The sequence below is a fragment of the Tursiops truncatus genome, chromosome 5 (assembly GCF_011762595.2).
Source record: "Tursiops truncatus isolate mTurTru1 chromosome 5, mTurTru1.mat.Y, whole genome shotgun sequence".
NCBI classification, from domain to species: domain Eukaryota; kingdom Metazoa; phylum Chordata; class Mammalia; order Artiodactyla; family Delphinidae; genus Tursiops; species Tursiops truncatus.
This window is the reverse complement of record NC_047038.1, coordinates 55312-126122: the sequence shown is the minus strand read 5'-3', so window position 1 is coordinate 126122 and position 70811 is coordinate 55312. Positions and strand designations below refer to the sequence as shown.

The window sequence follows — 70811 nt, the reverse complement described above, 5'->3', positions numbered from 1 at the left end:
TTTATTAGCGTGGTGAAATACCAAAATTAAACTAAACACATTTTAGTGTTTTTACATCACTTAATGCTGAGTTTGTAAGTTACTATTTTAAACATAAAGGTTGTTTACATTTAAAAGAATAATTTAATTAACACACACATGACACAGTCACCAAACAAGCCGTGTTTTCTTGAGACTGATGAACCAGTGATCCCGGAGTGCCTGGGTTTACTGCCTCCTCAGGCAGAGCACGTGCTCTCGGCAACACAAATCGCAACCGCAAAACTGAAGTTTTGACTGATATTCAATTAAACAATCATTTAATTAAAAAAATCAGGCAGATGGTGTTTGTGGTGAAGATGAAACTGCTGGTGAGCAATGTTTTTACTCTTGGCTGGTGTCTTGACACCGAGCAGGTGGGAACCTCCGACGTGCACAGAGGCACACACATACGTGTGTACGCGCACATATGAACGCACACACATGCACACAGCTATGTGCGATGCATGCATGCACATAGCGTGCACACACGTCACGTGAGTGCACACGCATAGGAAAGCCCACAACCGCACACGTGTGCACATGCATGCGTGTGTTCATACTCCCGCACATACACTGCTTTGCAAGCACATGCACCGGTGTATGAACACACACACACACACACACACACAGCCTCCCCGGCGAGGTCTGAGGGCCAGGCCAGTGGCCCTGCCTGGGGCACCCAGGAGGCCAGGTGCAACGTGGCGGGTGGAGTGGCCTGGCCGTGGGCTGCTGCTTCCCTTGACAAGGCATCATGGGAGCAGCGCTTGGAGGGCACCTGTGGGTGCTGAGTGGCACGACATAGACCTGCACGCTCCGTCACGTCCAGGAGTGGCAAGCTGGTGGGACGGCTCCTCACCCAGAAGCCAGCACAGCACAGCCAGCCACAGCAGGGCTACGCCGGGGTCAGGGAGGCTGGGGGCAGGCTGAGTTCCCAGGCTCCCAGGCGGCAGTGTTGCAGAGACACTGCTGGGCTTGGTGGGCACTGACCTCTGGGTGACCTCCGGGCCGGGGGAGGGCTGCACGCAAGCCCTCAGTGTTGTTATTGCCCCAAAGCACTGTTTTCTCACCGAGATATGCATGAAAATTAATAAATGAGAGACGAAGAAAAATGAATTCTGGCATACGAATAAGTAGAAACTCTTTATATGCCTGTGTACCTGTTTCTATAGGAGACAGAGGCAGCAGCCTAATGTCCATTGCTTTATTTTCTAGATGATCCAATAGCTTTGCTTAATTTGCTACTTTTCAGCCTAGTGATTGACAGGAAAAAACCCACCTAAATGGAAAGAAAATGTAACTTTTGAAAACAGTGTCCGTACATCATTATGTCCCCAGTTTGAATTCTAAGGACTCACTGGGGAGGTGGGAGAAAGCCTGGTGGTTCCTGTTGCTGTTTCATCTAGAGAAGCTGCATGTGAGTTTCATGTAGAGAAGCCAAGATCTCCACTTTACCTTTTTATCTAGTATTGATCCTCAACAGAATGTCAATAGAAATCCCATTATTTTAGGGTCAGTGAGGTCTGTGTTAAAGCACAACACGTTCCGCAAAATGATCGTTTCCTTCCTGTCTCTGTGCGGCGCTTGTCCTGAGCGAGCAGACTGCGCGGTCACGACCACTTGGGCTGCACCGAGGGCAGGAGCTCCCGGGGGGTGCGGGGAATGGGGACGGCTCTGGCACCTGGAGGGGTGCCTTTCTCCCTGACCCCAGGCTGGCTTTGGCCATGCCCTTCCGCTATTCCTGCCTGCCATGCCCTTCCACTATTCCTACACTGCCAGCCTGAGCCCTTTCTCAGCTCCACTCCTGATACAACTTTCTCCTAAAACGTGTGTCAGATCGTGCTGTCCTACCCAGAAACTTTCAAGAACTGCCTTTTCTGAAGAAAAGTAAACCCTCGTGGACCTGGCCCAGCCTGACCCTTCAACCTTCTCTGTGGGCCACAGGGGGCTCCTGTCTGGTGGGACCGAAGTAGGTGTGGCGACCGAGGCTGGTGCGCTTCCTTGGGGAAGCTAACGGAGAGGCGTCGCTGAGTCAGACAGGAGAGAAAGGGGCGCGAGGATGTGGGCCTGGACCTTCGCAGGGGTCTGTGCTGCCTTGGGCGCCTGGACGTTTTAGGAGCTTATCTTAGTTTCCTGGGGCTGCTGTCACAAGGCTTCACAAACCACGTGGATTAAAACAGCAAGTATTTATTCTCTCACAGTCTGGAGGCCATAAGTCTGGGGTCAGGGGGTCGGCAGGGTTGGCTCCTTCTGGAAGCTCTGAGGAAGAATCCATTCTGTGCCCCCCTCCAGGCTCCTGGGCGCCGGCAGTCCTAGGCGTGCCTGGGCCTGTGGACTCACCGCTACCTCTGCCCGCCTTTGGTGGCCTCCACCTCTGTGTGTCCTTCTCTGCCTCTTAGAAGGACACCGTTGGCTTTAGGTCCCGCAGACCCTATTTCCAGGTAAGGCCATGTTCTGGGTGAACAAGAATTTGGGGAGGACAGTGTTGAACTATATTGAATCCAGTAGAGAACTCCGTCGAGGCTGAGTGGTTTGCTCCTTCCTTCCTACCTGGGGCCAGCTCTGAGGACCCCTGGGGACAGGCACCCCTCCCCTGAACCGGGGCACAGGCATGAAGCTGGTGGAGCCCTTGTCAGCCCTCAGATGAACATTCTAAAAGAAGCTGAAAGAGTAAAATTAATCCCCCGAGGCGAAAAACTTTCTGAAAATAAGTTCCATTTGGTGTATTTGCAAACATTTTCAGATACGAGCCCCGGAGACTGCGATATTTGGTGAATCCAGCCTGGAATGGATCACCCTCCTCTTCTTGGCAGGTCGGGGGGTGGGTGGCCTTGGTGTCAGAGGCTCTCCTCCTGCTGGGATACTCCACTCGTGTTGAGGTGAAAGGCCACGGACTGTGTGCTCCCGGCCCCAGGCTGCTCTGAAAGGGGGCTCTCCCATCTCCAGGCCTCTCTGCCTGGGGCAGCGTGGGACCCTGCTGCGGCCTCGGTGTTGCTCATTTTAAGGGCTTTCTCCCCACCTGCTCTTTCACCTGCCAGCCTTGGTTCCCACAGTCCCCTCAGCGCCTCTGCCCATTCCTGGACCCTTGTCCCCGCCCCATGTCATGGCCCCGCTGGGACGTAGCCTTTGCTGGGAGCGCCCCTCAGGTGCACCTGCTGGACCACCTGCTCCACTGGCCCTTGAGGCAGTGCCCCCTGCCCCTGCCCAGTGGAGCCGCCCACAGCTGTGAGCTCTGCCCCCCTCCCACCTCCCTCACCTCTTGCCATCCCCATCCCTTCCTGGAGGCTGGGAAAAGCTCCAGGGGCTGCCGGAGACCTGGCCCTCACCTGCCCACGCAACTAGCCTTGACGGAGCCTGCGTGCCAGCCCCCGGGGGCCCACACCCGCCGCCATCTCTGTCAACACAGGCAGCCCCTGATCAAGGGCTAACTGTCTTGAGGGCTCACCACGGGCCAGGCCCCCTGTGGCAAGCACTTTGCAGCCACTGCCTCCCCTAATCCTGGAAACGGCACTTTACGGGTGGGAAAACCGAAGCTTAGGGAACGTGCTGTGTGCCCGGGATGGAGCTGGTGTGAGAGCAGCAGTCTGAGCCCAGTGCTGCCTGGTGCCTGGGCCCCTTGCCGGCTGCAGCCACAAGCAGGGCCAAGGTTCTGTTCCCAAGTGGTGTTTGTGGGCATTTGTGGGCCCAGGTGTGGGGCGGGCGGTGTGACAATCTCCAGCTCCCTCCAGACCCCTGTGCCTTCAGCCACCGGCCTTCTCACTGCCCCCTTCAGGGTCTGCCGCCGACCAGCCAGACGAAGAAGACCAAACCGCCCAGAGCCAGAAGGGAAGGGCTCAGGAACGGAAGCAGCGCCGACGAATGGGGTCAGAGGACCAAGACAACTGCTGGCTGCAGGCAGATTTGATTGCACGACAGCTGCAGATTACACAGACTAGAAAAGGGAAGGTTGCCAGACGGTGCCTTACATCATCTAATGGCTGTCTCGGCTCAGGGTTAACTTCCCTGGGAGGAAACCCATAAACCGAGAATCATCAAAAATAACCTGCACGTGCTGGGGGGAGACAGCTTTGCTTGTCTCAGTTTACACTCTTTCTGATCTCTGGGCCCTGGTGATTTATCTCCCATGGAATGGAACAAGGAGGGGAACAAGCAGGGACAGTCCCCTCGGGCAGTGGCATGCCTGGCACGTCCGCAGCCTGCTCTCATGGCTGACTGCTTCCCACAAGGGTCCCTCAGGACCCTAAACTCAGCCTTTTGCCAAAACTCAGCATCTCCCTCTTCCTGGTTGAGGGACTCCATCCCTACGCCCATCACCAAGCCCTCAGCTCAGCCTCTGCTAATTCATCCCAGTGTTCATTCAACAGCTACCCACTGGGCCAGATGCCGGGAATTCCGGAGGGAGCTGCGCGCTCCCGCCCTGCCGCTTGCCCTGGTGCAAGTGCATGTGCTCACTCTTGGGGGGTAAAGAGACTTTAATATTCTTTTTTTTCCATACTAAGTGCACAAATCTGGTTGTACTTTACACATAAGGCACATCTCAATTTGGACCGGCCACGTTTCAAAGACTCAAGAGCTGCCGTGGCTAGTGGCTGCTGACCAGCCTAACTTCGGACAGTCTCCTCCCCACACGCTTCCTCTATTTTGATCAGTAAAAATGTTAAACACAATGTACCTCAGGTAATATAATACACGCATATCCACTGTTTAGATTCAGTTTACATTGCATCAAAAATAAAACAGAAGGGCTTCCCTGGTGGCGCAGTGGTTGAGAGTCCGCCTGCCGATGCAGGGGACACGGGTTCATGCCCTGGTCCAGGAGGATCCCACATGCCGCGGAGCGGCTGGGCCCATGAGCCACGGCTTCTGAGCCTGCGCATCCGGAGCCTGTGCTCCGCAACGGGAGAGGCCACAACAGTGAGAGGCCCGCGTATCACAAAAAAATAAATAAATAAATAAAACAGAAAACTCTTAACAGTCTAAAATGTCATTCCCCATACTTGGTCCCCATTTCTCTTCTATTTCTAAAGATGTAAAGTGGTACATGGGCAGCCAGGGTGTCCCCCTTATCCTCTGGGTCACCACTCACCTCTTGTTGGTTGTGGGTCATGCCCGGGGTGTTTTCGTGCTTCCACAACAAAAGTGTGTGTCTGTGCATATTATATAGTGCGGCTTTGAATTTTTTTTTAATTGAACTATAGTTGATTTACAATGTTGTGTTAATTTCTGCTGTACAGCAAAGTGATTCAGTTATACATATATATACATTTTTTGATATTCTTTTCCATTATGGTTTATCACAGGATATTGAATATAGTTCCCTGTGCTCTACAGTGGGACCTTGCTTACCCATCCTGTATATACTAGTTTGCATCTGCTCATCCCAAACTCCCACTCCCTCCCCCTTGGCAACCATAAGTCTGTTCTCTATGTCTGTGAGTATGTTTCTGCTTTGTAAATGAGTTCATTTGTGTCATATTTTAGATTCCACATATAAGTGATATCATAGAGTATTTGTCTCTCTCTTTCTGACGTACTTCACTTAGTATGAGAATCTCTAGGTCCAACCGTGTTGCTGCAGATGGCATTATTTCGTTCTATTTTATGGCTGAGTGATACTCCATTGTATATAGTACTACATCTTCTTTACCCATTCCTCTGTCGACGGACATTTAGGTTGCTTCCGTGTCTTGGCTACTGTAAATAGTGCTGCAGTGAACATTGGGGTGCACGTTTTTAAACTTTACATAATGGTGTCATACTGAGAAGAGTTCCTGGACCCAATTTCAAAGACTGTGTGTGGAGGCTTCTTCACACCAAGCAGTTCTTGATGCCAGCGTGGAATCTGAGAATTCCACTCAATTCTGACACTATCAACCCCGAGGTAGAGTCTGATTTTGCCCTCCACTTCAGACACCAAACACAAGTCCAGGTTGTACCTCTGACCGACTGACTATCCATCAGAGGTTCCCATGAGTCCCTCCTCTGGTCGTTCCATTAATTTGCTAGAATGGCTCAGAGAACTCAGGAAAACCTTATGTTTACTCAGTAGTTTAACGATTTATTATTAAAGGATATTAAAGGATATGAATCAACAACCAGATGAAGAGACACACAGGGCCAGGTCCTGAACAGAGGCGCTTCTGTCTTTGTGGAGCTGGGGGCCCAGCACGGTGGCACCAGGAACCTTCCTGGTTCCCTGACATGGAAACTCTCCAAAAAGGGTCAAAAAGAACTCCTTTTTTTGGTTTTTATGGAGGCTTCATTAAACATAGTCATGATTGACTAAGTCATTGGCCAAGAGTGATTGACTCAACCTCAGCCCCTCCCCTCCCCTCCCCAGAAATGAGGGGGTGGGACTGAAAGTTCCAGCCCCCTAATCACCTGGCTGGTTCTCCTGGCAACCAGCCCCCATCCTGGGCTGGGATACAAAAGTCACCTCATTAACATAAACCCAATTGTGATAGAAAGGGCTTGTTACAGATAACAGGACAGCCGCTTCACCTTCATGGCCGTGAAACACTTCCGGAAACTGAAGACAAGAGGCCAAATATTGTAACAAAGGATACTCCCGTTGCTCTCATCGATATGAAAATTCCAAGGGTTTTGGGAACTGGAAGCCAGGAACTGTGGGTGAAGAGCAAATATATCTGCGAAACACATTTTCATCACATGCACATTTTGTAAATGATAATATCGCAGGACACGTAGTGTGTTAACCTCAACATCATGTCTTTGAGATTGGTTTGTGGTCTTACTGGAATTCTTGTTCCCGTATTCTAACTGCTGTGCTGTGTCCGATCGTGTAGCCAACCCTGAGCTCATTTGCCATTTCCCCACTGAGTCACTCCTAGGGGATTTCCTTTTTCCCCTTACAATCCGTGCTGCACAAAACCCCTCACCTGTCTCATTCCCAGGGAAGGCTTCTCTAAGCCCCACACTCAGGTGTGTTCCTGGGGCCTGTGCCTTTCTGCCCTCCCAGGAGCTGCACCATGGGGGCTCTGGGTAGGCGCGTGTAGGGCCTGCCCGCCCTGCAGCTCAGGGTCGTCTCCTGAACCTCCCTCAGAGACCCTCGTGTTTCCTCTTGTTAGTTGCTGTGAAATGGTATCTCACAGTTTTCACCTGCATTTCCACAGTTACTAGTGAGGTATTGACTGCTCTGTAACTCCTACATTCTTATTCTCTAGCATGAAAAAAAATTGCTTGTCTTTTTACTGATTGATTTCTAGACACATACGCTGGGTACACTACTCCTTATCCCAGAGCTGAGTTGCCTTTTCGTTTGTTCGGGGTGTCATTTGTCAAAAAGTAAATCACATTTATTAATCCTTTCCTATATGGCTTGTGATAAATAAAGAAAACGCAGATTAAGTCATCAGCCGCTGCAGTGCTGACCGACACGCACCCTGAGAGGAATTTAGGAAGAAAGCAGGATGGGCGATCTGTGCTTTGGACAAGCAGGCTCCTTAGATCATTAGGTGCATGTCTCAGGAAGAATTTTAATGAAGCCAGGCTCTTGCATCTTCCCCTACATAGAAAAGCACTGAAACCTTTAACTTGAGATGCCTGTTCTTTGTGAATAGCAGTAGTCTTTTACCAGGATGTAAGCTTTACTGCGCGTGTTCCCAGGCCAAAGATGATATATAAACTAGGCTTCTCCCCTGACCCCTTCAGAGCAGTCTCTCAGAGCTACTGAGTGGCTGTCTCCCAGGCCGCTGTCCTCCGTAAGGTCCCTGAATAAAACTTAAGCTCACAACACATATGTTGTGCACTTTTCTGTAAGTCGACGCTTGTCTTCTCGTTTCTCGCTTAAGAAATTCTCCCTATCCCGGTGGCTTGTTGTGTTTGGATTTTTTTGTTTTTTTTGGCCCCCCAGACTCTTCGTTGCAGGGCTCGGGCTTCTCTCTAGTTGTAGTGCGCGGGCTAAGTAGTTGCGGTGTGCGGGCGTAGTTGCGGTGCGCTGTCTCAGTTGCCCCGCGGCATGTGGGATCTCAGTTCCCTGACCAGGGATCAACCCGTGGCCCCTGCATTGGAAAGCAGATTCTTGACCACTGGACCACCAGGGAAGTCCCTATCCTGATGTTTTAAAGATATTTTTCCTTTTCTTGTAAAAGTTTTACAGTTTTGCTTTTATATTTAAGTTGTTGGGGCCCAGGGTAGGCTGCCCCAAAATGTGCCTTAATGGCATGTGGATTATTTAGAATTAAAGTTACTTAAGAAATGGCCAATGCAAAAGGGACACTCTGAACGTCCTCAATGTGCCCTGAAAGCAGGAAATAAGTCTCCCATGTGAAGGTGCCCTCCCTGCATCTGGACATAGAAGGACACCCTTATCTCCAGGGACAGGGAATTAGGACTGAGAAGCCCGTCTAAACAAACCTTGTTACTTTTAAAATTTATTCCCCAAGCCCAGACTCTGCTTAAAGCAGATTCTTCACTAATTGAGCACTAAAGCCTAAGTTTTTTTGTCCTCTCAATCCTTCACAAAATTTATAGTTTCTTTGTCTAAAAAGTATAAAACCTGCCTACTTTGGCCACTTCTTAGGTACTATTTCTATGAGACCTCTGTGCACATGTATTAAATTTTGTTTCTTTTTCTCCTGTTAATCTGTCTTGAGTCAGTTTTATTACTAGTCCAGCCACAAGAACTCACGAGGGATAGAGTGAGAAAGTTCCCTCTCCCCAATAAGGCCTTTAATCCATCTGGGAAGTTATCTTTGTTTATAATTTAAGGTAGAGATCTCACTTTCTCCTTTATTTTTAGATATAAATGTATGTGTTAACCAACATTTTAGAATCTGAGGTGAGACCTGATTAAAATAAAAAGGTGTTTATTTGGGGTTTGTTAGGTGTTAGGAAACACAAATTCAAGATTACTTGCATTGTGTTCTGCGGGACTACAAAACGGGGGATGCGTATGAAGGCAAAATCAGCAAGGTTACAGTTAGTTAAATGAGTTTTTTCTCAAGAATATAACTGGAGCTGGCAAGAAGTAAGGATGCTAGTTTAGCAAGGATTGATTGGAGTCCGAAATGTTTGCATAGTTAGAAGGGGAGACCTTGAGATCATAAGGTTACAGCTGGCAGTGGCCAGCAGATACTGTCTTGAGAACGGCTGGTGGTGTCCTTGAGTTTAATACGGTTCAGAAAGTTCACGTTCTCAGTGGTGCAGGTAGTGTCGGAGACCAGGTCCTCAGTGGTTGCCTGACTCCATTTTCGTATGCCTTGAGGCAGGAGATAGATGGGCCCCAGGCTGAGCAGCTGGAGTCTGTCCCCCGTGGGCAGATCCTGCCGGATGCAGAGGCGGAGGAGCTGAGCCCCGCCCAGATAAGAGGCCACGTATTTCTCATTCTTGAGGTCAAGGAAACCTTCCCGACTACACATGCACAGAAAGACTCCTTGGAGGTCAAAAAGGGAGTGATGTCAACCTACCCATAGGCCTCCTCACTAGAATCCATCTTGGCTAAGAGATGCATGCACGTACATGGGAGGATCCTGAGATAAAACAAATACGGACTCCAAATGAGGCAAAGCAAGATGATTGGCCAAAGGAAACCTGGAAGAAATGCCCCATAAAAGTGATTCAAACTACCACGAAGGGGCTTCCCTGGTGGCACAGTGGTTGAGAGTCCGCCTGCCGATGCAGGGGACACGGGTTCGTGCCCCGGTCCGGGAAGATCCCACATGCCGCGGAGCGGCTGGGCCCGTGAGCCATGGCCGCTGAGCCTGCGCGTCCGGAGCCTGTGCTCCGTAACGGGAGAGGCCACAGCAGTGAGAGGCCCGCGTACCGCAAAAAAAAAAACCCCAGGGCTTCCCTGGTGGCTCAGCGGTTGAGAGTCCGCCTGCCGATGCAGGGGACGCGGGTTCATGCCCCGGTCCGGGAAGATCCCACGTGCCGCGGAGCGGCTGGGCCCCGTGGGCCATGGCTGTTGAGCCTGCGTGTCCGGAGCCTGTGCTCCGCAACGGGAGAGACCACAGCAGTGAGAGGCCCGTGTACTGCAAAAAAAAAAAAAACCAACAAAACAAAACAAAACAAAACAAAACAAACAAAACCCCAAAAAACCCCCAGAAAACAAAAAAAACTACCACGAAGGCCACTCTCTCTCTGAGCCTCCCCGTGTGCCTATTCACACGTACTCTTTTTCCTCCTAATAAACACTTCACTTATTTCACTACTTTCTGTTTCTTTGTGGAAATTCATTTTCTGCAAAGCCGTACGGGCCAGGGCCTTGTCACTGGCCACTGGTCTAGTGGCTAGGAATCAGCGTTCTCACTGCCGCAGCCTGACTTCAGTCTCTGGCCAGGAATCGAAATCCTGCTTCAAGTCGCTGCAGGCCAAGGCCGCCCAAGATCATAGCCTGAGCTATTGTTGCCGAAAACTTGGCCTCTGTGCACTGGTGCCGAATCAAATCTCAGAGACAGAGTTTTGTGTGAAGTAGAAAAGAAGAGCTTTATTGCTTTGCCAGGCAAAGGGGGCCACAGTGAGCTCATGCCCCTCAAAAACTGTGTGTCCCCACCCGGGAGGATTTGGTGAGAGTTTTATAATGGTTCAAAGGCAGGTTGCTGGTAAGGATCAGGGTGTGTGCAGGGCCTGCGCTCCTTTAATCTGGCCCCAGGTGGTCTTCTCTGGAATGAAGAATGCTGACGTCTTCCATTTGTTGGGGGTTTTAGTTCTGTAAGAAGCTCAAAGATATTGGTGTTTTAAAAAAATTATTATTTATTTTATTTTTGGCTGCGTTGGGTCTTCGTTGCTGCACGTGGGCTTTCTCAGGTTGCAGCAAGCGGGGGCTACTCTTCGCTGCGGTGCACAGGCTTCTAATTGCGGTGGCTTCTTGTGTTGCAGAGCGTGTGCTCTAGGCGCTTGGGCTTTAGTAGTTGTGGCTCGAGGGCTCAGTAGTTGTGGCGCACAGGCTTGTTGCTCTGCGGCATGTGGGATCTTCCCGGACCAGGGCTCGAACTCATGTCCCTTGCATCGGCAGGCGGATTTTTAACCACTGTGCCACCAGGGAGGCCCAAAGATATTGTTATGTGTATCCCTTGAGGGGAACCAGGACCCTCCCCCAAGGCTGCGCTATTGTTTTTTGGCCACTCCTCCCTTGTCTCTGCATCCCCTCCCTTCCCTGATTAGCAACTATTTGGACCTGCCATTTAGGACTCAGGGAAGGTCATGGAGGCTGGAGTCTGTTCCCTATAAACAAGAAATAGGGGACACAGAAAGGCTTCTGTGTCCAGGAGCCCCACAGGGTCCTCTTCAGTTTCACTATGATTACTCTCTTATAATTTTAACTTGTCATCAGACGTGTGTGTGTATCTCTCTGTCGTCTGTCCATGTATCTCCTTTATCATTTTATCTTTATTGTATGGGTAGCTAATTTTTCTCACACCTTTTCTTTTTTATTTCAGTGCCTTTATTAAATCTATTATTTTTAGGCTGTTTGTAACATCATCTCTCACATAGGGGAACAAAATTTGCCACCCTAAAATGTGTCTCACAGCATATTATTTTAAGCTGGTTATTTTCTAAGAAACAGCAGGACATGGGGAAAACTCTGAAAACCAAGCAGGCATTTCCTTCCCTTTTGTAAGAAACATTTACACTTTTAAGGGAAGTCTCCATTTGTGAGGGCGTCTTCACCTCTGTACCAGGAAGAGGAGGGTGACCAAACCTCTAGAAACTCTTAACAGTGGAGAAGGCACTGACTTAAATCTGCGCCACAATCTTACCCTTGTTTACTGTGCTTTTCCTGTAACCGCCCGTAATTGACTCATCCCACCCTAAACATCCTCTTCTGTCTTTAGCTGAGGATGGTATTAAAGGTGAGGGCTTTGGCCATTTTGGTCAGTTTTCCTGGGTCTCTCCCTGTATACGTACTAGTAAACTTTTGTGAAATAAAACTCATATTTTATGGCAAGACAAGAAAAATTTAAACATAAAAAATTTCCTCTGCCCTTTGGCCTCCTCTCTGCCCTCACCGTGCTTTGTGGATCCGCATTATGCGTCAAGCAAACCTCCCCATTGGCAGGAACACCTGCTCAACCGTAAAGAGCAACGTTCTCCCAGCGCCAACAAGGCAACTCCTTAAAGATAACATTCCGTCTCGATCTTCTAAGGGGTCACATGCCCCATCACGATGCCGCTTAGATCTGGACTATGTGAACTGTCAATAACACATCTTTTGATGTATAGCCCTCTGTCTCAAGAAACGTACGTAACTATGCCTTGACTTCTAACAGGCAGAACGGTTCTCAGTTTTCTGAGATGCTCTTCATGGGTTATAATCCTCAAATTTGGAGCAAATAAAATTTTCCATTTCTTCCTTAGATTGACTAATTAACTTTTCATTGACAGTTTGATTTTCTCCTGTTAATTTGACTCATGTCAATTTAATTGTTAGACCAGCGGGAAGAACCTAGAAGGGGCAGGAAAATTTCCCTCTCCCCGACACTCACATGTATTGATATTCTATATTTACACAAATTTTCTTCCACGTCATTCATTTTTCTCCATTGAACTGCATGTCCGATGTCTTTCTTCAGAATGTTGCTCTTGGCACTTTCCATGTGCATTTCAGATAAGACCGTCACGTACCCTGCGTTACCTTGCCAGGGCGCGGGCTAGAGTTGCATGGGTTTACACATTACTCTGAGCAGAATGCCATCCTGTAATTTTGAGTCCTTCCATCTTTGAATAGGTCTATCTCTCCACTTATTTGTGTCTTCTTTTATGTTTTTCGATAAAGCTTAATACTTTTCTTTGTAACTGCCTTGCCTGATTTTTGTTAGATTTTCCCTGAGATGCATTTTAGTTTTTGTGGCTATTGTAAATGTTGCCTTTTTAAAAACTTCATGTTCTATTTGGTTATTGCTGGTGTAAAGACTGTTACTGACCTGGTGTACTAATTTTGTAACCAACAACATTGCAAAAATTTCTTTTTAGTTCTAATTATTTGTCCATTTCCAATATCATCTGTGGCTAATAATGTTGTCTTCCATCTGGTTCTACAAGGGCCAGGTCGTTAACCACTGCAGTTGTTAACCTACTGTTACGGAACACAAGTCCACGTGCCCGACGCACAGTGAGGCCAAACAACCAAAACGTCGGAGTTTGGAGCAGAGAAAGGTTTATCGCGGGGCCACGCGAGGAGACGGGTGGCTCAAACTCCCCGATGGGAGTAGTTCCCAGCCAAAAAATCCACATATACTGACTGCTCCCCTACCTCTTCGGAGCAGTTCCTCAGAGCTACCTGAGAGACTGTCTCCTAGGCTATTGTGATCAGTAATGTCCCTGAATAAAACTGAAACTCACAGCTGTCACGTTGTGCATTTAAAAATTTCAGTTGACGTAAATGATGTCCTTGGTTTCCAAACACTCTGCAAGTGATCCAAGTGTTCTTGCTAAGACCTCTGCTGGGGCCCAAGGTAGGTAGAAAAATGTACCTCAATGGCATTTTAGTTAGTTTGAATTAAAGTTACTTAGGAAGTGGCCAACACACGAGAGACACTCTGACATTCCTCTCTGTGCCCTGAAAGCAGGAAATGTCTCCCATGTGAAGGTGCCCTCCCTGCATCTGGACGTAGAAGGACACCCTTATCTCCAGAGACAGGGAATTCAGGGCGAGAAACCTGTCTAAACAAACCTTTACTTCTTTACTACTCAAACCCAAATTTTGCTTACGTTCCTTTTTATTTATTTATTTATTTAGCTGTGTTGAGTCTTAGTTGTGGCACACAAACTCTTAGTTGTGGCATGTGGGATCTAGTTCCCTAACCAGGGATCGAACCCGGGCCCCCTGCATGGGGAGCACGGAGTCTTAACCACTGTGCCAGCAGAGAAGTCCCATAAATTCCTTCCTAGTCAAGCACCCAAACCTAAATTTCTTTGTCCTGTCACTCTCAAATTTATTGCTTCTTTGTCTAAAAAGTCTAAAAGCTGCCTGCTTTGGCCACTTCTTAAGTCCTTTCTAAGAGACCTCTGTGCTCATGAATTAAGTTTCTGTCTTTGTCTCCTGTTAATCTGCCCTGTGTCAATGTTATTAGTCCAGCCACAAAAACTCAAGGTGGGTACAAGGGGAAAGTTTTCCCTCCTGGACATCTCCAACACAAAGTTGAGTAGAGGTGGAATGACAGGCCTCCTCTTCTTTTCTCTGAGCTAAGTCATTAAATATGAGGTTTGCCTGGAATTCTGGTAGATAACTTTTTTAACATTAAGGAAGTTTCTTCTCTTTTTAGTTTGCTAAGAGTTTTTTTGGGGGGATGGATTTGCTTTTTTGTGTGTGTGGTTTTTTTTTCCAATGTAAATAAGCATTGAATTTATCTATGTATTTTTCCATCGATTATCATGATCATTTGTTTTGTCAACCAAAGAGGAAAAAAAGCCACAGAAGCTTGCAACTAAGGAAAGAGTTTATCTGGGGTCTTAAGAATTATAATTCAGGAGGCACAGATTCAGGTAAAACCAAAAGCGTGTTCCAGGGAACAGAAAGAGGCAGAGGCTGATAAAGCAAAAGCCATGAGGCTGTGCTCTGACGCAAGAAAGAAGCTATTCGTCCTTACGTGACGGCTGTCATCAGGGTGAGGGTCAGATTAGCAGCTGGAGTTTCCGGCAGATGCCTTCATTGGGAGCTTAACTGGTCAAAAGGTCAGATTCCATTCAGGTTGGGACCGTATAAGCTCCCGCAGTGGCCCCCAGCTCCATTTCAGAGCTCTCTTAGCAATACTGACTCCATTTTGATTTTCCTTCCACAGTTTTTTCCTGGATTAATCTGTTACTGTGGTAAATTATACTAATCCAGTGTTCAATTTTAAGTCAAGCTAATACTACGTCTAATTTGAAAGTCAATTGTACTGTTGTTTTATCTGTCTATTCATATTTCCACCCCTGTAAGCAACCATTTTCTTTGATAATATGCCTCCATATGTATGGAAAAAATGACTACTGTGCTGGTTATTTCCATTTTAGACGATTACTGATTTCTTTTTTTAAAAATTTTTATTGGAGTATAGTTGATTTACAATGTTGTGTTAGTTTCAGGTGTATGACGAAGTGAATCAGTTATACATATAAATATATTCACTCTTTTTTTTAAGATTCTTTCCCTATATAGGTTATTACAGAGTATTGAGTAGAATTCCCTGTGCTATACAGTTGGTTCTTATTAGTTATCTAGTTTATACATAGTAGTGTGTATATGTCAATCCCAATCTCCCAATTTATCCCTTCCCCCGCTGATTTCTTACTATTGAACATTGGGACTAGTTTTTTATACCCTCCACCTGACACACAACCTTCTCTCCCCAGTAGAGTTTCTGGATTTTTAGGGGTCAAATCAGTATTCTCCTTTATTAAGATCATAAACATTGTCCACAGGTGAGGTAAATGGGGTTCTGCGACTACATTCTCTTTCTTGTTTTTGTTGAAATTAACAGCTAACTGATGTTTTCCATGAACCTGTGGCCATGTCATCCCCAACTTTTAATTTTTTTCTTTTTAATAAATGTATTTAATTAATTAATTTTTAGTTTTGGCTGCGTTGGGTCTTTGTTGCTGCGCGTGGGCTTTCTCCGGTTGCGGCAAATGGGGGCTACTCTTCGTTGTGGTATGTGGGCTTCTCATTGCAGTGGCTTCTCTTGTTGCAGAGCACAGGCTCTAGGCGCCGGGTTTCAGTAGTTGTGGCACGCGGGCTCAGTAGTTGTGGCTCGCGGGCTCTAGAGCGCAGTCTCAGTAGTTGCGGCGCACGGGCTTAGTTGCTCTGTGGCATGTGGGATCTTCCCAAACCAGGGCTCGAACCCGTGTCCCCTGCATTGGCAGGTGGATTCCTAACCACTGTGCCACCAGGGAAGCCCCACCCCCAACTTCTGACAGAAGTGAAAACATTCTCTCCATGTGTTCAAATGTTCCAAGTAATCCAGGATTTCTTTTCATACAGACCTCCTTCTTGAGCTCTCATCCCTCCTGACATGGGCTCTGGGTAGGGGGGGGGGTCTCTGCACAGTTAATATCCAGGGACCTCCCTCTGCTCTGCTCAGGTCCCTGCATGCAGCTCTACACTGTGTCCCAAGATCTTGGTGTGTGGCAAGTGGGGCTGAAATTCCACTGAGCACACTAGCCAGTCACAGATGTTTATAGCAACTTTATTCATAGTTGTCAAAACTTGGAAGAACCCAAGAAGTCCTTCAGTAGGTGAATGGATAAACTGTGGTCCATCCAAACAGTGGAATATTATTCAGCACTAAAAGGAAATGAGCTATCAGGCCACAAAGAGACATGGAGGAAACTTACATGCATGTGACTGAGTGAAAAAGGCCAACCTGGGAAAGTTACAGACTGTATCATTCCAGCCATGGAGACAATAAAAAGAGCAGGGGCTCCAGGGAGGGTGTGGAGCACGAGGGATTCTTAGGGCAGTGAAATTATTTTATATGATGATATACCAGTAGATATATGTCATTATACATTTCTCAGAACCAGTAGATATATAAGACAAAGAGTGAACACTAATGTCAACTATGGACTTTAGCTAATAATAATGTATCAATATTGGCTCATCAGTTGTAACAAGTGTACCACACTAACGCACAATGTTAATAATAGAGCAAACTGTGTGTGTGTGCAGAGAGGAGACTGTAACATGAGAACTCTCTGTACTTTCCACTGAATTTTTCCATACAACAAAAACTATTCTAAAAGATAGTCTGTTAGTTTAATATAAAGACAATGGTGAAGATAAAATGGAACACTAAAAAGTATTAAATTAACCCAAAGAAGACAAGAAAGGAGACACAGAAGAATGATAACAATGACCAAAAATGAAACAAAGAGAAAAATGGCAGCTCTAAATCCAATTGTATCAATAATTACATTAAATGTAAATGGACTAAATATTTCAATTACAAGGCAGAGATTGTCAGACTGGATAAAAAATCAGGATGCAAATTTTGAGCTTACAAGAGCCACTTTAAACAGAGTCACAGTAGGCTGAAATTAAAAGGATGGAAAAAGATATATGCAAACAGTAATCATAAGAAAGTTGGAGTGGCAGTATTAATATCAGACAAAATAGAATTTAAGACAAGGAGTATTACTGGAGATAAATAGGGATATTTCATGATGATACAAAGTAGATATATAAGGAAAATATAACAAACAGTGTATATGTGTCTAATAACAGTTTTAAAATATATGAAGAAAATCTAACAGATCTAAGAAACACATAAATCCACAATCATAGGTGTGTTTTTCTTCATTGTTTGAAGTATTTACAATTAAAAAATGACAAAAAATACTATTTTTCCTTAAAAAGGTGGGGTGGGGCAGGCCCTAGGAAGGTAAAGGAGGAGGGGGAAGAGGGCAGCAAAAAGAGAAATAAGAAGGTTCAAGGTCAAGAAAACAGTGCAGGAAAGCACAGCTCCATAAACCGTACCACACACGACTGGGCACTGCCTTGTGTGCAGAAGGAACTGGTGCAGGCTGCAGACTAGGGCATCTGCTGAGGTGAGGGCAGGGCGGCACAGGCCAGGACCAGGAGCTTGGGTTTTGCTCTAAATGAATGAGATGAGCCCTAGAAGGGTTTTGACCAGGGCACTGTTGCCTGGTTTTTACTTTCAAAGATGACCGTGGCCTGCTCTATTCAGAACCCAGGCGAGAGACGCCTGTGACTGAGGCCAGGTGACGGGGTGCATCGATGGGTGGCATATGCCACTGAGGGGGGTGTGATGGGCACCTGGGGTGGGGGAATGCTGCCATTTCCGACATAGGGCCAGGAGGCGAGGTCTGGAGACTTCTCCTCTCACACCAGGTCGGGGGTGACCCTGAGCGTTCTCACACACTGCCTGCATCCCCAGGTTGCTCCTCCTCTGCATTCCTGCTGTGTGGCTGCTCTGCCCTCCGCTGGCCACTAAGCCCAGAGGGCCACTGACCCTGGACCAGCTCTCTTGCACTTAACTCTTCATCCCACGTCCTTCACCACAGCAGAGCCTCATAGTGTCTGCTCAGACTGTCCACACATTCACTAGCTTTGTGGCTCCAAACAGAATTTTCGGCCTCTACACCTGTTTTTCATCTGTGGTTAGTTCTGGTAATAATAGTCCAGGATGGTGGGAGGGTCACAGGCAAAGGGCCTTGCAGACAGGGCATTGCCTGCTTTCCTCAGCGGCTCCCCCTGGGGCACGTGCCCCTCCAGTACTCTGGTCAGTCCCCCTTTGTCCTGGCTTTGTGGCACTCTTGCAGCAGCAGCTGGCCAGCCCGCTCCATTCCCTCCGTTTGCCCATCTCCCTCAGCTCCTTCCTGCCGCGGGGCTGTGCTGACCTAGGTGTAGCTCGTCCTCGCTTTGTTCAGGGCTCTGCTCAAAGCTGCTTCTTCAGAATAGCTGATTGTGAACACCCTCTCTAAAAACAGCATTTTGGCCACTCTTTACACACTTCCCCTCTTTATTATTTTCTTCTCAGCAGGGAACAATGGATCTGAGTTTTATCTGCCTTCTTCCATTAGAATGTCGGCTCCATGAGGGCAGGGTTTTGCCTGTTTTGTTCAGTAAGGTTCCCCAGAGCTCAGGATGTGCTGGCACCCAGGAAGCAAATACTTGTTCAGGGGCTGAAATCAGGCTCTAATTCCTAGTACCTCAGCAAGAACGATCAGAGGTTCATTCTTTCGAATAAACTCTACAGGCTGCCTGTGATGGGCACCAAGCACATTAAGAACAACAGTGGGTCAAACCGCTATGCCTGTGGTCACGGTGCACCTCCCCGCCGTAGCTCAGCACAGGGGCACCAGGTCCCTTAGGACATGCTGGCAGAAGCGGACCGATCCCCCACGGAAAAGATCCATTCAGGGAGCAAGACAGATCAATGGATTTTAATGAAGCAGAGCACGCAAGTTCAGTGATATGGTTGCAGATTCCACAATGCAACTGATCTGTTCTTTTTTAAAATAACTTTTATTTTGAAAAGTTTAAATCTCACAAGTTATAAAAATATTACTGAGAGGCCCACGTACAATTCACCCAGCTTTCCCCAACAACAGTACCTAACATGGCCACAGTCCTTGTCAAACCTGGCAGCGGACATGGGTGCCAGTCTGTTCACTCAGGTGAGACCTGAGTAGGTCTTCCCCTGTTTTACACACGCTCATCTCTTCTTTCTCCAACTAACCTTTAAGAAACTACCACAGGTCCAATTTTAGTGCAGTATCAAGAAAGAACATCCATGATGATCAGAAAAGGATATTAAAGTACTCTTCCCTTTTCCAATGACATATCTGTGCGACTGCTGCAACCACACACACACACCACAACAGACAGATGCAGAATGCAACCACCTTCAATTAAGTCAGACATTAGATTTACAAAAATGTAAAGCAATGCCACTCTCCTCGCTCAATATTTTTGTTTTGGAAAAAATATTTTTCTTTAAAATGTTATATTAACACACAATGGGTTTATAACCTTACTTTCAAATGAATACATATTTTTGAATGCCTTAGTTTTAATTTTAAATGCCATAAATGCTGACAGACGTAGCCCACATAAACCCAAGCAGCTGGGGACCCCGGTAGTTCCTGAGCTCTGCGAGGGGACCCCGGCAGCAGATGAGCCCTGTCCCACAGAGCCCCCAGGCCCTCCGAGGCTCCCGTGCACTGTGACAAACCTGGAAACTTTTTATTCTTCAGTTTAAACAGATATATTTGGGTAACTTATCCAGAGGAAATTAAAAGTTCAGAAGTTTCTGGAGTGATTGTCAACAGGGGAATACAATTCGTATCCAAACTAAGTATTTCAAAATGACCTTTTTAAACCACTTACTATTTAACCTAAATTCAAGTACGGTAGTCAAAGAAATGGAAACTATTATCAACATTATAGAATTCACACCTTGTTTTTTTAAGAATGATCTTGCATTTAAACAGATTTCTTTCATTATACAAATCCATGAAGTAAACAGTAAAGTTTAAAAAATATATTCTTTTTAATAACTTAGTCTAAGACTTTGTGTTGGTTTGGTCCATGGCTGTGAAGAATACACAGACAGCAGCTGTGATGAGTAGATGCATTCCCTCATAGAGAAGTTTTGGAGAAAACACACTCCATATAAATAAATGATAACGCAGGGATGTCACAAAAATGATATATGCAGAAACTGGAATAGAACAAATCAGTGCGTAGCAGAAGCAGGCATGACTCAGCGCCGAACCGCTGTTAATAAAAAGGGAAACGTGCGTTAGTACACGCCACTTCTGGCTCATGTGAGGCGTGAACACACACACATAATCGATATTTGTACTTTGACTACAGTAATTCCTGTTCCTGGGACTTAGTCTGGTGGGCACTGTGGCGCCCGAGGAGAGGACAGCTGCAGACGGGCACCTCCAGTCACTTAGGGCCACCACAATCTGCAAAATAGTTTTGAAAAATGCACCCCCAAATTCTACAGTTATTTGTTTTAAAATTATACACGTTATAACATATAAACAATGAAAAGAAAATCACGCAAGGATGAGATACGTGTGGTGTCCAGGGGGTGTCTGGTCTGGTCTGGGGACGTTGGCTCACTCCTGAAATAAGAACAGTCCCCCTCAAGGCACATGCACGCACTGCCTTTGTTTCCAAGCCATCCCCACACATTACATAAATCTAGCCTGTTCTTCAAGGCACCTTCCGGGGACTGTGACCATTTCGGGATGACAAATTCCACCACCCAGGCACCTTTCACTCCTCGTCAACCCACAGATCCTCGGGGGCCAGGCTTTCCAGATTCCGGTCCTGGCGCCTCTCCTCACACCCCGCACGGAGTCTCCGCGACATGCATCGCTGCTGCTAAACCCTCCTGGCGCAGGGACTCCGCCACGCGTGCAGGTGTCCTTGCCTGGCCGTAGCTGGCTCCCCATTGGGGCTTCAGTGCCCGTCCTTCCTGCTGGGCTCTCCAGCTGCCCGTCACCCTCAGTAGGCAGCACGCTCTGCTTCCTTCTTGACGCATCACGCAGCCTCGACGCCCACCTGCAGGCCCTCTTCTGGGATGCCGTCCTGACCCCCCACAGCAGTGCTGTGACTGGCTCATTTCGCCGCTGCCCCACCAGACCACGCGCTCCTGGAGTGACTCCTCATGCCCACGCCTTGGGTCCCACTTGGGATCCAGTCCATCCCGCAGGGGATCCCTGGAGAGCTGGGCCCCGAAGCATTGCCTCCTCCCTCCCCAGGGCCTTTCCCCCAACACCCAGCAAAGGGCACCCTAGGGAAAGGCCTAGTGGATGACGGGCCTCAGCGCGGGCTCTGCTGCCCTCTCCTGGGGCATCAGGGCGTCTGTGCTCAGCTGGGAGCCTGCTGACCCCACTCCCCTCCTGACCAGACAGTGAGGGAGGGGAGCTCAGGACACTCACTTCCTTGTGTTGCGATTTCACACACTCGGAAGACACTGACTGAGGTCCCTTCCAGAGCGACAGCCAGCGGGGTGACAGTTCCCGTAACCTCAACAAATGACAATTTGCGACCTAGGGGATGAACGAAGGACCTGCAGCTTGGACCACTCGGCTGTCCCTGCTGCTGAGCTCCAGACCGGAGGCCAGCTCCCAAAGCAGAGGGGCACGGGCCACCCAGTGCCCAAATTTTAAGCCATTAGAAATATGTTTTCTTTTTCTACCACTTTAATCTGGTTATAGTTTTCTTATTTTACTAGAAAAAGTAGAAACAATGAGTGAAACTTGAGTGAAAATGAAGAAAAACCTTTTCTAAAATAAAGGAGAAACATTCCTTAATTAGGGAAAACGTCATATAACACTCTCCAACTGATTAAAATGCTTCAACTCACTTTAAAGAAATGCTTTCATCTGTCTTTTTTCTCCCCAGTACAAGTGCAATAGATGAGAAGCGCCAGGAAAATCAAGCTGTGAATTTAGCACCAGGAAGCTGCTCTTCACAGAAGCCCAGGCTCTCACCGTCTGGCCCTCACCCGCCTGGGTCCCCCTGCCCAGCAGACCTGGGGTCTGCAGACGCGGTACACGCAGAGAGCCGTGCTCCAGGGCAGGCAGCCCTCTGGGGCAGCAGTGAGCGCACCTCACCGGCTCACGGCCCCTTGGTCCCCGACATGCAAAGACACCTGTCGGTCAGTTTGGGCCTCTCGACCCCACCAAACCCACCCCCCGGGGCATCTAGGAATCCGCTAATGAAAGAACCCCCAGCTCGGCAGCGATCCTGCGCTGACGTGGGCTCACGTCCAGCACGAAAGCCTGGAAGGGCGTCCTGGGCTCCCCCACAGCGACCCCACGTCCGTCCGCTCCCGCCAGAGGCGCTCGGCTCGCGGGAGACCAGATAGGCAGCGGCTGATCAGAGGGGAGTCTGCCCACAGATACCCCAGAGGCCACACGCAGGCACTCCTCGTCCTCAGGAAGCCTGCAGCTGGGGAAAGAGAGCCTCTCGCTGGGGAAGCCAAGGCTCAGCCATGGCACTTTGGAGAGCAGGTGGAGCCCACCGGGAGCCGCGGCCTCAGAGCAGAAGCCCACCCTCCTCAGGGGGAGCCGTCCCTTGCTTTCTTGCTCCAAAATCTGACGCTCACCTTCGCCCCGTCCACCGATGTGGACGTGAGCTTGGTGCAGAGGCAGAGGGTCCCGGAGGCCTGTGTCTCAGGAGCTGGTCTGGGGGTGACACGTGGGACTGAGAAGAACCCGTGAAGGGGGCCGAGGAAGCGGGGGCGGGTTCAGTGTGGGGTCAGACGTCACCACAGTGAGGCCTGTGCTGTTAACTCGGGCGGGGAGGTGCGGGCCCCGAGGGGGGCGGGGGCAGAAAGCTCGCCCTCCCCTCAGCTGCAAAGTGTCCTCCTGGGGCCTCCCTGACCCGCCTGACCCCCCGGGGTGCGGAGGGGAGCGTGTTAGGAGTTCAGAGGCACTAAGGGAGCCTCACACCCCGCGGCACCTCACATGGGCCTACAACCCACGGCGGCGACACCATCGCCCGTTTTACAGACCGGGGAGCCAGGGCCCGTGTGGGAAGCGCAGAATCAGGCAGCCGCACACCACCTGGGCTGCACTCTGCCAGGTGGGCCCAGGCACCGAGGTCACTGTGTGGGTAGAAGCTGGAGGCCCCTTCCTCACGAAGCCCCCTTTCTGAGGGGAGCGGGTATAAACAAGGAAGGAAGCACTGCATGCGAGGGGAGGGGAATGCTGTGGAGTAAACAGGCAGGGGAGGGGTGGACGGATGGATGCGCTGGGCAGGACAGAGCAGTGGGCTGCCCCATCAGTCTGCTGGGAAAGGAGCCTTTGGGGCTGGTGACCGTTGGACTTCATGGGGGCAGGACAGGGCAACACAGAGTCGCACCCTCATGGCCAACCCCTCAGGACTGTCCAGGCTCCTGTCTCCCTCCAGCAGGGATCCTGGAAGTGAGAAGCAGCATCTCCTGTTCTCTTGTTCCAAAGGGAACCCCCCCTCCCCACCGCCATCCCCTCTGCCATCCCCCGCGCCATCCCCCCCTGCCCCGTGCTCCAACCAGGTCACCGGCAAGCAGAGAAAATGAAAAGAGACCTTCCTTCTTGTCCTTCTGGAGACACACCTTGGTATGAGCTGGAGAAAGCCAGCAGGGGTGTCTGAGCCGCCCCCACACAGACCAGCCCTGCCACGCACTGTGGACTGTTCAAGGTCAAGGAAACGGATGAAAATCGAGACCTTTGAGCCCTTGGGGTTCAGGCACCCTGTCTCTGGAACATGAGTTGATCTGCCATCAGATTAAAGACGAAGGAGCCTCACCTGCTGGCTTCTGAGGTCAGGAAGTTTACCAGGTGGCTGGCCCACAGCACAGGCCCCGTGTATGTCGCAAACGTCGTCAGGAGCATGGCTGGGATCTCCACATAGGCGTCCAGGCCCACGAAGCCTGCTGAGATGTCCACGGTGGCGATGTTGTTGGAGTTTCCCTGGACATGGGGAGAAACAGGCTGAGCCGGCTGGTCTCATACCATGGCCACTAGCAACTGTGAGAGCCGGTCACGGTGACCTGGACACACAGGCGCCCCAGCTGCCCGTTCACTCCTGGTTCCGGGGCTGACCTTAGATGCTGTCCCTCCACCTGCCCGCCTCACACCCAGGCAGGAGGAGCAAGTGGAATGTCTTTTACCTTCGAGAGACTATACAAATGTAAGTCTGATGATGAACTATGGAAAATTCCAAACTTCCCCAGATCTATTTACTTCAGACAGACACACCGACCTCCCTCCTCAGGGACCCAGTCTGGGGGCTGCACGTGGCATGGGGGAGCTGAGGGCGGTGTTGCCACACGGCTCGCTCGAGGGTGGACGCCACTGTTAGGTGGCGGAGGGAGGGCGGGCTGGCTGCCTGGCGTACGGCTCAGGTGTCAGATGCAAGATCTGGGCCAGTAACAGGACAGCTTGCCCCACGCAGGGAGGGTGGGGTTTTGACTCCCAGGGAAGGGTCTCACGAGGTTCAGTCCCTCTCCACTCTCAGTCTTTATTGACGCTGGGGGCCTTTTCTGAGACACTCATGATGTTTACGGGTCTGACGGCACAAATGTCTGTCCTAGCCCAGCGAAGGCCCCTCCCGGGAGCTCCTGACCCGACGGCCTGGGACACAAGTCCGGCTGGGTGAAGCCCACCGCCTTCTCCCTCAGCCGTGTGGCACTCCAGGCAGTCACTGGGTCGTGGTGCAGACCGCAAACATCTCAGAGCCGCGCTCTTCCCTCGACAATAACCTCCCTCGTGCAGCTTCCCCCTTGACCCCCTGCTCTGCCCACGTCCGCCTGGGCTTTCCCCCAACTGCACGACTCCCTCCCTGGAGAAGGAGGAGACCCTACAGCTGCTGAGAGGAGCAGGGGAGGGAGAACAAGAGTCCCAAACGCCACGCTGAGGGGAGGTGGGCCGAAGATGGAAAAGCGGGTCCCACACCAGGCAGGTCGCTGGAGGTCCCGCTGAAGCCGATTCAGCCGTCAGAGAGGGTCGACCTAAGGCGCGGCCTGCATGCTCTGGGGCTTTCCTTGCGTTAACTCTCTAGATCCTCAACAGTCCTGACACCGTGCAGGTGAGGAACCGAGGCAGGGAGAGACCCAGGGGCCCGCGGAGAGCTGTGGATGCCAGCTGGGCACCACGCTCCTGACCCCATACCACGAGGAGCTGGTGAGCTGAAGGCCGGAAGAAGGAGCGGAGAGCCTGTGATTCTCCTGCCAGGAAACCCGACAGTGAGAAAAGGGAGACGCCCGAGGGAAGGGCTGTGGGAGGGGAGATGAGCACGGCCCCAGGGGCGCTCTGCTCCCAAGGCCGCACAACTGCTGCTCGTCTGGCCTGCTGTGGGGGCCGCCGTGCAAGGGCCGACCTGCGCTGCCCCCGAGGACCTCTAGCACGTCTGACGGCGCCGCTGCAGGGACGCCCGTGGCCGCTGGACTCATGCACTCTGGCTGCCCACGGGCAGCGCCTGAGACGCGCCAGCAACACACGCCGTCACGGAAGCTTCGTGCTCACCCCCGAGGGACGAGGCCACATGCCCCCAGAGGAGCACACCGAACGCCAGAGTCTGCCTCCCCGCTCGGGCGCCACCTGTGCTCAGTCTTCCTGACACTGAGGCCTCAGCGCGGAGCCAGGCTGCCTGAGCAGTAGCCGCCTTCTCCGTCTGGGTTCAGAGGGAGACTGTGGGCACCTGCCTGATCAGGCCAGCAGGGTCTGCTGTGCCCCCAGGACGCACCTGCAGCTTGCAGACTGTGTGGGCGCTGCCGGGAGGCGTCCCACGCAGAGCTGTGGGGCTGTGCGCCCCCGGGCAGGGGTGTCCTGTGTTCTTCAGACAGGCCCACGGTTCAGCTGGGCCCTGGGGAGCCTGGAGAAGGCAGAGGGACGAGGCGATCTTCCGATGTGACAGCGTTCCCATTCCCCACCAAGCCACTTGTGCTCAGAGACAGAGTGACCATCATTAACTGACCTCCAGACGGGAGGCAACCCCCAGGAACAGGCCTGCAAGTGACGTCCAGATGAAGAGAGGAAACAGACTGACGTGGGCCATCTGGACATTTCTTGAAATGTGCAGTGAAACCTACAGTCCTTCCGAGGCCACACATGAGCTACGCCAACCGGCCGGCAGGACAGCTCTGACGCAGGCGCGCCTGGAAGAGGCACTCGGCCGCTCTCCTCCCTCCTCCCTCGGGGCCCACGTTCACGCTGGTCCCTTCGCTGTCTTCCCACTCCCGGCTGGTACTCCGCAATTCTGGAAATGCAAGCTCTGCATTTCCCCACATCCATGACGCCTGTGACCTTCTGAGAGGTACGAACAGCTGTGTCCTCGGTGGTAACACAGCATGAGGCACACACAGGAACAGAATCCGCGGGCCAGTGCTCGGCCGTCAGAGAGGGCACCTTCCCGTGACGGGCGGCTCAGACGCCAGGGAGGTGCGGTCCACGCCCTGGGTCCGCAAGGACCCCGGCTGTGGCGTCGCTGCGGGGTCCTGGTGACAACGGTAGGCACTGCAAGTGGGGGTCCTTGGGGCGAGGCTACAGCTGGAGTGAAAGGGAGATGGAAGCAAAGTGGGGCTGGAGGATTGGGGAGGCACAGACAGGGGGAGGGTCAGGTCACATCCCTCCAGGACTTACAGATTTCTAGTACTTTACCCCTGCCCACTTCTGGGCTTCAGGGAACAAAAGGAAAAGCCATGCAACTGTGGTGAGGCTGGAAGCAGCCAGAAACCAGGAGATGAGGAAGAGGCCCCAGGCCAAGCTGCCGGGACACGGGGCACCAGGCAAGCTCCAGGGTCTGGACAGAGGAGGGAGGAAATGCAGATCCTCACTGTACAGACGGGAAAACACACTCAGACGTTCAGTCGGTTTGCAAAGTTCCTTGGCCGGACAGCGCGGAGCGAGATGGGGACTCCGGCGATTGCGCTCCACCCTCAGGGGTGATGCGTGCGGTACAGGTCGAGGGCGGAGCCACCTGACCCAGGGCGGCGATGCGGGAGGGCTGGGGTGGAACTCGGTCCCTCCAAGGCCGGGAGCTGGATGCTCTGTTCACCTGTCCAGGTGCTTCCCAAGTACACAGCTGCACACTGAGGTCTACCCTGGAGGCGGCTGGACTTGCCTTTATGGGCCCTTCAACACGGGAGAGGACGTGACAAGCACGGGGCCCAAGAGATTAATAACCAAGTGGGGAGCCCCAGAAATGCCTAGTGCTGACAGCCAGGGGAGCAGGTGAGAGCAGTCATCACCCGCATCTGATAAAGCCACGGGAACATGATGCGCTGCCCTAACCGCCCGCTGAGAGCAGATCCGGCGCAGCTACTCTACACCCCACCAAGGACGTCTGTCTTAACTAACTAAACGTACTTTATGCTATACGTGCAATTTAAGCGTGATTCACCACGCCATACTGACAGTTCTTTCACTAAACATACGGTGTAACTTCCTAGCTTATGGTAAAATTTTCTCAAAGAAAAACTAAAAGATAAACGACATAAAAAGTTAATAGTCTTCTACCCACGATGATGATGAAAGCCTACCTGAAAATAGAAGAACGCTTGACCGAACCAGTAATGCATCACGGTGACCTCAGCTGCGTCGTGCCTCAGGGGCCGCCAGACGAACTGAGTCATGATGGTCTGGATGACGAGGCTCAGGGCTAAGACGGGAAGATTGTGAGGTCTGAGGAGCAGCGCCGCCAGCAGAACTAACCCGCTGTATATTTCCCAGAGGCCCACGGTCTTGACTGTGAAGTCATCAGCAGTGATCTGAGATTTAAGCAAGCCTTTGGTGCCCGTGAACAGAATGCCAAGGACAAAGACATAAACAAAACGAGCTTCGGTGATGCCCCTAAAGAAAGCAAAAGAAGTCAGATTCATTAGCACCAGCTAGAAAAATTCAAGCACACGTTATCCCATGAAAACCACGTGTCTACTGAGCTGACAGTACAAGCTTCAGGACCCACCCGCCGGGGGAGCTCTGTGGAAGTGAGGGCGTCTGCCTCTGCACATCAGCCTCCCAGGACGCCCCGCCCAGAGGCCGGCAGGCCTGTCCGCTCTGTGCTCACTTCTCTGATGGAGCCGGCTTACAGGAAAACTTGCTCCTGTGGCCCAAGGATCACCTAGGTGTAGGACCAGAGCCATTACTTGTAGCCGAAAGAACTGTCCACCTACTTTGCATAGTTAGTTTGAAAAACCACTGCAGTAGGATAAGGTCCAGCTCTGTCAGGAAATTCCGTAAGTTCATAAATGCTAAGACACAACCGAGCATGTTCACAACCAAGCAGATTTAAGTACGTGCTTGCATGTGTGTACAGACACACACATACAGTGGTGCGGTCCAGACTGTGGGTCTGGAGGAAGGTGGCGCCAGGTTAGTCTGGGCACTGCCACAGACGAGCTCTGCTGTTGGGGCAAGTTAATTACAACTTCTGATGCTCAGCTTCTTATTCATAAAATGAAGAGAAATGGTACCTACACCTCACAAGGCTGTCCTGACGATTAAACAAGAGAACGCACGTAAAGCGCTTGGCACACGGTAAATGTTAAATACTACTGTGGGTTAAGTACTTGAGCACAGTCATCATCTGTAAAGGATACAATTTATGGCACTATACATTCCTAAAACAGATTTTAGATCAATTCATAAATCAAACATTTTATACAGTACTAGAAAAGCTGATTATTTAAAGTGACGCTAAGTAAATCAAATTTTAAATGAAATGTTCACCTTAAGAATGTATCTGGGGACATCCTTGGTGGCGCAGTGGTTAAGAATCCGCCTGCTAATGCAGGGGACACGGGTTCAAGCAAGCCCTGGTCCGGGAAGATCCCACATGCAGCAGAGTCACTAAGCCCATGTGCCGCAACTACTGAGCCTGTGCTCTAGAGACCGTGAGCCACAACTACTGAAGTCCGCGCGCCTAGAGCCCGTGCTCCACAAGAGAAGCCACTGCAATGAGAAGCCCACGCACTGCAACAGAGTGGCCCCTGCTCGCCTCAACTAGAGAAAGCTGCACACAGCAATGAAGACCCAATGCAGCCAAAATTAAATAAATAAAGTAAATCAATTAAAAAAAAAGAATGTATCTGTGTTGAAAACTGAATTTTCCTATATCAGATTTTCTTAGGAAAAGGTTTATACATTTTTAAAAAATAAACTTATTTATCTTATTTATTATTTATTTTTGGCTGCGTTGGGTCTTTGTTGCTGCGTGCGGGGCTCCCTCTAGTCGCAGTGATCGGGGGCTACTCTTCATTGCCGTGCATGGGCTTCTCACTGTGGTGGCTTCTCTTGTTGCAGAGCATGGGCTCTAGGCGTGCGGGCTTCAGTAGTTGTGGCACGTGGGCTCAGTAGTTGTGGCTCGCGGGCTCTAGAGCACAGGCTCGGTAGTTGTGGCGCACGGGCTCAGTTGCTCGGCGGCACGTGGGATCTTCCCGGACCGGGGATCAAACCCGTGTCCCCTGCACTGGCAGCTGGATTCTCAACCGCTGCGCCACCGGGCAAGCCCAGTTTCTGCGTTTTTAAAAAATGTTTTTTTTTTTTTAGGATGATCAGTTTAATGTAAAGAGTGGAGCACTATCTACTGGCAACATGGAGACACGAGAGGCTGATATGAGGCCCGCCATGGGGCTCACCCTGGTGGAGGAGCTGGGGTCAGATGCAACCACGCCAAGGTGTGTGCTAAGCTGAGTGCTGATGACGGACCCACAGGGTCAAAGAGGGGGAAATGAGCAAAGGTCCAAGGAATCAGAGAAGTTTCAAAGAAGAAAGGGCTGGGTTCCGTATCACGGAGGACTGACTGTGAACAGGAGGGAGAGCGCCACCGGATGCCTTTAATGGATCCACCTCTTGCCCTCACCAGCCAGCTGTGCCTGCACATCCAGAACCACTGAACGTCAGCTTTCTGCTCCAGCCAGGTCTGGGCTTCAGAGTGGAGATGAAAGTCAAGAGCTAAATGTAGAGGATTCTAGAATACTGATGGACAGCAGCGCCTGCGGGGATTGAAAGGAGAGAAGCTGCTTTCAGGCAGACCTAGAATTAGGGCAGCTTTAGAATTGGGGCAGATCTAGAACCAAGAGGGGTCTAGAATCAGGACAGACCGGGGTGGAGAATGGAAGCCTTCTACGGGACGGATGTGAACCAAGCAGTGCAGGTTAATGAAAGGGTGCACTGGCCTATATTTTGGGCACCAACAAGGTACATGCTGTTCTATCCATGAAAGGTAAGGAAGTCATCGAAGTCTTGAAGTGAAATCAGGTGTATCCGAGAGGAAAGAGGAATTTATTCATGTGTTGCACTTTGAGATTTAAACAAACACCCCTGGATTGGACGCCCTCACATGTGACATCCAGCCTTGACATCTGCCCAGAGTCTCAGACTTTGAAGTGAACAGTCTTTAAGATGTCTCCCCACCATGCCCTCCCCACCTGACCTCCCTGCCTCAGGTGAAGGCCTGCCACTCTGCCGTCACCTCAGCCAGGCCCTTGGCATCACCTTGACGTCCCACACCAGTTGACAGGTCTTGTTTCCAGGTGTGGCCCTTGTGCCCCTCAGCCACCCAAACAACCGGGCCATAGCCCTCAGAATTCACCTTGACACCTTTTTAGAGAGTATAACACTTGCTTTTCTTTCTCTGATTAGGAAAGCAATACCAAACATCTAGAGAAGAGTTAATACCTATCCTTCTCAAACTATTCGAAAAATTACAGAGGAAGGAATGCTTCCAAACTCATACTATGAGGCCAGCATCACCCTGATACCAAAACCAGACAAAGATATTGCACACAGAAAAATTATAGGCCAATATCACTGATGAACACAGGTAACAAATCCTCAACAAAATATTAGCAAACCGAATTCAGCAAAACATTAAATGGATCACACACCATGATGAAGCAGGATTTATCCCAAGGATGCAAAGATGGTTCAATAGCCACAAATCAATCAGGGTGATTCACAACATTAACAAACTGAAGAATGAAGACCATATGGTCATCTCAATAGATGCAGAAAAAGCAGTTCACAAAATTCAACACCATTTACGATAAAAAGAAAAAACAACTCTCTAGAAAGTGGGTATAGAGGGAACATACCTCAACATAATAAAGGCCACATACGATAAGACCACAGCTAACATCATACTCAGTGGTGAAAAGATCTAGATCAAGAACAAGACAAGGATGCCCACTCTCGCCACTTTTATTCAATATAGTATTGGAAGTCCTAGCCACAGCAATCAGATAAGAGAAAGAAATAAAAGACATCCAAATTGGTAAGGAAGAAATAAAACTGTCACTGTTTGCAGATGCCATGATACTATACATAGAAAATCCTAAAGACAATACCAAAAAACTACTAGAGCTCATCAATGAATTCAGTAAAGTTGCAGGGTACAAAATTAATAAACAGAAGTCTGTTGCATTTCTATAACTAACAACAAACTATCATAAAGAGAAATTAAGAAAACAATCCCACTGACAACTGCATCAAAAGAATAAAATACCTAGAAATAAATCTAACTAAGAGGTAAAAGACCTGTATTTGGAAAACTATAAGACACTGATGAAAGAAACTGAAGACAACACAAACTGATGGAAAGATATCCCATGTTCTTGGATTGGAAGAATTAATACTGTTAAAATGACCATACAATGCAAAGCAATCTACAGATTCAATGTAATCCCTATCAAAATACCAATGGTGTTTTTCACAGAACTAGAACAAAGAATTCTAAAATTTGTAGGGAAACACAAAAGACCCCAAATAGCCAAAACAATCTTGAGAAAGAAGAACAAAGATGGAGGTATCACGTGCCCTAACTTTAAACCATATTACACAGCTACAGTAATCAAAACAGTATGGTAATGCACAAACACACACACACATAGATCAATGGAACAGAAGAGAGAGCCCAGATGAACCTACACTTATACGGGCAATTAATCTACAACAAAAGAGGCAACAATATACAATGAGGGAAAGACAGCCTCTTCAATAAATGGTGTTGGGAAAACTACACAGCTACGTTTAAAAGAATCAAACTGGACAACTCTCTTACATCATGCACAAAAATAAATTCAAAATGGATTAAAGACTTAAATGTAAGACCTGAAACCGTAACTCCGAGGCTTACCCACTACTGTTGGCCAACTACCTTGTTTTTTACTCTGTGCAACTGTAAAGTAATGCTTCAGAGAGCATGCCCATACCCCAGTCTCTCGCCTCACCTCTGGTTGTATTTTTGAGATAAATTCTAGAAGAGGACACCCAAGTCAGAGGGTTGGACAAAGTCAAGGTTCTTAACACGTTTTACGAACAGCCCTCCAGAACAGGCTCTGCCCACCCCAGCCCACATCACCATTAAAAACAAAAAAGCTGCCACTTTGACATGCAAAAAGTGGTCCTGACGATTCAATCACCATGAGCCCCCGCTCCAGGAACTCACGTAAGTTACGGGAAAGTTTGGTTTTCTGGCAGGCTTCACCCCCCAACTCCTAGGCAGCATCCACTCGTTATTATCCTCATTACTAGTTACTTCTTGATGGAGCAAAACTGAATCCTTTAAATTCTTTATTTTTAAAGAACCCCTTACTAAAAAAAAATAAATAAATCTTAGTGACCTTACTTCCAGGTTATTCGTCTCTCTCCTTTCAAAAAAAGAGGCTAACAGAATTGGTTCACTGAGGCATTGTCAGTAACCGTTGACAAAATCACAATTCACAAAGACCAAACTCCAATGTTCTCAAGATTGCATGGCATTTTTTAGTACATAAAACATTAGAACAGATCTAAAAACAAGTGCTTGTGTCTGCCAGTACACTTACTTTGAAATGTCTTTGTTGTTTTGCTGCCAGGGGAACAGCAGATTTCCAATGGCCACCCTGTAGCAATAGATGCCCAGCAGGCCAAACGCCATGGCCACTTTTGATGCCAGGGAGCACCTCTTCTGAACCAACACAAAAATCATGATGAGGGAAACTGCGGCCAGAACAGACAGTTCAGCCTTATGATCAGAGCTGAAATGAAATGTAAAATGCCAACAATTACTACCAAGGATAACTAGCGATATTATGGATCCACACCAAGTGGCTTTCTCAGAACTGTAGTAAAAAGAGCTCATTTTCCTGAAAAGCAAAAAAGAAAATTTTTTGTTTTTTAAATTCAAACAGAGGTTCTTAAAGTGGAACAAATAAAGGGCCGTTAACCCAATCTCTCATTGCTCATTCACAACTGGTAGCTACCATCAGCTCTGCACTGGCCAGGGCAGCGATATAGTCAACACTGCCCGCTGGCTGCCCTGGTGCCCCCTTTCTGGGGCAGCCTCATTTTCCCCAACCACAGGTGAAGAGGCTGTGTGCAAAGTGCACATCTACCAGCGTGCGCCCGCTCACGGGAGACGCACACATCCTGGCACTGTCCTCTTCCATTCACTCGTCAGTGCACACAGACTCACGCAGGAGCGTCTGCCCCCTCCCAGGCGGGGAGACCTGGTGAAGAGGCTGGGCACGTGGCTGTCACAGGCCCTCTCTCTGCCCGGCCCTTGCCCACCGCTCCCTGCCACCTCGGCGAGCTGAGCCCTGGGAAGGCAGGGCTCTTTCCCATGCTAGTCACTGCAGCTCACACTCACAAAGCCCACGTGTTCACGGGCCGTTAAGCCGAGGCATGTATACGCCACGCGGAAAGACGAACTTGGGAAGATGCAGAGGAAAGGAGGCCAGTGTCAGGGCACGGGTCCCGGGAATGCAGACGGTGATGGGGGCCACGCTGGGGCCTCTGGTGTTGCTCTGTAAGCTGCATGTTCCATGCAGATCCTGCATTGTCAATTGTCACAAATGGAAAATGGAGCATAGGGACGGTGATTGGGCGTCTCTCAAAGGCTCCGCCCTGGAGGAGGAATCACCGAAACTGCAGCCTCTTTACAAACTGACAGGGAGAATCGTGCTGCAGGAGGGGAGCGCCCTTGATGGAAAGGGGTGGGGGTCCAGTGTGCTGGAGGAGGGTCTAGACCCAGGAGTGGGCACAGCTGCACCCTGGAGAGTGGGCCAGGGGTGGTGGCGGCATCCCTACACACCATGTTAGTGCATCTGGGGGTGGAAATCAGCAGATCTTCCCGCAGTGCTGCAGCTTCCCAGGAAAATAAGAAGTGAGGTCGTTGTGCTGCCCCAGCACGCTCTCATCCTCACGTGCTCTGGCTCTGCCTGGTGCTGCCTCAGCTCCCCTCTGCTTCCACACCCCAAGCGCAGACAGGCCAGCGCCCTCTCTTCAGGGTTGCTGTGAAAATGAAATGAGTGGGCACACAGCAGGAACCTGGAAAACGCTACCTGTGATTACTATGGTTGCCGAAGGTTTGCTAGTACTGTTAACACTTGGTAGAAATTTATCATGAGCATTATTTGGCCAGAGGAATAAACAAGCTTACGGCCTTTGATGTACAATTCCAGGTATCTTCCAAAAGGACTGTGCCAGTGTGTGGCCCCAGGACTCCCCAGTGCTCGCCAAGCCTGGGTTTTTGTCCCCTCCCTCATCACGTATAAAACCGCACATTCTTATCTAACTGAAGTTCCCGAATCACGAGCAGGAGTGAGCACTTCCTGTTCTCTCCTTCGCCACTTCCTCCTTTAGGAACATGTCTACGACCTTCCTGAGCCCTGCTTCCTGCTGACAATTCTTACAGAAGCTCTTCCCAGCGATCCGACAGTGACCCTTGTCACTCTTGGAAACACTTTTTCATTTCACTGCTCCCATACTTTAGTTTTCTAAGCCTTCACTGACAGAGAGTAAAACTTATGATATGACCAAATGCTGGTCTTTTCTGTCCTAGTTTCTTCTCTGTACTTCAATCCTCTGTATCTGCTATACTTTCTACTCCATTTCCCAGCCACTCGTGAGAGGCCTCAGAGGAGGCTGAAGGCTCACCTACAGGCTCCAGCCAACGCAGCTGCCCTTCCTGGGGGCGGGGAGAGAAGGGCGGAAGCACAGAAGGCAAAGCCACTCTCCCAAGGGCTCCTGGGCACAGGCCCTGCCAGCCCGTCACCCCAGCCTCGCACCAGCGGGTCAGGGCAGCGAGTGACAAACTACATCCTGCTGCAGTGATCATTTTAAAATTCACAGGTTCTCAAACATGAACACTTACAGGGATTCAGCGATAAAAAACCAAACTATCAAGCTAGCCTCAAATAAATTCACCTCTCAATGTCAAATCATGGGTTAGTTTTCTATTTCTTCAGATCTCAAATGCCATTTCTATCCTGAATATGAAAAACAGGCCTACGGAGGGTCTGGCCCGAGGCCACGGCTTTTGCCCTCACCTGGTGAGCCAGTGCCCCAGGTCAGGCCGGTGGGCCCACTGCACACCCGTCTGGTTCAGTGACCGAAGCAGCCGGCAGCAGGTCAGAATCAGCCACGGGCTCGCCAGCACCATCCACCTTTCAGGGCCTCTGAGCGCTCCCAGGGGAGAGGGGTGCCTGGACGCTCTGTCGAGCTCCCACACGTCAGGGCCAGGGCTCTTGCCCTGTGGGGCCGCTGCGACCCCGTCAAAGTCCTCTCCCGCGTGCGGGCAACTCTGAGGCGCACAGTCGTCTCCCAGAAAGCAGTTTCTGTAGATTTCGTGGCACAGAGCTAGACACAGCGTGTTGACGAGGAAGTACCACGTCTGGGGCTCCTCTTCGATGAAGCTGCTTGCGCCCAGACTCAACGTGTGGCCCACGGTCCCCAGCAAGATGAGAAGATCTAACTCCGACCACCTTGAGTTGCACTGAGGTGGATTCTGTAAAAAGGAAAACGTATTTTATATGGGAAAAATCTGAACAGCACATCATCTTCTTGCTGCCCGAGCTTACAGCTTTCGCTCACAGAACCTAACCTGCCGTGACAGACACCTGCTGCCCCTCATGCCCGGCACCCACTACTCCCCGTCCCCCCGAGCACCGCCAGGAGGACGTGGAAACAGCAGGGCGGTCCTCCCCGGACTGCAAGTCCTAAGCTGAGTGACAAGGAGACTGAAGCTGTCTGGACCCAAGCAGTCTCGGCAGTGCCGGAGCCTGCAGCATTGCCCACCAGTCCCAGGCCGGACCCTCCTTGCAGCCTGTCCTTGCCCTCTGAGCCACTGCCTGTTACTGGAAACCAAAGAGCCCCAAGGGTGTATTCCACCGAACCAGACACCTAAGTTCTCCAAGAACTTTCCAGAAATCCAGAGAGTTTCCATTACAGCAGTTGGCATCACAGTACTAGCCCGTAAATACACTAATTTAAAGCATTTAAAGTAAACTGAGGACTCCATGGCCGTCATTCAGTACTACTCGATATTTGTTCTGCTAACTGCGTGCAGCTAGTACATGCCAGAGCTTGATACTGTGAGCCTGCTCAGGCCCTGGAGAATCAGACTGCTCTAGGGAAGCCCATGCTCCAGCGGGGAGACATATGTGTGGTAAACGACACCACACAGGTTGGGGGGGGCGTCTGTGGCCCTGTGACGAGTCACTGCACTGGGTCCCTTGGGCTCTGGGCACTGTGGACCAACTGGGACTGCCCACCTCTCTCTCACCACCCTGCCACCACAAGCAGCTGATGAATGAAGGTGTCAGAGGCCAAAGGCTGCAAGAATTCTAAAGGAGAACATCAGTCTAGCAGAGGAAACTGCATTTTATGAGGCAGGATGAGGGCGGGGTCTGTCTCCTCTTGGCCCCCCGTCAGCCAGCTGCCTGTCCCTCTGTGCCAGCCGCTCTGGACAGTCCCCTGGTTACAGTGCCAGGGACCCTGTCTTTCTAACTGAGAAGGAAGGCATGAAACCTCATAGCACAGGTCTGAGCGTGTCAAGTCGGGATGCCCAGGGACCCGGGAGACCAGCCCCTGTGAGCACGTCCTGTTGGCTCCCATGAAGGGTGGGCCCTTTCCTCGGCTCCCATCAGCACCATGCCTGGTACGCACCAGGGGCTTAACCCGTGTCTCATCAGCTGGAGGAACAAGAACAGCCTATCTGGAAAGCCGGCCTTACCTTACTCAGACGCTTTCCGCCGGCAAACATCCCGGTGAGAGCAGACAGGACTGCGCAGAGCAGTGTGGAAATCAGCACCATCACTCCGCCTGCCGTCAGCCACGGGAGGCTGCACAGGTAGCACGTTCCGCCTGCGGAGGTGCACACGGTGACGTGGAGCGCTACGAGGCCCAGGGGCAGCAGGTAACAGAGCAGAGAGAAGGCGGGCGACGGCAGAGGGACGTCCAGCTCGGCCTTGCCGCTCAGTGCCCGGGGGCCGCTGAGCAGAAGCAGCGCGAGGACCTGCAACAAGAAGCAGCGGTGGCGTCCGCGACTCCACCACGCAGGGGGCTCTCCCTTCGCTTTTCTAGAAACTTTCTACGTCCTTTAAACTACCCAATCCCGGCCAAGCTAGGTGCCCAGTTTAACAGCGGAGCCGCGACACTGCACAGGCAGCCATACCTCCAGGACCAGGACGGTCCCCACCGCCATGGAGTAGACGTCATACTGGGCTGCTTGTCTGCTCAGGGACAGGCTCAGGGCCCTCAGCGCGTCCAAGTACTGCCTGCGAACCTTGCTTCCCAGGTTGGAAAGGACTTCTGAGCTATTCTCCTCCAAGTACAGTCTGACCCAGTTCCCGTGCAACCTTTCGGACACTTTAAACTGCTCAAACCCAGGCTCTGCCGAGAAGAAAAGGCAACACACACACATCACCGACACGCACGCACGTGTGTAACTGTAATCTCAGAGTGCTCAGTTATTCACGGCACATGGCAAAGCCTGACACCTAACCAAGATGAACTCCGGGGGTGGGGGCGGCTGCCAACACCTCCGGTAAAACCCCAACAGCGGATGAAGCCAGCCTGTCCTCTGCCGTCCCTCCTGCCCGCCAGCCCTCGGTGCACGCCACGGACAGCAGCGTCTGCCCGCTGCTCAGCCCCGCCTTCTCCGCCTCCCACTTGCCGCCTCCTCCCCCTTCTCTCTCTCCACTCTTCTTCCTCAAGGTGCAGTACAAAACGTCCCAGGAATGCACTGCATGAGAGCCCTCAGTTCTACAAAATCCTTCCGACCCTCACGCTCTGGGTGAGGACGGGGCAGGCAGGGGCCTGACACCCGCTCCACCGCGTGCCCCTCCCCGAGGCAGGCCGGCCCCTCCTGCCTCTCACTGCCAGAGGCCCTCTTTCACCTGCTTCCCTTCTTCACCAGTCTTCTTTGGGAAGGGGTGGCAGTCTCCCAGCCCTCCTACCACAACGCTGAGCTATGTCTCCCACGCACCACACCGGCTGAATGGTCCACGGCCGACATAAAGCCAGGGCTGCGTGATGGCTCGTGGATGGAGCCCAGCCCCAGCTGCAGCCGGCTCCCCACTGGGGACGACAGTGGCGCGCCGCCCAAGGCCAGGGGTCTTGCCTTCCTTCCTTTCAGGGCTGGACCAGACTCAACTGTAACTCGGCTGGTCGGCTGAGCAAGAACTTCTCTCCCGAGACTCCCTGGTACCTAACATGCTCTTTCAACTTCAAGCAGAGCTGTTCCAAGGTGGTCTGGGCCATGCCTTTCAGGGGCCTTGGCCCAGCCCACCAGCAGTGCCCCCACCCCGCCTTCCCTGATCACAGCCCGACCCCTGAGCATGGGCCCCGATGCCTGCAGCCCCACCACTGCTGCTGGAGCCAGCTGACCTGTACCAAGTGCTGGTGGCAGGCGTGACCCTAAGCCCTCACTCAGGTCCTCTCCCAGTGACCTATGGGACTGGAAAGGTTAGACACCCATTTCAGAGAGGAGGCAACTCAGACACCCGCTCATGGGCAGGCAGGTGAGAGCTGGGGTCTAAGTCTGGATCCAAGCTGGTACCCGTACTTGCTACACCCCAAAGTCAAAGACACGGGGGCACCTGTGTCTGCACCCCACCGCCTAGAGTCCCAGAGACACGGGCGCACCTGTGCATGCGTCCAAACAAAAATGGGCTGAACACTGACTACATGCTAGATGCGTCAGAATAGGTCCTGACAATGTGGGTCTGTGATCCAGCAGGGTTGTCACACATGCATGAAACTACAAATAGTGAAAAATACTACGGAGGGAAAATATACTATAGACGGAATGGTGAGAGACCCTTGGTAACGGAAAGGGAACTGACTTAAGAATGGGGTTGAGTGTGGGGGACAAGGGAGGTCTGACAGTGAAGCTAAAATGTAAAGGATGCCCAAGAACTAACCTGTGGAACAGGTAGAACAGCATCCAATCAGTAGGAAGAGCACACGCAAAGGTCCACAGGTGATAACAGCCCCCACTACGACCAAAAAGTGGTCAGACGAGCGAGTTGCATCAGACTGGGGTGGATATCATGGCAGGCCTTGACATCCTGGATGGGGGTGTGAAGCCCTGGGGGTGCTTTCTGGTTCCGGGGACTGGCCTCTGTTCATTTCACAGGCTCATTACGGCCACAGCCACTGCAGTGCTCAATCCTCCCTACCCTGCTATCCCTGAAATAAGCAAACGACCCCACCGTTTTCTGGGTTTCATTTTTATTAGTTGTTGGTATAGGAGAAAGGACACAGACTACCAACAACAACGGATTTGCAAAAGCTACCAAACTCATACGCTATTTGCCTCTGGTCTGCACTGAAATGTGCACAGCGGTCGGGCCTCACCTTTGACAGAGCTGCTGGCCGGGCTGTCTCACGATCTAAGAGCTTGTGCTCCCCATGCCCTCCTGCCACTCAGGACATCTGGTTCCCAACCACTCCCCGACGGCAGGGTGTGTCTTCCACAACCAACTCAAGGTCAGTTTACATCTCCCCACAAACTCACAGGCGTTCACTCCACTGGGCAGTACCCCACCACTTCAAGTAGGCAGACCTGCCAACATCCCATCAAATGTTGCCTCAAACTGGGAGGTGACCTCCTCTGCATTTCCCAGCGAGCCCCAGCCCCAGCGTCAAACATTAGCCTTGACGTCCCTGGATGGGTCAGAGTAAACTGATTGAAAGTATGGTCCTGGGGAGCTGTCCTACCAAGATATAAACACCCTCAAAAAAAAAAGAGATATAAACACCTCTAGTTTCTCGCAGTCCTTAAAACGAAGGACACACCCCGCTCGGGCCCCATCCACCTCAGATGCCAGACCGTTGCCCTGTCCCTGGTCCTCACCTGCACCCACGCCAGCCAGGCTGTCTCCACGTGAAGCGCTCTGTCAGCAAAGTTGCTGAGACCTCACCTGCCGTATGAGCGGACGGTTCTCAGTTCCTCATTTTATTTTTGGCCACGCCGCGTGGCTTGCGGGATCTTAGCTCCCGGACCAGGGATTGAACCCATGCCCCTTGCAGTGGAGGTGTGGAGTTTTAACCCCTGGACCGCCAGGGAAGTCCCCTCAATTCCTCATTTTATTTTACCTCGAACCCCATTCAACACACATGCTCACTCTCTCCTTCTTGAAATTCTTTCTTTATTGGCTTCGTGGACACTGACCCCGCCCCAGCCCCCCAGCATGCACACAAGCACCCTGCCTTGCAAGCCCGCTCTTCCCACAGCCTTCCCCACCTCAGTGACGCTCACTGCATCCTTTCACTGTTCAGCTGCAAACCCCAAGTTGTTCCTTATGTCACTGGATTGCTTCACCTCACATCCAGTGCATCAGCCAATCCTACCTTCAAAGCAGATCCAGAACCAACCATTTGTCCCGGATCCCACTGCCTGGGCCCTCGCTCCCTCCCCTTGCACTGAAGTAGCGCACCAGCCTCCTGGCTCTGCTGCAGCACAACACAGCCCTCCACACGGGCACCTGAGAGAGCCTCTGAAAATGCAAGTGGAAGGTTTCAGCTCTGCACAACACCCTGCAGGAGCTCCCCACTTACTCAGAATGGAAGTGAGAACCCCTTCAATGTCCAAAAGGCCCTCAGCCCTCAGCCCTCATCTCCTTCTGCCTTCTGCCAGTTCCAGCCACTCGGGCCCCCGGTCACTCCTCGACTGTGCAGGCACATCCCCACCGCAAGACTCTGCGTCTGCCACAAGGCTCCCTCCCAGGCCAACCTGCCCCAGTGGCCCTCGCCCACCTGCATCCCCACCCTTCCCTGGCTGAGCCTCTTCCTAAGGTGCCCATCACTATCTGACATCTGTCGTCGCTTTCCTCTCTCCCCCGCTCTGGATGATAAGCTCCACGAGGGCAGAGCTCTCCTCCTGCTGTGTCTCTAGTCCTTCCAACAGCCCCTGGCCAAACAGGAACTTAGTGAAAAAAATTCAGCACTTGCTGAATAAGTAAATTTATGAAAGATTTTGACTTACATGGTTGCATCTGTGGGTGTTGCTAATGGTGATAGTCAGGGTTCTAATGAAAAGGAACACACAGTCAGAGACTGCTGTAGTGCACACCACGGGGACATCAGGCGCGATGGAAACACACACACAGCATGAGAGATGTTAGCAGCTGCTAAGCGGCTTACCTTTTTTATATGATGGAACATTCTCCTGCAACAACTTGCTAAGCTGTACTGTATTTAAATGTAAAAATCTCAGTTGTTCCCTCATTGGCTTTCCTTCTATAACTGGGAATATAAGATTGCCGACGCTGCTCTTTGGAATCGGCAGACCAAGCCCTATCGATAGTGTTGCAGCCAAATCAGTCTGTTGAATATACTTTGGACGTCTGACGTCACCTAGAAAAAAGAAGACAGCTTGAGTGACAGGCCCTAGGACACATGTGATGGTGGTCACTCCTCAATTTGACCTTCTACAAGTAACGTAAGTCAAATCACCCGTCTCTTCAAACCGTCCTGTGTAGATTCAGACGGAAACCACATCGTTGTTTTTCACGTCAGTAAAAACACTGAATCCTCATTTTTTGCGGAGGCTGGTGCCTCCCTAAAAAGCAGCACACAATACGCGGGAGAGGCACTAACGCAGGAAACTCAACACCGCGCGTTTCACAGCGTGGGGTGGATGCCGAGGGATGTTCACTTTGGTGAGGTCAACGGTCACCCTGCTGAACGAGGCTGAGGGTGGATCTCTGGCGGCCCTGCTCCGCTGCAGTCAGAGCAGTCCACGCAGCCCCACAGGGAAGCTGATGCAGACTTCTCCACGCATCCTGAGCAGCAGCAGGTGCCTCTACTGGGGAGAGCAGAACAAGGCTGGGTCCAGCCGGGCCAAGTTCCATAACCAACTCTGACAAGCGAGACACCGCCTACCAACAAGTCCAAGGCCAGCAGTGGCTGGCCAGCCTCCGAATGCCTGCCAGGAGAACGGGTGTGACGTCAGGACACTGGGCTCAGGCTCCTGCTGTGCCACCATCCAGTGGGAGGCTTTGGATAAGAAACTCAGAATTTTGTCATCTGTAAAGAGAGCATCTGGCCCACAGACCTCAGAAGCTACAGTGCAGGTCTTGGGGGCTGGGGGGTCACCAGGAGAGTCTACCCGGGACAGGCAGTGCCGGTGCAAGTCTCTTAGACACTCTAGTGTGAGTTTATAAAGCTTTTACTTTGACTGTGGCAATTTCTGGTTGTATACAATTTTTCTTTTTAATTTGATGAGATGTATTAACCTTTTCTTGACCAACCATTCACTGATGGCTTCCGGGTTCACTCAGAAGAACATTTCCACCCAACATTATTATTTGTTTCCTTCTAGAATTTTCTTACATTAGGTGCTTTGATCTGAAACAAAACAAAACCCAAAACAAAAACCCCACCTTAAATTGCTTTTGCTCTGATATTAGCGATGGTGCTGGTCTTGTGCTGAGACCACTGAGGGCCTCACACGATACTCCGTCAGATCCGAGGGTACTGACAACCGGGATTCTAAGCTCGGGAGGAAGACAGCACAGGTGAAAGATCTCAGGAGGTAATTTTACAGCAGTGAAGTGAAGGGCGAGTTATCAATACGAACTCAAGATCAATTTTATTTTAAAGAGATTTCCTCACTTTGTACAGAAATGAGTAAGCCAGTATGCATGAGCACTGCTAGCTGTGAGACGGTGGTCCTCAAAGACCCCTTTCCACTGAAAGGAACCAGGGCATCTTGGAGAAGCAGCTGATTTCAGGTCCAGGGAAGGGCTTGTGCACAAGCGGCTGGGACACCTGCTCGGACTAGACAGCAACAGAGCCCTCAGAGATACTAAGGCCTCTGGGACTGTAAGGTCAGAAGGACTCAGGAGGTCATCTGAAGATGTTCCCAGTTCCCAAAGATGGGACAAATGGAATATTAGATAATATTAAATAGTATCTATAGTGAATTGAAACAAGCTTAAATCCATGAGTTCAAAATGTCCCAAAAATAAAAATAAAAACTAATTGGTCATAGTTGAAGCACGCTAGTGAACTCATAGTGAACTAATTCACTGATTTGAAACTGGGAATTAATTGGGAAGAATAAGCCGTCAGTGACCTCCTCTCTCTTATATAAATGGTAATGCTGGGTAACCAAAAAGTAGATGGGGGAAGATTCTCTTTACTGAATTATTTTGGCTAATTAGTGAAAAAAAAAAAAAAAAAGGACTTACAGAATTAAAACATCACTATTTGTAACCTCTAGTGAATTAGTGGCCCTAGGTGGGCATCAGTGGCTACTGACATCACCACACAGCAGACAAGTCGGACACTCTGTGCCTCCTGCTAGCAAGAGTCTGGTCCAAACCAACCGAACCAACAGGATCTGAATCTGCTCATGACTCCAGGTCAGCGGGATTTACCGGATGAGCAAAGGACATGTTAGCAGACAATGCAGAGAGAGACTCCACAGGACAACTGACCAGGTTCTTCAACAGATAATCATAATAAAAGAGGATGGGGATGGAGACATATAAATTAAAAGAGACTTAGAGACGTATCAACAAGAACTGACATTACTTTAAAAAGAATATGGGGAATTCAAGCCTAAGGATGCTCTTGAAAACTATGAAGGTTTTGGAGGTAAGCAACTAAGAGGAAGCTGGCAGCTTCATGAGAGCAACAGGTTAAACCACAGGCCAGCTGGAAGTTTACCAGAGAGGATCAGGGAGAAAAGACAGCTAAGAAGGGCTCCCCTGGCATCAGAAGAGACTCAAAGACTGGCCTCGAAATGATTTCTGCAAAGTGGCCCAAATAGGATGAGACCAGACTGCAGAGCACATTGATTATAAATTGTCGAAAACGAGACAGCAATCATCCTGCAATGAGGGGAGCCAACAGCTGGGTGGGTGTGGCAGCAAGAGAGGCAACAACTTAGAGCCGCCACAGAAAGTGACCGTCACAGAGCTCCGCTGGCTCCCAGGGCGCGGCGCCCTCACGGGAACGACAGCAGACTTTACAAGTGGGGGTCAAGGCTTCCCTGGAGCAGTCCAGCCAAGGTACTCAACAAACCAACACGCAAACAATGACGACAGGCCCTTGGAGGGGAGGGGAACAGTAGCTAGAGTTACTGCAATATAGTATTTAATGTTCAGTTTTCATCAAAAACTCCAAGCAATTATGCCAAGAAACAGGAAAGTACAATTCAAAGAGAAGAAAAAGCAGGCAACAGAATCTTCCTGGGAAGGGCCCAGATGTCAGAGTTAACAGACAAAGTCTTCCAAGCAGTCATCGTAAATGTGTTCAAAGGACTAAAGGAAACTATGCGTAAAGAAGTAAAGGAAGGTGTGATGGCAGTGTGCCATCCAATAGAGGTTATCAACAGAGGGGCAGGAATTATAAAGAAGAACCAGAGGGAAACTCTGAAGTTGAGAAATATAATAACTAAAATGAAATATTCACTGTAAAGGCTCAACAGGAGATTTTCAACTGGCAGAAGAATCAGCAAATTTAAAGACAGACTGATAAAAATTATGCAACCTGAGAAACAGACAAAAAATCTTCCAAATTTGATGGGAAACATCAAATTGACACATCTAAGAAGCTCGATGAACTCCAAGTTGGACAAACACAAACTAACGGACATAATAAAAATGTTGAAAGACAAGGAGGGAAAGAAGGGAACCTAATTAGATTAATGATTGATTTCTCATCAGAAACCACAGAGGCCAGAAGGCAGTAGGACAGCACATACAAAGAGCTGAAAGAAAAAGACCAGTCAACCAAGAATCCTACATCCAGCAAAATGACCTTTCAAAAAGTCAAGGTGGGGCTTTCCCTGGTGGCACAGTGGTTGGGAGTCCGCCTGCCAATGCAGGGGACACGGGTTCGTGCCCCGGTCCGGGAAGATCCCACATGCCGCGGAACGGCTGGGCCCGTGAGCCATGGCCGCCGAGCCTGCGCGTCCGGAGCCTGTGCTCCGCAAAGGGAGAGGCCACAACAGTGAGAGGCCCGCGTAGTGCAAAAAAAAAAAAAAAAAAAAAAGTCAAGGTGAAATGAAGACATCCACAGACTAAAAAAGCAAAAACGACAGTTCATCGCTAGCAAACCTGCCTTACGAGAAACCCTGAAGGAAGCTCTTCAGGCTGAAAGCTAGTGACTCCAGATGGTAATCTGATCCAGTTTAAAAAAAAAAAAAGCAAAGAGTACCAGAAATTGTAATATAGTTATAAAAGACAGCATGAATACATTTTTTCTCTTAAATTCCAAAGCAATTATATAGAACCATATATATGTGTATATAAAACCATACGTGTGTGCGTGTGTGTGTGTGTGTGTGCGTGTGCGTGTGTGTGTGTGTGTGTGTGTGTATATATATGTTGTCAGCCTACAACATATAGAAATGGAATGTATCTGACAACAACAGCACAGGTGAAGAGTAGCGAAGCTGTACTAGAGAAAGAAAATGACACCATAAGAAAATACATGTCCACACAGAAACTTGTTCATCAACGTTATCTACAGCATCATTCATAATAGCCAAAAAGTAGCAACAACCCAAATATCCATCACCTGATGGACGGATGGATGGACAAGTGTGGTGCATCTGTACAATGGAATATTATTCAGCAACAGAAAGGAATGAGGTCCTGACAACTGCTACAATGTGGATGAACCTTGAAAACATTACCCTAGCGAAAGAAGTTGGTCACACAGACCATTTACTACATGGTCCATTTATTAAAAGACCATTTAGACACTACATTTATTACATGGAATGCCCAGAAGAGGCAACTCTGTAGAGACAGGTAGATGAGTGATTGCCGGTGGCTGGGGTGGGTGTGTTACTGGGTTGGGGGAAGTGGTGGTGACCACTAAAGAGGTGATATGTCCCAAAATTGACAATGACGATGGCTAACCAACTCTGAATGAACTAAAAGGCTCAAAAAATAAGCGTGATGACAAGACAGTATAACTACCCTTAAAGCAAACAAACAAGTAAACAAAATAAGAAAGAGCTCAGACTCACTGTTGGCACTGAGGTCAGCCGCGTGAGTAGCCCATGCAGGTAGTTCCTATGCACAGCCGCCCTGGCCCTTCCTATCTGAAGATGTGTCAGGCCTCCCAGGGAGGAGATCCTTAAAAACCCATCTGAGCAATGAAACATCAGCACTTTAGTTAAAAATAACCCTAACATTCCTGTAATAAATGCATGTCAGCTTAGTTGTCTCTTCTCCCCCCAGACTATAAGCTCCCTGTCTGTAGTGCCAGCACAGCGCCTAGCCTACCGTGGGCGCTCAGTACCCCTCTGCTGCATGGGTGGACAGATGGATGTGTTTCTGGCCTGGGGCTCTCACTGAGGTAGAGGAGCCCCACGGGACCCTGCTTTGGGCGTGCAGAGCGGGAAAGCTGGGTGTATGGAGGCCAGTGCTCTGATGGGCACTGCGTGCACTCACTGGAAGGCAGGCTCCAGCTGGGCACCCAGGAAAGGCTCAGGTTACAAGAGCCAAAAACTTATACCTTAGGAGGTCAGACACCCAAAGAGGCAGTGCTGTAAAAAGAGAAAAGGAAACAGGTGGAGCTTCTTCCCCAACCAATCCCTACTCAAGTGGAAGACTCATTCACTCCATAAATATTTTCAGCGTCCACCAAATGCCAGGCAATGTTGAGACCCAAGGCATACAGTGATGAATAAAACAGACTCTGCTCTGCCCAAGTGTAGCGCACAGCAAGGAGAGAGATGGACGCAACCACACGATTCAGGCTGTGATTACAAACCACGCGAAGGATGACGGCAGAATACACGAGCACTGTGAGACGACCGGAAGGAAGGTGGTTTGGATTTTTGGCTGAGACCAAGGACGAGCGTATGAGCAGGCTGAGGGGCTGAGGAGCACGGGGTCGGGCGCGTGAGGAAGAGTTATCACTTGGAGGACCTGCGGGAGAGGTCAGGATTCAGCGAGTAGTGAAGGATGTGGCTCAACACAAAGCCGTGAGGGAGGCGAGAAGTCTCACGCGGGAGTTTTACTGTATCCGAGGTTCAGCTACTGAAAGGTGGCACGTGTGGGCGCTGGGAGCCGGGCGGTTGGGCTCATGCGAGGAGCAGGGAGGGCAGATCGAGGTGGACGCCCACGTTTCCAACTTGAAGAGCCGCGTGAATGGCGCCATCTGTTGACGGGGAAACAGGGAGGGCAGATTGCAGGTGAAGTCACGTTTGCTCTGCCTGTGGAAGATCCAGGCGGAGGCATCGGCAGGCAGTGGAGTAGACAGTCTGGAGGTTGGAAAAGGGGAGACAGCTGGAGGGATAAATCTGACACGTGTGAGCCTATTCATGGCATTTAAAACCATGGGAGTGGATGAGATCATCTCAGGAGTGAACGCAGAATGAAACAAAGGCAGTCCAGAAAAAAGGCCAGGGCAAGGAGGCTAAGCCAGCAAAGACGACTGGACAGCAGAGGGAGAGGGAGAGGGAGACCAGAAACGTGGAGGTCCCCGGACTAGGGGTCAGCACTGCTGAGCGGTGCTGAAGGGTCACCCGAGAGAAGCCAGAGCGTCCAGTGTGGAAACAGCTGGTGAGCTGGCTGCCTGCGTGTGACGACGTGAGGGGGCAGAGGCTGTGCACAGGTCTGTGCTGGTCGAGGGCACCGGCGTGTCTGGGCTGGAGAGCTGCGCTGTGTCTGAGCGCTGAATGCGGGCCCTCAGTCCTACTCAGTCCTGCTCCTGTGGTTCTCGCTGACGTTGCTGTTCAACATATAGTCTCAGATAACGGATACTGCTTCTTAACTTAAAATTTTTATGTTTCTCTCAATTCATACGTGCACTTCAGATGTCTCGAAGCCACTGGCACTCTTTACTAACAGTTCCAGATATCGAGGCGGTGACATTCATGGCACACAATTCCCAAAAAGAACATTTGTATTTTAAGAATCGGCAAGAAACGTAAACTCCAAATCCTGACTGGCCCTTGTCCCATTATTTTTCATTCTCACATCGTTCAGGGTTCTTTTCCAAACTTACACAGCTTCCAAAAATGGTTAAATGGTTTTTAAAATTAAAATCAAACTACAGAAAGCAAAGAAATAAAGTACAGTTTTAAAGTGTTAAACATTCCCAAATTCTCACCAGGTTTCCTTTCAAATGCAGAGCTGATTAAGATCATAGCGGTGTTTACTTCCTCCACAGAAGAGGCTCCGTGACCTCCAGCTTCAGACATGCCATGATCACCACAAAGAACCAGCAGATTGGGTAACAGAGTCTCTCTCTCCTAGAAGGTAAAGGAAATACATTTCAGCTGAACCCAGCCTGGGGAGAAGATCATGTGTTCTCAGATTTCAGCTTTACTTTGTAAATAGTAGCTCTTCCTAAATTTTTCTTTTCTTTTCTTTTTAACCTATGAGCTTATAGTCAGATCGAAGGGCCAACGTCGAGTAATGTCATAAATAAAACAAACGGAATCACATGGAGGTCACGGAGCACAGGAGGGTTGTGTTAGGCCTCTCAGGGCAGAGAATCAGGGCTTGGTTTCTGTCTTTGCCGTTTCCAAGCTATGGGCGCCTGGGCACATTGCTCTTCATGCCCTAGTCTCCTTATCTGTCAAACAGAGCTGCCCCTGGCCCCTGGGGCTCTGGCCAGTGGCTTTTGCTGCCCCTGCACGTACCTGACAGGCTCTGACTTGCCCTTGCTGCTTTTGCACCTGGAATACACCTTCACAGATGGCGCGGCGGCACCCCTGCCCTTCAAGTCTCGGCTCACGTCTCCCACGTCCTTAAGGACGACTGCTCTGACCACGCAGTTTAAAATTACAGCCTTTCTCTCAGATGTTGTGCCCTCCCCCTGCCCTACGTTCTGCTACGGCACCGATCACTGTCTAGAATACTTATGTGCTCATTGATTATGCTTCCTGTTCTTCCCTCCTGGCTCGAGATTAAGCTCCACAAATGCCCAGACAACAGCGACAGAGAAGGCCTCCAGGACACATGAGCTGGATGAACAGGTCGAGATGTTAAGAGCCGCTATTCTGCAGGGCTGCTGGGTACGGTGCCCGGCACACGGCACGTGCTCTGTAGGCGAAGGCTGCTTGAGTGATGGTAGGTATGAAGCTCACACAAGGTCACCCCAGTTCACTGTAGAAGCTACATTTCTTCTAGGAAACACTGGCACCTTGACATTCTAGGCCCACCTCTGAGAGCAGCGAGGTGTGGATCTTCATCAGGACGCTGTCCATCTCACTGAGCTTGCGCCCGATCAGCGGGCTGTTGGGCCCAGAAATGTGGCCGATGTGGTCCAGCCCAAGGTAGTGGAGGATTAACACATCCCAATCCCGCCTTTTTAATACTTTATCCAAATGTCTTGTAACATTATCATCCACCTTTAAAGGGAAAAAGAGTGCATATGAATAGCCTCCCTGATTTCCCTGGTGTTCACTCTTCGAGGAAAAGTGATATGGTCATTTAAAACCTACGGGCTCATTTTAGGTACTAGGACTCATGGGAGTTCGAAAAGACCAAAACCAAAACCAAAACCAAAACACCAAACAAAGCAGCCCCCAAAATAAAAACTGTCTTAAAAAATGTTTGCATTAGATTAAGCTTTCACTAATACTGTTTTTATGTCTCTAAGTTATGGATAGAACATATTATAACTTAAACAAACAAAGGCTGTTCTCACAAAACAATTCTTCAGGATCACTACCGGAGCTGAAACTAAAGCTGACCAGATAACCAAGTTAAATGGGTGTCAGGTTGTTATGAGGCAAGTGAGGGCTAAGGCAGTTAGCTAAGACAGGACAGTGCCCAGAGTTCAAGAAACCAGCGGGGTGAAGCTGGGGACGTCTGCCTGTGTCCTACGAGAAGGCTGTTTGGGGAAGAAGGAGGCACACACTCAGCAGTTCCCAGCCACACAGCCCCTGACAGAGCCACTAGCCAGGTCAGCCCTGACCCCTCCCTCCCCCCGGAGAGTCTACTACAAAGACAAGTGCTTCTGAGCCGTCACACACAGGGTGGGCAGTGACTGCTGTGTCTATACGGTCAGCTTTGGCAAAGGGTGTCGGTGTAACAGGACGGCAGGTGCTCCCCCGGGCCAAGCAAACGGGTCCATCCAACTCCAGCTCAGACGGTGCCTTTGCCCTGCGGGCCTCCCTGTGCCCCAGGGCCAACACGGAGCGGGGTGGGGGGGTGTCTAATCTCCTTGCCGGAGGCTGCACACGCAGCACAGGGCCGATGCCCTCCGCAGCAGGTAGGCTCGCCCAGCTCATGTCTGCCCTCATGCCGCTGCCCTCGCAGGAGAACAGCAGCAAGGCAGGATCCCAGGCAGACCGTGGGGACCTCAGGCTCTGACTCGCAGACTCTGCCACCCCATTCTGTCCACTTGCGAAGGCCCCACTCACCTGTCGAAACTCCGGCTGAGCGGCTCCTCCTGGGAAGCCCTTCCTGACCCCCGGTACCCGTCAGTGGGTGCTCACCCGGTCTGGGCTTTGGGCTCACAGAACTATGCTCACACTTGCATTAAGGTTTATGGTCCTGGCTTGTAGCTGATTATGGGAGGAACAATTTTTTCAATCTCTCCACACTATTCTCAGTATATTGATAAAAGCCACATACAAAACAACATTGCCTCTCACTGTTAGAGGGTAGCAGGCTCTGTCTCATAGAATATATTTTTCTTAAAAACTGACCTCTGTATAATCTGATACAAAAAAAGAGGTTGTTCCGTCATATTCCACAAAATGCTTTGGGAATAACTTCACCCATGTTTCATCTCCGTAAAAGATGATTCTTTTCCCCGCTGCTTTTGCTCGTGTGATCACGTTGTCTTCCAGCAGTGTGGGAGAATTGAGGTTCCTGACGACATCGATGAAGCCGGGGAGGCTCCCCGTCATCAACGCCTGCAGAAGGAAGCATTCAGGGGTCAGACCACAGAGTCCAAGCACAGCGTGGGAACAGGCACAGAAGGTGATTCCAACGAATGGAAGAGGCAAGCATAGAGCTAAAGCAACACCAGTGCTGAAGGCTGGGCCAGTATTAGGACAAAGGGGGAAAAGCTACACAGATTCTTGGCAAAACCAGCAAACTCAGTAAGTGAAGAACTGATCATATTTCAGCCGATGAGAGGACAAAGGAGAAGGCCGTGGGGTAGCTAGAGGGCTGTGGTCAAAAAAGCAGTGACGGATGATAAGAAATGAAACAAATGGCAAAGGGTGGTATGCACTCTGTATACCCAAACCCACCATCAGGTCCTCATCTAAGCTTCAGATCTGCTTCATGGGACAAGCAAACTCCGCACACTGATCCTGAAACCCAGTCATTCTACTGTCCACCCCCCCGCCCGAGAGAAAGAGCAGCCTCCCACACACCCAGGGAGGAAACCGGTCCCTAAACAGGAACTCTGAGGAATCCTCACAGTAAACTCGCCCGGGGATGCTGGTGGGGCCACCTCCCCGCCCCACCCAGCACCGTAATTTCTTGGAGGAGCAGGTGGGTGCGACATGTCTTCACACCTTTCTGCTATAGAACTAAGTCAACCACCTCCCTCATTTTAGCAGAATCTAAATGGGTCGTGGGTCTCCATGATCTGGAGTTTGCTGACAACCTACAACACTGGCATCCAGGGACCTGTGCAATGAAAATAGAGGAATCTGGACAATGCTAACAAGTGTAATAATTTTGCCAAGACTTCTTTAACAGCAAAGTAACGCAAAAATGAGTTAATCTTGGACTTTGAGAATGAGGAGCTTGGCAAACCCTCTCCCTGAAGAGCAACGATAAAACTGGATAAAACTGTCAAAAACAACCCCTTCAAGACTTTGAACTCAACGAAGATATACACAAATTGAAATGTTCTTATCCAAAACACGTCCGCATTTCGGTAAGAACTGAGAGTACCTGTGGTGTTTTAACCTGGGCTGCTCCCCTCCCGCACACCCAGTTCTGTGATGTGGCAGCCATGAGGACCCGGAGGGGCCTGCCCAATCCAGCACTCCACGGAGAAGCCCCATGCCAGGGACAAAGCGAAAACAGGGAAGGCCAACGTCACAGCTACCTGAGGCTTCAATGCTGGTTGTAGTAAGACACAGCAAAAAGGGGGTCTGCAAAGGGGGTCTGGGGAATGGGACAGATGCGGTAGGCTTCTGTGAGCTCCCACATGGTCCTGGAATCTGGAAGGCTGTGTGCACACACAGGGTGAGTGTACACTCAGGCGAGAACAGAGAGGGCCTAGTTGCCTGGTCCTTCCAGCTGAACACAGGCCCTGCTCAAACAAAGTGAGAGTCAGGGAAGACTCATAAACTGCCTGAAGAGTGGCTGAGGGCTGGAGCCACACACAAAGACCCCCTGTAGAGAGTGGAGGCCACACCACAATGTGTTTAAGCACAACCTGTGACCAGTCATTGGCTCACCACTCAGCCATCCCGACCTGGCTGCCCCTCAGGAAGAGTGGCTTAAAAAAAAAACCAGGAATTAAAAAAACACAACAAGCAGAGACATCAGTGAGCGTATATTTCAGGACTTCAGGAGAGACAGACTCTCTAGAAGTAGCCTCAGCAAGTCAGCAAAACAGCGACAGCCACCAGCACTCCCGGGTGGGGATCAGGGCCCAGAGCCGAGGTGGGAGTCGCACGCATGTATATACTCGGTCAATCTCATCAAACTGTGCTATACTGTACTGTATGAAAATTCTACCTCAATGAAGTTATTTTTTTAAATGTGAGCCTTTCACCCCAAAATTCTACTTGCTAAAGGTAACCAGTTACTTTGGGTGAGTATCCTTTCATCCGTATATGTACAATCAGAAATACATAAAGTACGTATTTTTTTTTTTTTTAACCAACATGGTAACAAACTATAGATAGTTCTGCAACTTGCTTTTTTCACTTAATGACATATCATGAACCCCTTTCCACAGAAAACATACAGGTATTTCACCTTCTTTTTTAAAAACAGCTACAAAGTACTCCAGTGTTTGGATATACAATGTATATATCCAAGACGAATTTAATGACAATTGTTTTATTTTTATTTTTGAAAGCAGAAAAGAGAATTTATTTTATGGATACTGAGTACCCACGAGCAGAGAGGAGAGATTTAACTTTTGGAAAGCTAACAGAAACTAAGGCTAGCCGCTCTCTCAGTCACTCAAAGGACACAGTCTCGCATGTGTCCCTTTTATTTCTCTGTATGTCTGTTTTCTTTTTGTCACTCTTCCTCTTTTTTTTTTTTACATCTTTATTGGAGTATAATTGCTTTACAATGTTGTGTTAGTTTCTGATGTATAACAAAGTGAATCAGCTCTATGCGTACGTGTATCCCCATATCCCCTCCCTCTTGCGTCTCCCTCCCACCCTCTTTAATCCCACCCATGTAGATGGTTGCAAAGCACCGAGCTGATCTCCCTGTGCTATGCAGCTGCTTCCCACTAGCCATCTGTTTTACATTTCGTAGTGTACATATGTCAATGCTACTGTCCACTTCATCCCAGCTTACCCTTCCCCCTCCCCATGTCCTCAAGTCCATTCTCTATGTTTGTGTCTTTATTCCTGTCCTGCCCCTAAGTTCATCAGAACCAGTTTTTTTTTTTTTTTTAGATTTTTTAGACGTGCTACCATATGGTATTTGTTTTTCTCTTTCTGACTTACTTCACTCTGTATGACAGACTCTAGATCCATCCACCTCATTACAAATAGCTCAATTTCGTTTCTTTTTATGGCTGAGTAATATTCCATTGTATATCTGTGCCACGTCTTCTTTATCCATTCCTCTGTCGATGGACACTTAGGTTGCTTCCATGTCCTGGCTATTGTAAATAGTGCTGCAATGAACACTGTGGTACATGACTCTTTTTGAATTATGGTTTTCTCAGGGTATATGCCCAGTAGTGGGATTGCTGGGTCACATGGTAGTTCTACTTTTAGTTTTTTAAGGAACCTCCATACTGTCCTCCATAGTGGCTGTACCAATGTACATTCCCACCAACAGTGCAGGAGGGTTCCCTTTTCTCCACACCCTCTCCAGCATTTACTGTTTGTAGATTTTTTGATGATGGCAATTCTGACCAGTGTGAGGTGATACCTCATTGTAGTTTTGACTTGCATTTCTCTAATGATTAGTGATGTTGGGCATCTTTTCATGTGTTTTTTGGCAATCTGTGTGTCTTCTTTGGAGAAATGTCTATTTAGGTCTTCTGCCCATTTTTTGGATTGGGTTGTTTGTTTTTTTGATATTGAGCTGCATGAGCTGCTTGTAAAATTTGGAGATTAATCCTTTGTCAGTTGCTTTGTTTGTAAATACTTTCTCCCATTCTGAGGGTTGTCTTTTGGTCTTGTTTACGGTTTCCTTTGCAGTGCAAAAGCTTTTAAGTTTCATTAGGTCTCATTTGTTTATTTTTGTTTTTATTTCCATTTCTCTAGGAGGTGGGTCAAAAAGGATCTTGCTGTGATTTATGTCATTGAGTGTTCTGCCTACGTTTTCCTCTACGAGTTTTATAGTGTCTGGCCTTACATTTAGGTCTTTAATCCATTTTGAGTTTATTTTTGTCTATGGTGTTAGAAAATGTTCTAACTTTATTCTTTCACATGTAGCTGTCCATTTTTCCCAGCACCACTTATTGAAGAGGCTTTCTTTTCTCCTTTGTATACTCTTGCCTCCTTTATCAAAGATAAGGTGACCTCATGTGCGTGGGTTTACCTCTGGACTTTCTATCCTGTTCCATTAATCTACATTTCTGTTTTTGTGCCAGTACCATACTGTCTTGATTACTGTAGCTTTGTAGTATAGTAGTCTGGGAGCCTGATTCCTCCAGCTCTGTTTTTGTTTCTCAAGATTGCTGTGTCTATTCGGAGTCTTTTGTGATTCCATACAAATTGTGCAATTTTTGTTCTAGTTCTGTGAAAAATGTAACGGCAATTGCTTTTAAAAAGCCTCCAGTGGAAGTGCCATTTGAGCTGAGGCGTGAAGGTGGAGTTTTGTCTAGGTGAGGTGAGGTGAGGCTTTCCAGGGCAAAACACAGCAAACTGCAAAAACCCCAAGGTGAAAGGGGGCAGCATACATGGGGAACGGAGCTAGGTGTGATCTGCGTGGATAAACACACAGGAAGAGGGAAATCGGCTCAGATGAGGGTGAAGAGGCAAACGGGGGAAGACCACGCACCCTGAGCCCTGGGTTAGGAGGCAGAGTGTAAGCCACTGGAGGACTGTTGGGACTAGAGCAGAGCAACGTGATCTGTTTGGACAGGTTCTGGGTGAGAAGTGCTGGGATAGTTTTACAGTCCAGGCTCACACCATAGCAGACTGGCCTACAGTGGGGGTAGTGGAGGTGCTGGCTGAGTCCAATTAGTCACATAAACAGTATACAGAGATCTGTTCACCTCATTTCTTGTGAGGAGTGTTATCATCAACCTTTCAATTTTTACAATGTGATAAGACTCTTTAGTTGCCTTTAATCTGATTACCAGTGCAGGGAAGAATCTTTTCCTATGCTTACTGGCATATTTCAATTTCTTTCTATGTGGATTTCTTTATATCCTTTGTGCAGTTGCTCCTGGATTGTTGCCCTTGATTGGATCCTCTTTACATATCATGGGGTTCACATCTTGTTAACTGTAAATAATTTTTCCATTTATTGTCTGTCAGTTGACTTTGTTTATAATGTCTCCCACCACTTGGGGTTGAGTCTACCCACCCTTTCCTCTGGGCTTTTATAAGGTACGTCCCTCCTCTTCACACTAGTTTGGGTTCACACGGACATTTTTAAGAAGGGCAGGGACTACCTGGTATCCCCTTCACCCCAGGAAACATGTAGGCAGCAAAAAAGTTGCAGCTGAGAGCCCAGGAATTTTGAGCGCTTGTCTGTCATCTCCTTGGAGGTTTCCCTGGGGTTGCTGTGGTCTTGGGAACAGCAGTTTCCTGACTTCTGAGAATTAAGGAGGGCTCTGCAGTGACTAATAAAAGAGAATTTGATCTGGTCACCTTATTCTGTGTAACACAGTGCTGCTGTATGACACAGTGTGACCAAGCAACGCTCTGGAACTAGGCAAACATAAGGTTATGCTCGGTTTCTGATGCCAGCTGTGAGATTTCACACTTCAAGCCTGTTTCCTCATCTGGGAAATGGAGAAGAGAGTGGCACCAACATCATGGAGCTTCCATGGGGCTGTGGTAAGAGTGTACAAGACAGTGCCTGCACCACGGGTGCACCACAGCCAGTGGTAACTGCCGCTGTTACAACTATAAATTCCCAGGAAAAGGAAAGGCATTCAAAAATCAGTTACAATGTTTTAGAAGGAAGCTGCTGCAGCATCTTAACATGTGAACATGCTACTAGAGACATTAGTCTTGAAATTTTAAAACTGGTGTCTCGTGGCAATTGTATCAGCACCTCCAGATGAACTAAGTCCCTTCCTAGGTGGAGGCAGGGCAGGGGACACACTCCTTAGCCAACACTACCTGATCCTATCAAATTCCAGAGCAAGGTAACCCTAACTCCAGGATGGACTTCCTGTATACTAGCTCCTCCCTGATAGAGAATGAGGAGCAAGAACCTGCAAAGGATCCAAAACAAAACACTGGTTTGGTAAAATGAAACCAAAGGGAGGGCCACACCGGCCAATGTGCAAGACTGAACAGAACCTGGAGCCACCACGCTCACTTACATTTTTCCTTACAAATCTGCCCAGATTCCTAACAACTCTTTTCTTATCAGAACAAAGGAGGAATGGGTTCCTCCCACACTTCTGACAGGACAGGTAAAGAAAGCAGTGATCCTGGTGGTCAGGAGCCTGGATGCCTTGCTTCCAGCTTCCACAGGACTTGTTTCAGCAGAACGACTGCACCCCTAAAGGCTGTTCCCAAGCATCCTGACTACAGGTGGCCTCCCCGACTCCCCATCACTCTCCATCACATTCTCCTCCTCAATTTCTTCCGTAGCATTTATCACCTCCTGAAACAATTTTGATTATTTATTTGTATACTTACATATTTTCTGTCCCCTCAATTAGAAAGTAAGCTTCATGAGGACAGGACAGTTGCTGTCTTGTTTTTTCACTGAATCCCTCTTATCTAGAACAGCACACAGTACATATAGATCCTCAATAAATACTGAATGAAGGCCAAACCACATCCAAAAGAGGCAGAGAGAATGGGAAACTCAAGAAAAAAAAGTCAGTAAAAGATGCAGCATGAACCCCTTCAATCCCAGACTGTTTTACTCACCCAGTAAACATTTGCTGAGTAACTACTAATGCTGCCCCCAAGCTTTAAATCAAGAAGTGACACCTTCTCACCAACTAATAAGGTGTCACACGATCATCCACAGATGTAAGGTTCAGCCAGAGACTTCTACACCATACCGGCCTGCAGTATATTCACAAACTTTTAAGGTCCTCTGTCCTTTTCTGATCCCACTTCTTTACTCAACCTTCGGGTCTAAGTGTGAATGCAATTTCCTCAGACAGGCTTTTCTGAACCACCCCAATCTAAATTGAGCCCCCAACCAGCACTGAACATCACGCTCTGTTCTTTTTCATTATGCATTAATCACACTTTGTAACTGCACATTTACTTGTACGTTCATTTGTTTAACGGCTACGTCTCTCATTAGAGACTGAAAGTTCCATGAAGGCAGAGATGTTATTTTCAAAAAAAAACTTGTTTTTGAGCAAATCAATAAAGCTTTACTCTTCTCTTTCCCCACAGTTTTTAAGTAAAGCAGTAAAGCATATGTACTTCAAAGGCACTCCCACTAGCCTGAACACCTGAAGGCGGTTTATAGAGTAAAAACAGGTATCTGTGAGGCCAGATCATGTTGGTTTGGTCACTGTGTATACTAAAATTTTGTACAAGTTATTTAACTTATCTGAATTTGCTTCCTCATCCATAAAGTCAAGTGACTGAACTAGATAACCCTAGAGGCTCCTCCCAGAATTCTAACTGACCCCCTGATGATTAAAGAAGATAGCAGGTTAGCAAGGAGCATGGTATCTCTTGGATTAGATTGGCCTAGATGATCTGGCTCTAAATGTTATGCTTCCCATGAAGCATGAGCTGTTGGCTACCTTTACAGAGGGCATAAATCATGGGTCTTAGTTCCATCCTATCTGGGAGGCTTTTTCAGCATTCTATTGCCCCAGCCAAGTTGACAGCACCAAACTAATTTCCACTTAGTTAAAACTGGGACTCCAAGTAACAGACTACAGAGAGCCCCTCTAAACCTCTGAAAGAGCCAAACCATGACCTATAATACGTTCAGTCAAACTCTTTACCTTGATTCGAGGCATAGTAACTGTAGGTGGCTTTGCTTCAGCCACAAAACTGTGAGATGATCCTTTTTCCACAAGATAAGTTGTGTAGGGCATAAATTTCACACCCTTTGACCCAAACACAAAGTCATCTCTCAAGGCGTCTATCAGCATAATAACAACTTTACTGAAGAGAGGTGGTGGGAGCTTGGTCCAGTTGGAAATGGCTCCTAAGAGTGTTTGAAAAAAAAAAAGAAAATTGAATTTAACCTTTATTTAGCATTCAAGCACCTTATAATCTAGTTTCTGCTTACTTCTCCAGCACATACTCTGTCACACCTACATATCCTGAGCCAAAGAAAAAGGCCTGTTCTTGGGAAACAACGCTGGGATCAGGGGGTGGGCAACAAGTAAGCTCAGGGAGCCCTAATATTATGTAGTGAATTCCCCTTAGCATGATGGGGAGTACTGGCACAGAGGAGTCCCTTCGTGAGTATCCTGGAATGGGACATTAGGGAGATTGCCCTAAAACACAGTGTTGCAGGTAGGGGATGGGCGAGCATTTACAAACTGTCTTTCCATGGTTAGTAGCTGGTATTGTGTGGATTTGATCCAAAACGTGAGTTCCTTTACCTAAGATATACTGTTGGGTAGGTGAGGGCCAGGGAGGGGCCTAGGCAGGGAGGTCTTAACTACTGGAAAAAACGGGGTCTTAGAGGAATGCCATAGAAGAAAACACGAGAGGTCGGCAGCAATCTTATCTGCTGTGTCTTCCTGAGCAAAAAGGGTGCCTGGAACAGGCAGTGACCCAAACATCTGCTCAGGTAAGGGGGTTGGGGTGTCACTGGATGAGTAGAGCTGGGGAGACGCTTACTCTTTACGGGTATGGAGATCTTACTTTGCGGTGACCAGGGAGGAGGCTCTTAGTAGGGCTGGTAGTGGTGCTTGCCACAAACTTGTAGGATACATAAAAGGAGGCTGGAACGGTAAGAAGGGGACCCTAGGGGGTGGGGACCAGAATGGAAGAGACCACCCGGGAGCCGCGGGAAGATGTCCAAGAGGCGAGGCTCATAAGGAGGGTCCTCCGGGAAGAGTGGGGCCCGGGGAGCAGAGACGCCCGGGGAGCGGTCCATACCAGCCGAGGGTTCGGGCGCTGGGGACTCTGTTTGGTGCTCCGTCCCGGAAAAGGAACAAACGGGAGCCGGGAAGAATCCTCGGAGGAAGAGCGCGACCCCGAGCACCTCGATCACTACGCAGCAGGCGGCGAAGGTCCCGGAGCCCAGCCGCATCGTGCCCACCCGCCCGGCCGGGATCCGGGTTCCCGGACTCCAAGTCACGTCTCGCCCAAAAGCACCGGCTTCCGCCTCCAGGGAGCCGCCTCCGAGCAAGCGCGAACGGGAGGTCAGGACAGGTGCCCGGCGTCCCCGCGGCTGCCGTCGCGCCGGAAATACGCGCCAGGGTCCGGGCGCTTCCGGGGCGGGGCGGCCCTGAGCTCACGGGCGTCTCGTGTACTTCTGGGGCGTCAGCCGGCAAGGCACCGCCAGACCCGTGTTACGGTCTGAGCCCCTCCGGCTGTCTCGGGTTTATGGAGTCTATGCTGTGTGCCGTGCCTCCTGCCAGGAGCTGTCACGCATTTTGCCGCGTTTGCTCTTCGGCAGCCTGCTGAGTCAGGTGCCGTCGCCCTGAGAGCCCTCGTGTGTCTTGGGCAGGTCTGTGCAGAGGACGCCGTCTCCGACCACGGCTTCGAGTTGGGCTGCCGTTACCTCGCTAAGTGACCTCCAGAAGGCAAGCAGACTTCCTGGGTCTGGGTGTCCCTGTGCGGGATTGGACCTCGGGACTTTCTTGGGGCCGCATCCAGACCCCTTTACTGCCTGGTGCCTCCATCTCCGGCTTCTGGGTGTGCTGGGGGCCAACAGCTCACAGCCGCCCCCTTCTCTGAATAGTTAATTGTCCTTGGGGAACTGCTGCGCCCTGGAAGTTACCACTCCCCAAACGCCTGGAGCTCATGGCTGACTGGGGTTGCAGTATAAAGGCCCAGCTCCTTTGCCTCCAAGAGAGTTGACTCGTGCTATTCGTGCTCCGAGCTCCTCTGGAATGAAGTTGAAGGTAGTCTTAAGCTAAGACCACATCCCTGCTGCTTTCTCCTGTTTTCTTCACATCCTCCTCCCCAGAGCCTTCCCTTGTTAAGGCTTATGCACCCGACCTCCCTTCTAAGGCTCTCCTTTAAGGAGACTAGGCCCAAGGCAGACTCCAAGGTGTGTCTCCGAGCCTTAAATGTGATGAGTCTATAACGAGTCAGTTTTCCCAAGCTCTGACGATGACAGTCTAAGCTTCTACCACCTTCTCACCAGTACACAGTAACCATGCGCGTTGATAATAACCATTTAATGACAGCTGAGGTTTATCTAGTTTATCACCTGCCGGGCACTAGATCAAGCCCTTTAAATGGACTATTTTATTTGGTTAACACAACAACACTTTGAAGTAGGTAGTTTTATTATTTTTTATTGCAGACAAAGAAATGATGTCAGAATGTAAAGTAGCATATCCGAAGTAACACAGCTAAACAGCCACAGAGCCAAGATTCAGAGCTATCAGTCTGACTCTGAGCCTGAGCTTTGAATCTCCACACTTTGCTAACATCTCAGAAAAACAAAAAACATCTTCTCCCTTCCAGTGGTTCTTGTTATGGGCTCAATTGGGTGCTCCCCAAAATTCATATATTGAAGGCCTAAGCCTCAGTAGGTCATAACGTGATTTTATTTGGAGACAGTGCTTTTAAAGATATAATTAAGTCAAAATGAGGTCATTTGGGTGGGCTCTAATCCTATGTGACTGGTGTCATTAGAAAAGAGATTGGGACGCACAGGCACGGAGGGAAGACCATGTGCACACATGGTGAGAAGGTGGCCATCTAGGAGCCAAGGAGAAAGGCCTGAGGAGAAACAAACACTACCAACACCTTGATCTTGGACTTCTGGCCTTTGGAACTGTCAGAAAGTAAATTTCTGTTGCTTAAACCACCCAATCTGTGGTACTTTATTATGGCAGCCCTAGCAAATAAATACAGTCTGTATTAGATTTATATCTCTTCATAACAAATACCACAAACTTAGTAACTTAAAACTAAGTTTTATGATTTATGATCTCAGTGTCTGTGGGTGAGGAGCCTGGGCATAGCTTGGTGGGTCCTCTGCAAGGTTGCATTCGAGGTATTGGCTAGGGCTGTGTTTGCATCTGGAGTCTCGACTGGGGAAGGATCCAGTTCCACTCTCACTCAGGTTGTTGACAGAATTCATTTCCTTGCAGCAGTAGGACTGAGGCCCTGGCTTCCTCTTAGCCGCTAGCCAGAGGCCACCCTTGACTCCTAGACACATAGGCCTCCCTAAATAGCCTTTGACGTTTCTGTGAATTAAAACTATGATATTCTAGGTTTATGTATAAAATAGATAACTAGTGAGAACCGACTGTATAGCACAGAGAACTCTACTTGGTGTTCTGTGGTGACCTGGATGGGAAGGATGTCCAGGAGGGAGGGGATGTATGTGTACGTAAGGCTGATTCACTTTTCTGTACAGCAGAAACTAACACAACGTTGTAAAGCAACTATACTCCAGAAACAAACAAACAAACAAAACTCCTAGGTGACACAGAATCAGTGATCCCTGGGAATCCCTCTGGCAGTGTGTCGTTATTCAGCTGGGCATGGCTGGGGGAGATGCAGACACTGGGTGGGGGTCAGACCTTACAGGGGCTGCTGAACATCTCTGTTCCTTTTCCTTTCTGGTCCAGGAGTGAGAATCCAGAATAATGAGAGGACAGCCAGCAGGGGAAGGAAGTCCCCGGGAGGCGAGTTGGTGTGTTTGTATTTTCCTTATTTTAACATGCCTTTTGTTATTGTGTGCTTTTGTTAGGAAATTACCAATTTCCTGTGGATTTCCAGTTTGATGCAATAGGTTTCTCTTATTTGAGTTTTAATTTTTCCTCTTTCTCTAGTTTTCAACAGAATTGTCACAATTACGAACAAATATGGGTACCTTATTGTTAACTAAAATCCATATTTTATTTGGGTTCCCTTCGTTCTTCCATTTTGTGTCCTAGGATCCCATCCAGGGTATCCCATGGCATTGAGTCATAATGTCACTTTAGTATGTTTTCGGCTTTGATATTTTCTCACACTGTCCTTCACTCTATGACCTCAGCAGTGTTGAGGTGGACTAGTTAGGTATTTCGTAGATTGTCCCACATTGGGATTTACTTGGTGTTTTTCTTGTGATTAAAATGGGGTCACGGGTTTTGAGGAAGCAGATCACAGGGGTAAAGTGCTTTCTTGTGACTTCATATCGTGGGAACATACATCAGGGCAACTTATCACTGTTCATGTTAGCGTTGCCCTTCTGGCTCAGGTAGTGTTTGTCAGATTTTCCCCACTGTGAAGTTCCTTTTTCCCTAAGTCTGTACTGCGTGTCTTCTTTAGGATGAAGCCACTGTGTGGCACCCACACTTCAGGAGAGGGGAGTATTTTATTTACCGCTGCTGTGTACTAACATTTGAAATTGGGCAGTGTGACCCTCCAACTTTGAATTTCTTGTGAAAAATTGTTTTAGCTCTTTGGGGTCTCTAGAAATTCCGTATTTTGGCGTTTCACATTTTGCTCCCCTTCACATGGATGTACCCCAGTTTCCTTATGCATCCATCTACTGAAGACATCCTGATTCCATTTAGGTTTAGACATTATGAGTAGAGTTTCCGTGCACAATATCATCCTTGTTTTTGTTTGGATAGAGTTTTACAAAGCAGTTGTGTAATTATTGAAGGTGTGAGAAGTTGTGTAATTATCTCAAGGTGTGAGACTTGTTTGGCTTTGGAAAATCCTGCCAAACTGTATCTCAAGGCCGTCTACGCGTTCCATCGGCGATGAAGGAGAGCTGTTGTTCCCCACCCTCCAGTGATCAGGGTCGTCCTTGTGGGAGGAGGTTAGTAGTTCTCATAGGTCCGTATCGCTGTCTTGCTTTACTTTGTGATTCCCTAATGGTATATGATGTTGATCATGTTTTTGTCCACTTATTATCTGTTTATCTTCTTTGGCCAGACATCTATTCAGATCTTCACCCATTTTTAATGCAGTTGTTTGTTTTACAGTTCTTTGTATAATTTGAGTACAAATTCTTTATCAGATATGTGTTTTGCAAATATTTTTCTCCCAGTTTATTGCTTGTTTTTCAGTTTCCTGGAAAAGGCATTTCACCGAGTAGAAATTTTTAATTTTATAAAGAACACGTTACTGGGATAAACCATAATGGAAAAGAATGTATATATGTGTATAATAACTGAGTCACTTTGCTGTATAGCAGAAATTAACACAACATTGTATGGTTTTTTTTTTTTTTTTTTTTTTTTTTTTTTTGCGGTGCGCGGGCCCCTCACTGTTGTGGCCTCTCCCGTTGCGGAGCAACAGGCTTCGGACGCGCAGGCTCAGCGGCCATGGCTCACGGGGCACAGCCGCTCCGCGGCATGTGGGATCTTCACAGACCGGGGCACGAACCTGCGTCCCCTGCATCGGCAGGCGGACTCTCAACCACTGCGCCACCAGGGAAGCCCTAAGACAACATTGTAAATCAACTATACTTCAATAAAAAAAATTACTTTACAAAAAACATGTTACTAACTTTTTTCCTTTTGTGCATTGGCTTTTTGTGTTGTGTGTTAAAAGTCAAGCCTCATGATCTATGTGCCCAAGCCCATGGTCATGTAGATTTTCTTCTATGTTTTGTTTTATAGTTTTTATAGTTTTGTATTTTAAATTTGTCTGTGGACACTTTGGAATGACTTTTGGTGTAAGTTGCAAAGTCTGTGTCTACATTCATTTCATTGCATATGGTTTCTGATTGTTCTATACCTATTTTTCAAGAAGTCATGGCATATTTGCTGCCATATGTTTGAATTTCCAAACATTAGTGGATTCAGCAGGACGGCCAGCAGGGAACTCGGTCTCCTCTGAACTGGGAGTGGGTGCAGCCTGCATTTCCCACTTTGCCAGCACAGGGTGACAAGCCCACTCCTCTTACCAGTGCGCACCTGCCTTTTCTGCACACAGGGCTGGCCCTGTGCACAGCTGACAGGAGCCTGGCCTCCTCAGGAACCTCCAAGGATTTGGCTTCGGGACAGTGCAGGGCTGCATCCACGTTGAGACGAGCTCGGTTTCCTCAGGACTGGCTGGGAGGTGCCTCCCTGGGAGAAAAAGGTGAGGAAAAGGTGGGGAGAAGCTTGCTGTGCTGACTGCCTGGCTGACTGCCTGGGGTGGGTGTCTGTTTCCAGAGGACCCAGCAGAGGAGGGGCTTGATGTGGAAAACTGTGGGTTTTAGTGAGTTTTGTGTGTGCTGCAGTGTCCCGTGTCCTCCTTTGGCTTGTGATGTTCCATTTTCCAGGCAGTTTATTGAGGGGACTGTCCTTTCCCTGGGGTATGTCCTTGGCAGCTTTGGCATAAATTAACTGACCACATGTGTGTGGGCTTATTCTTGGGCTCTCTATTCTATTCTTATGGCCCCTTTGTCTCTTCCTGTGTCATTTCTACACTGTTTGGTTACTGTAGCTTCGTAATATGGTTTGAAGTCAGGGAGTGAGTTTCCTCCAGCTGCTGTTCTCCTTTCTCAGGATCCCCTTGGCTGTTCGGGGTCCTTTGTGTTTCCATACAAATGTCAGGACTGTTTGTTCAGTTTCTGGGAAAAATGCCCTTGGCATTTTTGTAGGAATTGCATTGAATGTGTATATTTGGGTAGAATGAACATTTTAGCACTACTAATTCTTTCTGTCCACAAGCACAGGGTATCTTTCCATTTATTTACGTCTTCAATTTCTTCATCAATGTCATAACATTTTCAGTGTGCAGGTCTTTCACATCTTTGGGTAAGTTTAATCCTAGGTATTTTGTTCTTCTGATGTTACGGTAAATGGGGTTGTTTTCTTAATTTCTCTAATAGATTTTTGGTGGGTTGATGTGGAAAACTGGAATTAGAAATCCCACTGTTTCTACCACATCCAGGTCATCCAGAACACCCAAGATGGGACTTCCCTGGTGGTGCAGTGGTTAAGAGTCCACCTGCCAATGCACGGGACGTGGGTTCGATCCCTGGTCCACGAAGATCCCACATGCCGCGGGGCAACTAAGCCCGTGAGCCACAACTACTGAGCCCACGTGCAGCAACTACTGAAGCCCGTGCACCTAGAGCCCGTGCTCCTCAACAAGAGAAGCCACCGCAGTGAGAAGCCCACGCACGGCAACGAAGAGTAGCCCCCGCTTTCCGCAACTAGAGAAAGCCTGCGTGCAGCAACGAAGACCCAACGCAACCATAAATAAATAAATTAATTAATTAAAAAAAATAACTAGACTGTCTTTTCTAATCTGCGTGTGTTCAGTGTACAATTCTTGTACACCTTTTCCCTCACCTCTATTGGAGGCTGATTCAGAACACATACAACCTCCTGGAGAAACTTGCCCCAACCCTGCTATGTACTGCCACCTAGCTGGCCTGGTACTGAGTCACCAAAAACTTTTGTTCTTTACTTGATTCTTAATTCCTTTAGAATTCATTACTTTACTGTTATAAATGTTTATTGTCCTTGTAATAAATCTTTTAATAAATCATTTTTATTTTAAAAATAAAATATTGTACTTTAATTACTCCATAGATGAGTGATGAATGGATCACACTTGACATATGATTGTAATCTTTTTATAATTATTAAAGTAATACACACATGTTATAAAAAATTGAAATATGACCTAAAGAAAAGAGGTTTGCCAACCCCGCCCCCAGAGGTGGCCATCTTGAACGGTGTGGTGCGTCTCTCTCAGGGTCTGTCTGTCTCTGTCTGTCTCTGTCTCTCACACACAAGCAGATTTGTTTACATTTCTGTTGATTTCACATCTGTGTGGTCTTACAGATGGGATCCTGGATGCAGATGGTTGGTCCTCGTGCTTCCCACCTGAAGTCTCCCCTGGAATCAGGGGAGTGGGGGCATTTGAGGGCATTTCCCTCAAAGTATGCCTTAGTGACATTGATTATTTTGAATTAATGTTACTTAAGAAAAGAGCCATGCAAGAGAGACACTTTTTACCTCTTTTTTCTTTTTAGGAAGAAATAAATCTCTCCTGTGAAAGGTACCCCACCTGGGGGCTGAGACCTGAGGGCAGACGGCTGCAGGCATGCTGGCCCCTGCAAATCAATTCATTTTGGGAACCTTCTGTCGAGACTACTGAGGTGCCAGTTAGCTTTGTGGTGACCAAAGCCAACTCCTGTCTCTGCCTGTTTCTGAGAAAAGGCCTGAGTCTGAGCCATTATAGATTCTCTGGTTTCTTGGCATATGGACTGACCTGCACCCTCTCATCCTGACAGACCCCTTGTAGAAACACCTTCACTTTAAGAGTTCTTTCACCTCATCCAGAAAATAAACAAATTCCCCATCCCCATACCCAACAAACAAGGAGACAGATATCCATCTGCTTTCCTACCTCAGTCACTTCAGAGAGTCACTCTCTTAGAAATACCTTAAGCTCAATGACATACCGCTGTCTCCCTTTCTCTGGCACCATGCCAACCCCGGGTGAGCCCCGTCTTATGTGGGCACGACGGCACCACTCAGGTTAGCCGGAGACAGTACCCCAAAGTGGCCTGATGGTACCACCGTACATTGAAAATGACCTACACACCAAATCGGCCTTAAACATGGTGGTCCAGAGACCAGGGATGTGCATGTGCCTCTGATGAAATCACTGCTCAGGAAACCCCAGCATCTATCATCCATCTTCTCCACGTTCTTCTGACCTTTGCTCTTCCTCTTTTCAGCTGATATCTTGCTAGATTGTTCATGGACAAATTAGATCCCATCTGGCAAAAGCAGAATCATCTTCCCAACACATGAGAACAGGCACGGGCCCGCACCCATCTTATCCCTCCTTGCTTGCCCCGCCCGTCATGTCAGAAACGTGTCCCTCCTCCTGTCAGAAGCCAGACGCCAGGTAAAGGACTTAGATGTAAAGGAAACCAGAATATTGTCTTGAGCTACTGACACTTCAAAAAACAAAGCAAAAACAACTCCCCCCCCCCCCCACAATACAGCAGGTGCAGAAGGGCGTTCTGAACCTTCTCCTCTTCCTTCCTGGAAGCAGCAGATAACATGTCCCCCCCGCCCCCCCCGCCACTGCACCCCCACCCCCCAGAGGAAGACGCCTTCCCTCTGCTGGAAGGAGAGTGACATTGCGATCGTCAAGGGCAGACAGTGGAGAGTGAGAGAATTCTGTACAAACAGACCTTGTTCAACATAATTCTCAACCTCCTTAGCCTCCCCACATAGTGTAGGTCCTTTTCCACAATCGCCTCTCTGTGTTCAACCCAACAGAAAAGAATTTAGGTTTCGCCACTTCTCTGGGTCTTTCTTCATTTCCTTAGGAGGGCGCCCTGGGTCAGGGAAAACTTGTGGGAAATAAATGTGTATGGTTCCGTCCTGTGAGTCTGTTTCACGCCCATTTAATTCTCAGGACCAGCCGTCAGCTCTAAGAGGGTGGAGGTCAGGTTCGGTCTCGGCCACATCTTCCCTGCCGGCATCTTTGAATTCTACCTCCTTCCTTGGCTTGACTCCTCAGCATGCGGACATGCTCTCAGCGACCATCTTCAGAAGCTCTGTGAACGTGGGCTCTGTCTTTCAAAATGAAACGCATTCTTCCTCTACGATCCAGCCCTCAAACTCCTTGGTACTGATGGACCTAAACGAGTCGAATGCTTCCATCTACACAGAAACTTGCCTCTGGACGTTTACGGCAGCTTTATTCATAACTGCCAGAACTTGGAAGCAACCAAGATGTCCTTCGGGGGGTGAATGGACAGATAGACGGGGCTCCATCCATGCAGCAGAATGTTCTTCGCACTGAAAAGAAAAATGAGAGAGAGAGGGAGCCACGGGGTGACAGGTGGGGCACCTTAACTGCATGTCACTCACTGAAAGAAGCCAATCTGGGAAGGTGCCACAGCTGAGGGTACCAACTACCTATGACATTCGGGAAAAGGCGAACCACGGAAAGGGTGGGTTGCTAGGGGTTTGTGGCGGGGTTAAGGGGTGGGGTATGATAAACAGCTCAAGCACAGAGGACTTTCAAGGCAGTGAAACTATTCATTGTGATACATTCATGGCGAGATACATTTGTCAAAACCCATAGAATGTACAACACCAGCAGTGAACCCTAGTGTAAACTCTGGACTCTGATGACCATGATGTGTCCATGTAGATTCAGCGATAATGACCAACACACAGAATGTTGATAGGATAGTTGGGGAGAGGGAAACTCTGAGCACCTGTGTGGGTGGGGGGGAGGGGGTGGATGGAGAGAGCAGTAACAGCAGAGCAGGGGGCACGTGGCACCTCTCTGTACTCTGCCCAATTTTGCTGTGAATTCAAAACTTCTTTAAAAAAATAAACCCCATTTAAACAAAGAAACAAATGAACATTCCAGTAGCATCACATGACTCCTCCTCTTCAAGTCCTCAGTTTGCCTGGGCCACTTGAGAGTCAAACTGCAGGAGGCACTTGGCCTTTCAATCAGCATCCTTTCAAAGTTTCATCTGACGCCCGCTCTTTATCTCACTACACTCTTTTTTACACATTCTTAATTAAAAAAATTTTTTTTGCCTGCAGCGTGCAGCTTGCCGGATCTTAGTTCCCTGACCAGGGATTGAACCTGCGCCCTCAGCAGTGAAAGCACAGAGTCCTAACCACTGGACCACCAGGGAATTCCCCAACACTTTTTAAAAAATATATTTACTTATATATTTGGTTGCATTGGGTCTTAGTTGCAGCATGTGGCCTTCTTAGTTGTGGCATGCGAACTCTTAGTTGTGGCATGCATGTGGGTTCTAGTTCCCTGACCAGGGATCAAGCCCCGGCCCCCTGCATTGGGAGCACAGAGTCTTATCCACTGCGCCACCAGGGCAGTTCCCCCTCCTCTTTTTAAGATAGTATTTTTTCTTCTTTTTTAAAATTGGTGTATACTTGACAGGCAATATTATATATTAGTTTTCTGGAACACAACATAGTGACTTGATATTTTTATACTCTACAAAATGATCACCAAGATAAGTCTAGTTACAATTTGTCACCATACAATGTTATTACAGGATTATGGACTCTATTCCCTATGCTGTAAATCACACCCCAGGACTTTTGTTTTATAACTGGAATTTGGAACTTCTCAATCTTTCTCAACTATTGCACTCATCCCTCCACTCCCTCCCATCTGGCAGCCACCAGCGTGTTCTTGGCATCTATGAGTCCATTTCTGTTTTGTGGTGTTTGTTCATTTGTTTTGTTTTGTTTTTTAGATTCTACATATAAGTGATATCGTAAGGTAATTGTCTTTCTCTGTCTGCTACATCTCACTTAGCATAATGCCCTCTAGGTCCATTCATGTTGCCATAAGATTTCATTCTTTTTATGGCTGAGTAATATTCCAGTGTGTGTGTGTGTGTCCAGTTTTCATACATATATATGAAAACTTCTTTATCCAATTGTCTATTGATGGACACTTTGGTGGCTTCCACATCTTGACTATTGCCAATAAAGCTGCCATGAACATAAGGCTGCATGTATCTTTCTGAATTTGTGTTTTGGTTTCCTTCAGAAAGATACCCCCAAGTGTAATTCCTGCATCATATGGTAGGTCTATTTTTAATTACTTGAGGAACCTCCATACTGTTTTCCATAGTGGTTGTACCAATGAACATTCCCAACAAAAGTGCATGAGGGTTCCCTTTTGTCCACATCCTGAGCAAGACTTGTTATTTGTTGTCTTTTAGATGGTAGCCATTCTTTGAGGTGTGAGCTGATAATCTCACTGTGGTTTGGATGTGCATTTCCCTGATGATGAGTGATGCTGACCATCTTTTCGTGTGTCTTTTGGTCAACTGTATATATTCTTTGGAAACATGTTTGGTCTTCTGCCAATTTTTTATTTGGGTTTTTGTTTTTTGGGAGGCTAACTTGTGTAAGTGAGTTCTTGGTCTATTTTGTGTATGAACCACTTACCAGATATATTGTTTGTAAATATTTCTCACATTCAGTAGGCTGCCCTTTTTGTTTTGTGGATGGTTTCCTTTGCCATTGAAAAACTTTTCAGTTGGATGGAGTCCCATTGCTTTATTTTGCCTTTGTTTCCCTTGCTTGAGGAGACAGGTCCAAAAAGTATTGCTAAGACTGATGTCAAAGAGTGTACTGCCTATGTTTTCTTCTAGGAGTTTTATGGCTTCATGTCTTGTTCTAGTTCTCCTAAAAATTCCATTGGTATTTTTCTAGAAATGGCATTGAATCTCTAGATAGCCTTGGGGTGTGGAATCATTTTAACAATACGAATTCTTCTAATCCATGAGCATGGTATGTCTTTC

The 70811-nt window shown here is 48.9% G+C and overlaps 1 protein-coding gene and 1 long non-coding RNA gene across 16 annotated transcripts; one reads left to right on the top strand and one right to left on the bottom strand.

Annotated features, from left to right (window-relative positions):
• Positions 1-18927: 18927 nt before the first annotated feature.
• Positions 18928-59811, bottom strand: PIGG (phosphatidylinositol glycan anchor biosynthesis class G (EMM blood group)). Of its 10 annotated transcripts, XR_012331793.1 has the most exons (16): positions 59516-59811; positions 58405-58610; positions 50831-51040; positions 49337-49525; positions 48280-48421; positions 41341-41553; positions 37367-37584; positions 36926-37207; positions 35241-35698; positions 32757-32948; positions 27471-27780; positions 23738-23901; positions 22554-22632; positions 21382-21492; positions 20871-21028; positions 19950-20559 (listed from the first exon to the last, which is right to left on the bottom strand). XR_012331793.1 is itself a non-coding variant. In XM_073804700.1 (15 exons), exons 1-15 carry the CDS (start codon positions 59667-59669, stop codon positions 20981-20983), a joined length of 2976 nt encoding a protein of 991 aa, XP_073660801.1. In that variant the 5' UTR covers positions 59670-59811; the 3' UTR covers positions 19950-20980. The 10 variants fall into 10 exon arrangements, 7 of the variants coding, with proteins under 7 accessions (XP_033712325.1, XP_073660801.1, XP_073660800.1 ...); XM_073804700.1 differs by having other exon boundaries at positions 19950-21028; XR_012331794.1 differs by lacking the exon at positions 22554-22632 and having other exon boundaries at positions 19950-21028.
• Positions 59812-59873: 62 nt separating this feature from the next.
• Positions 59874-66058, top strand: LOC117312347 (uncharacterized). Of its 6 annotated transcripts, none has more exons than XR_012331800.1 (4): positions 59874-60165; positions 62173-62237; positions 63226-64624; positions 65423-66058. It is a non-coding gene; the product is annotated as an uncharacterized lncRNA (long non-coding RNA). The 6 variants fall into 6 exon arrangements; XR_012331798.1 differs by having other exon boundaries at positions 62173-63356; positions 63839-64624; XR_012331797.1 differs by adding an exon at positions 60324-60486 and having other exon boundaries at positions 62173-64624.
• The last annotated feature ends 4753 nt before the right edge of the window (positions 66059-70811 follow it).

Excerpts from the sequence above, each read along its gene's own strand:
- PIGG (XM_073804699.1), bottom strand. The coding sequence starts at position 59,669 with ATGCGGCTGGGCTCCGGGACCTTCGCCGCCTGCTGCGTAGTGATCGAG. Across the intron at positions 32,949-35,240 it reads CTGGGGCACTGGCTCACCAG|CTCTGATCATAAGGCTGAAC; the intron begins GTGAGGGCAAAA and ends ATTTCATTTCAG. Across the intron at positions 21,493-22,553 it reads CATCGGTGGACGGGGCGAAG|GTCGCAAATTGTCATTTGTT; the intron begins GTGAGCGTCAGA and ends TTCATCCCCTAG.